Below are 72089 nucleotides of genomic sequence, written 5' to 3'. Positions count from 1 at the left end.
TGGGCTTCAGCCTTTCACACAATACGCTCGCTAGAACCTTATAGGCGATATTTAGAAGACTAATCCCGCGGTAATTGGCACAAATTGCAGGATCGCCCTTCTTATGGATTGGGCAGAGCACACTTAAATTCCAATCGGCAGGCATGCTTTCATCCGACCATATTTTGCATAGGAGCTGATGCATGCACCTTACCAGCTCCTCGCCGCCATGTTTGAATAGCTCAGCCGGGAGTCCGTCGGCGCCCGCGGCTTTGTTGTTCTTTAGGCGCGTTATCGCTATTCTCACCTCGTCATGATCGGGTAACGGAACTACAATTCCGTCGTCATCGATTGGGGTATCGGGATCTTCACATTCTCTATGACATGCGCAGCTGTCACTGTTTAACAGGTTCGAGAAGTGTTCCCTCCATAATTTAAGATTGCTCTGTACGTCAGTCACCAGATCGCCGTCTTTGTTCTTACAGGAAAACGCCCCGGTCTTAAAACCTTCTGTAAGCCGCCGAACTTTCTGGTAGAATTTTCGGGCGTTGTTCCTATTGGCCAGCATCTCAAGCTCCTCGCACTCACGTATTTCGGCCTCTCGTTTCTTCTGTCGGATAATACGTCTCTCTTCCTTTTTCAGCTCTCTGTAGCGATCCCACATGGCTCGCGTTGCGCCCGATCGCAGCGTGGCTCTATAGGCGGCATCTTTTCTTTCTGCGGCAGCATGACACTCCTCGTCGTACCAATTGTTTTTTCGGGCTCGCCGGAATCCGATTTCTTCTTCGGCGGCGGTACGTAGGGAACGAGAAATGTTGCTCCATTGCTCGCGTATGCCGATTTGTTGGGCAGTGCTTTCGGAGAGCAGGAGTGAGAGTCGAGTGGCGAATCTCCTGGCTGTCTGTTGTGATTGCAGCTTTTCGATGTCGAACATTCTTTGCGTAGGTAGATGCACGTTTTTTGCTGCACAGAGGCGGGTGCGCAGTTTGGCTGCAACAAGGTAATGATCCGAGTCGATGTTGGGTCCTCGGATCGTACGTACATCTAATACACTAGAAGCGTGTCTTCCATCTATCACAACATGATCGATCTGGTTTCGCGTTTTTCGATCAGGAGACAGCCAGGTAGCTTGGTGTATTTTCTTATGCTGGAATCTGGTGCTGCAGACTACCATGTTTCGGGCCCCGGCGAAGTCGATCAGCCTCTGTCCGTTACCGGATGTTTCGTTGTGCAGGCTGAATTTTCCGACTGTGGGACCAAAAATTCCCTCCTTACCCACCCTGGCGTTGAAGTCGCCAAGCACGACTTTTATGTCGTGGCGGGGGCAGCGCTCATAGGAACGTTCCAGGCGCTCATAGAAGGAATCTTTGGTCGCATCGTCCTTCTCTTCCGTCGGGGCGTGGGCGCAAATTAGCGATATGTTGAAAAAACGGGCTTTGATGCGGATTGTTGCGAGACGCTCGTCCACCGGAGTGAACGACAGTACTTGGCGACGAAGTCTCTCTCCCACAACAAATCCGACACCGAATTTGCGCTCCTTTACATGGCAGCTGTAGTAGACGTCGCAAGGTCCTATGGTTTTCTTTCCTTGCCCCGTCCATCGCATCTCTTGGATGGCAGTGATGTCAGCCTTTATTCTCACGAGGACATCAACCAGCCGGGCAGAGGCACCTTCCCCATTAAGGGACCGGACATTCCAGGTGCATGCCCTCAAATCATATTCCTTATTTCGTTTGCAGGGGTCGTCATCAGTAAAGGCAGTTCTCATCCGAGGCTTTTTTAATCTTTTCATTGGGGAGGATTTTTAAGTGGCGGGTCCCAAACCCAGCGCACAACCAGCTATCCTGGAATGTTTCGCCTTCTCACGTTAGCTCACTCCCGAACGGGTGTTCGGAAGCTAACCAGAGGATACGTGGGCTAATCCCGGACGTTGTGAGCTGCTTGAACCATATGTAGAAGAATCGTCCTGGCCACTCCCAAGTGAATGGCGATCAGTAACTTTCCCCACTTGCGTGGACTTCTACACATGGAACCATCCTCCTCTGGATATACTGCATTTTGTTAATTTCGACAACCCCATTTGAGAAACCTCTTAAATGCGCTCTCAAGCCGATAGCTCACACAGAAAAGTTTTTGAGCACTCAAAAGATCGAATTATCCAGTCATCCATCATACAGTCCGGATTTGATACGAAGTGATTTCTTTTTGTTCCCCAAAAATCAAAAATCAAATGCCAGATCAACGTCTGAAGCAGCTGTTAAAGCCTTAAAACAAAACATTTTTGAGGTATTCTCCTCTAAATGGCAAAACTGCTTCGAAAATTTGTTCAGGCAAATGCAGAAGTATATTGACTTGCAAGGAGCATATTTTGAAAAACAGTAAAGCCATTTCCTTATTATTTTACTGTGTTTTCATTATTGGGCGGAAAACATAAAAAGCAACGGTATGAAATAGCAAAGTGGTGAAAAAAGTGAATTTCAAATTTGCTTGATAATGAAAGATAGTGGAACTCTAGATTCAACTTTTTTTGTTTAATTTGACGTCGAATTACGTTGTTTTCGTTACCTTACTTATTAAAAACGACATATATTTATACATTATGCTTAAAAACTGATAGAAAATTTCCTACATATGGAGGCAAAATTATCTGAAAATAGATTAGCTACGAAGATCTGGCCAAGAACTTTTAAGGTTCTTTGGGTCTTGGAATTTGTGTTTCATTTTATATTACGAAAAGAATTTAAATTACCAATGAACATAACTGTAAGCAGTTTATGTCTATCATTTTTTTTTTTTTTCTTAAGCCTGCTGGACATTAATCATTGGTGTCCTGGTTAATTAAATCGTCAGCAAAGGGCCAATTCGCCTATACTTCTACTTTCTAATAAATTCATAATATTGTGAATAAGAGAAATTTAAAGAATATTTTTTAAGTGGTATAAAGGCATTATCTTCACGATGGGAAAAGTGTAATTAATTTGAGGGGCTTTTGAAAATAAATACTAGTCTCCTCTCGTATTTATAGTCAATGTTTGGCATGTCAAACGTTCAAAGCATCAGATTTTAATAGCAGTTAGCCATTACCCAAGTAATTCCAATAATAATATCAACCTTTGCCTTTTACAAAAACTGTTAAAGGAATGCCTGAGATTAAAAAAAAATCCAACTTCCTCTGAAGAACCTCGAACTTTCTTCAAAATACTTAGGTGTAGTATTAAAATTTCACTTGCCTTGAGAATTTTAGAAACGATTTTTTAGAAGCACTAATATGTATATGTAGTATGAAAATTTCTTTAAGTAATTTTTCTAATTTTCTCGTAGAGTTATAACTGTCTTATAGCATAGACAGACGGTGGCGTTAATCGGGATTAACGACTTAATTTGGAGCATTCCCACGACAGTCAGTTCTACGTAACCAGAACGACCCGGATTTATATCGGGCTCAGGACTATCACTTCAGCAGCATACCCGGTATATCTATGGGGAATATTTATGCTGCTATAACAACAACAACAACTTAATTCGGAGTTATCTCAGAAATTAAGTGCAACTAATGCGGATTGACAACTAGACTTACATAATTCCCATAATTCTAGCGGATTAGAGGTATTTTCATTGGCATCATCGCCGAAAAATGATTTAAGATTTTTTTAAATAAATAATTATTTCTTAGTATCGTGGCAGTTAATACCCCCATTTTTTCACGCGGTCCTTCTTTAACTGACAAAACTATCCAATAAGCAAATCAGCTGCTCACTAATCCGCGTAACATCTGTCTGTCACACTACAATTTCAATCAGAATTAACTGCGCCTGTAATCTCGATTAACGCCGGCGTTTCTCGGTGATGACAGTCTTTGGGCCACTATAAATCAAAGACATTCCGATAGCGTTTAACCGATTTTCTTATGTGTTTAAGTGCATGTGTGTATGTGTGTTTATGTATTGAATATAGGATGGCAAGGATTGCAACAAAATGTTAGTTCTACATCTTGAAAAGAATTTTTTTCCATCTAAAACCATTTACCCATAATTTTAGTAACCCGATATTGGCAAAACACACAACTTTTGATGCATTTGCATATTTTCTACTAACTAAATATTTAGTTTACACTCTTGTATGGATTTAGAGTTCACAAATTAACACGAGCATTTTTAATTGCTTTTGAAAGCTTTATAATTCTAAATTGTTGATGAAATCAGCAAGTAAATACAGAATAATTCATTTAGCTGCCACAATAAAATAACAGCAAAATTAACAGTTTAGTTTCACCCTGCCATATGGGTACAAATTATTAATTGTTGCGTAGGTTTATGCTTTGTAGGAAATCATGCTTGAAATTTAATGCAAAACTAGCGCGCTTTCTTTCGAAGCGAATCCAAGCTTTGAGCTTTCAACTATCTGGTCCATTAGTCGTCTATTGCACCTAAGTTAAATTCGTCAGCTTATGCAAAAATAAATAAAATTCACTACATCATCACCCGCTATGGCCAAAACATATGAATTCCTAATTAAACATTTTCCTACAGGGATTGTGAAAAGTTATCCACACATATTAATAATTGCATGTACATAAAAGCATACGCGGAAGCCCTTCATCTGTATTTCCACTTTCATTGCCAAATTGGGACTATTTAGTAAACGAGTATAGTGGTGGAGCAGCCAAAAACTGGCTGAAGTAACAAGGAAAATGACAACATGTGGACAAAGCAATATTGTCGCAGAATGTTGCACGTTAAATATTGCAAATATGTGTATGTGCGCTATGTATATTTCAATGCATTTATTTCTAGTTTTGGAAATATTGAAACGAACATTAGGGTGTGCATAAACAAAATAATCTTAAAATGTTGAGAAAATTTGGGAAGCTTTTTAGGGCCACATAAAATAATGAACAAAAAATTCTCGTCAATTAATTTTAGCTTTAGAAGCCACAACATCAAGAGAGTCACCTCGGTCAAACAACTAACAACGGGCCTATGTTTGTGCTACTGGGTAGGATCGAACGCAAAACGTCGACCGTTAACTTGCCTCGACAAAAATTAGAGATGAGTTTTGACAAATATCGGAATTGTTCGCAAAAATTATATATCTTCAGATAAGGCGATTAATTTTGTGCCACCTTGTAACGGGTGATTTTTTAGCTTCCATCTTTTTAAACAGTTAGTTTAAACCCTGACGCACGTTTCGTGTTTTGTTTTACTGTCAAACATCTTCAGTTTGGTCTATAATTTAACCATGAATCGTCTTACAAACGAACAACGCTTGCAATTATTGAATTTTATTATAAGAATGCGTGTTCTGTTAAGAAAGTTTAAGATCCACTTTTTTATCGAAAAATTGTGTTCAGCGACGAAGCTCATTTTTGGATCGATGGATACGTAATATAAATAAGCAGAATTGTCGATTTTGGAGTGATGATCAGCCAGAAGAATTGCTAGAGCTACCAATGTATCTAGATAAGGTCACAGTTTGGTGCGGTTTATGGGCTGGAGGTATCATTCGACCGTACTTCTTCTAAGATGCTGCGAATCGTAACGTAACTGTGAATGGTGAGCGCTACCGTAAAATGATATCCAACTTTTTTTTGTCCAAAATGCAAGAGCTTGACTTGCATGACATGTGGTTTCAGCAAGACGGTGCCACATACCACACAACACGTGTAACAATGGACTTGTTGAGAGGCGAGTTCGGTGAACATTTTATTTCACGTTCGGGACCTGTCAATTGGCCACCCAGATCGTGCGATATAACGCCTTTAGATCTTTTTTAGTGGGGCTATGTTAAAGCTCATGTCTAATCAGACAGGCCTGCTTCAATTAACGCATTGGAAGACAACATTAAAGCATTTATATGTGAGATACTGGCCGAAACATTGGAAAGAGTATGCCAAAATTGGACTAAGCGGATGGACCATTTGAAGCGCATTCGCGGTCAACATTTGCATGAAATAATCTTCAAACATTAAATTATATGGACTGTACGATCGATTTAAATAAAAATTTTATGAATTTTTCTGAATTTTACGTATGTTTTTTTGAAAAACTTTCCTATAGCTCATAAAAAATCACCCCAGAAATAACTCCGGAAAGCAAAAAGCAGTCGCTAATAATAAACTTTGTTACAACAAAAAAACTAATAGAAGTTAATAATAATTCGAATAAAATCCTAGGGTGTGTATATGAAGTATGGGATCGGCCCCATAATACTGCCTAGAGGTACACCAGCTGAACTTTCCCAGACTGTTCAGACTGTTCCTCGCCTTGCTAAATATCAGTTTTCGAGGTAGGGCTTAATAAAAGCATTGTTTTTGGTAGAGTGTATTTTATTCTATAGAGTAAACCATCGTGCCATCGTGAGATATATGTATCAAGAAAAGCCACAGTGCAATATTTTTTTTTGTTCAAATGCTTTATTTATGCTGTTTATGAATCTATGAACGTGTTTGAAACCGAATTGCTAATTGTGAATTTTATTTCGATCTTGAATTATAGGCATCAACCGCTCTCAAAAGTTTTGGCCTCCCCTCAAAAAAGGGTCCCTATCATAAAGTAACGGAGGTACACCCTAATGCATGAGCAATGAATTCGTCAGTCGAAAATCCTCACTGGCAGCAGCAATTAAAGCACAACAACAACTTTATCATAAATATATGAATTGATGCAGACATACAAACACATGTGCACACATACATGTGAGCAGCACATCGACAGTTAAATGAACGATTTATACGCGCGCAATTTAGCAAAGTAATTGCATTAAATGTAACACAAGTGCACTACTTTCGCAGCGTTTTAAATATATATACGTGTGAATGTATGTGTGTGTGGCTGAGAGAGTTGTGTGTGTGTGGCTTAATTAGAAAATTCACAGTTATCATATTATAATTCTGTGCTGCTCTCCTGCAAAATATGCGTGAAATGCAAATTAAATCACATGAGTCTCACATACAAGCATACGCATATATAAACGCACGATGGATGTATATATAAATACGGTTATTGTCACATGCAACAAAGGGCAGCAGCTGTCAACACTAGCAAAACAGCAACAACATATTGCAAAATTCATGGTGCTGACGATTTAATTGCTTCTCACTGCGCCTTATGATGCGCAATGATGTAAGCGCTCACACCAATAACATTACAACAACAGCAATAACAATGAGCATCGTCGAATTGTTGCATTATGCTGCGATTTTCAACTTGCGAAGCTTAGTCAGTGACAATGACAACACTTACAATAAATGCAACAAATGTTTACGCATTCCAGCAGCAACAATAACAACAACATTGTTGCGTTGCCTTGCTGTTGTGTTGGTCATTGGTGGTTATACTTAGTAATAATGGTGGCATTAAAAATTAATTGCACTTAAAAGTTTTCACTTTTACGAATGTTGCATGTGTGGTCGATATGGCATGTGGCATGCCACTTTAAAATGTAGTTGCTGCATTTAGCCTGCTAAGGGCAAATGTGTACTTAGAAAAGCCATAAAGTTGGAGGAAAATTTTTTTGGTACATTTTTACGATTGCGCTGCCACAGATTTAATGCAGTTGTATTGAGTTAGAACCTTTTAAAGTAAGCAAAATCAGCTAAAAATATTGGTGGAACTGGTAAGCGCACAATTTTGTATATTTCATACAAATATGAGATCACCGCAATGACTAAGTTCTGTGTGTTAGTAAGGACACCTTGCACACGCGTACGTTTGTATGTATCTGTGTTTGTCTTTCAATAAAAGTGTACGTAAATATAATTTCCATACATAAAACTGTCTTGCGTGCATTGGTTTACTCTTTCAAAAAAAAAAAATAATAATAATAACAGCAATAAAAATAATAATAAGAACAATTATAGGCGCGTACACTTCTGTTTGGGTGTTTGGCCGAGCTCCTCCTCCCGTTTGTGGCGTGCATCTTGATATTGTTCCACACACCTGCAGTTTTAATCCGACTCCGAATGGCAAATTGTTTTTTATGAGGCGCTTTTTGATGGCATAAATGCACTCGGAGATTTGTCATTGCCTGCCGAGAGGTGACCGCTATTTGAAAAAAACTTCTTCTTTAATTTAGCTGTTTCATGCACGGAGACTCGAACTTACGCATTCGCCTATGGTGCCCGATACTTTCTTTCAATACTTCTACCTTAAATTACACTATTTGTTTATTAAAAATATGAAAATGCAATTGGTATGCCATAGATGGACCCCGCTTTTTCAAAAATTAACTTCTTTGTAGACACGCAGGCTGCTGCTCGAGCTCTCCAATAGAAATCTACAAAACTTTTTCTGCAGGAGTTGTTGAGATAAACAAAAGATATAATGCATTCACTCCTATGCGGCTTTCAATGCAGGTACTTCGCACTACGAACAATGCTCATCAGACATCTAGAGAACTACTTCCGCGTGGAAATTTACTTACAGTCTTCCTGAAGCGAATTTTTTTGGTTTGCCAAAGATCGAGAAGTAGTTTGAGAAAAAGTTAGGAACACTTTTTGGCATTAAACTGGTTAATCCATCTTAGTGCTAGGTACTTCAAGCAGCTTACGGAGAACATCAAAAGACGTATTTTTAACTCTAATTTAAAATCGGTTGTGAATCCTGGACAACATCAGTGGATAATATTTTTGAATTGCAAACGTTTGTAAATTGGCGCCTCCGCTCACTTTTACACACTTGGTGGTCAAAAAACAGGAGAGCGAACGCTGAATTGCACAGAAGGAGCAATCAAATTACATACAATTGATGACGAAATCCGTAAGAGGAGTTGGGCATGGATTAGACATACCCTTAAAAACCAGCCCAAGAAAGACCAACGATAGCTTTGGAGTGGAACCTAAAAGGATACAGGCGCAGCGGTAGACCAAGAAGATCCTGGGGACGCAATCTGCATGACGAAATAACCCACAATGATTTAATTGAGGCAAAACGCAAACGATAGAAGTAAGTGGAAATTATTAACTTTTGCACTATGCGCCACATAATCGGCGTTTAAGCGAATGATAATAATCTAACCTGAAGAATGTTAGGCACTTCACAGTTAAATTTTTTGCTTGCTTTACATGTCTAAATTTTCAACAAAGGTTGGTAGCAGACCTCAAGCAAAATAACTGGTGGTTAGCCATATAATTCGCCCAACTATAATTTTCCTCACCTCTTCTTTAAAATTTTCCTCCTAACTTATGGAATAAAAGTAGAGAGCAAATCAACACTCAAATAGACAGAAATCCAGCATCGTTCATTGTTATGTACATCATTTCTGTTATCGGCTGGGTCGCTTGTTTTGAAGTTTTTGACCAGAAAACTCATTTCGTTCTATAAACCAATCCTTGCAACAAACTTTCGGGCTTTTCTTCTCCTTTTTTAGCTCCTCTTCCTTCATTCTACGAAATGAATATAAAAGTAATAAAGTTGGCGAACGCGTTTGGACCGGTACTTACATATACACTAAACAGGCAACCTGCTCATTGTATAAAGTGTTGATGCAACGTTTGGAGCGTGTATACTCTGCATTAGGATGAAAATGATGCATATTTTCCACTACACTAAACAGGCAACCTGCTCATTGTACAAAGTGTTGATGCAACGTTTGGAGCGTATATACTCTGCATTAAGATGAAAATGATGCATATTTGTATTTTTTTACACCGCTAGTGGAAAAGAGGGCAAAATTTTCCAATTGTGATGACCACAGTTTTTGGGATGAGGCGGTCTTTATCGTCCTTAGATTAGATTAGATTAGATTTGTGGGGGATTGGACAAGTCCAAGCACTCAGTCAGGAGGCCATTGTACTACACCCGTATAGATTTCAGTGGAAAGAATAGAGAGATAGGAAAGATAAAAATCTCTTGGATTCATTGATGAATCTTAAAAGATCCAGAAGAAAAAGAGTATGAACTTTATCCATACTCAGTATATCGCAACCCAATATCCTAAGTCTGATTCTGGAAAACGCCGAACAGCTACAGCATCAGAATTCGTTTTAGAGGTATGGTTCCTTCAGCAAAGTTTCTTATTTTGATCCCTAGAATATGATTTTCACAGAGCAATGTGCGATTTTTTTGCCTCCCCACAAATCGACCCGGCCTACTGTTCAGTTGTGACCTACATTCACTGACTAACTTCGAAGAGCAGCGTGGGTTAGCAAGGGCTTTCAGTGCAGCTTGACTGTCGCTACAAATTCGAATACTGCTACAATATTCTTATTATCGTCCTTACTTAGTATAATATATCTTATCATTCACGTGAGAACACAGGTTCATAAATCAAATTTCATTAAAAATTCATTAGCTCTGGGTTCGCTTTTCGAAAAATGAGACAGAACATGTCCTTTTAGACATTTAGAATTTTCCTTTGAAGCAAAATTAAATATTTTCCATTAAAATTTGGTACACATTGTATAAGAATATTGTACGTAGATATGTAAATAAGTTTCTGGCTTGTGAATTTCTTATTTTTATTAATTGAATTTTATCTCATTTTATTTTATTACGTGTATGAATTTATTTGAAATTCCATTTAGAATTTGTAATGGAAATGAAAATGCATAAGTTATGCCAAATCTCTCTGTGAGTCATCACTAAACTGTGGTAAAATTTCAAATAATTGAGAGTATTGAAAAAAAGCACAAAAAAGTGATGACCTACTTTCAAACGTAGAAGAAAACATATACTTATACACATGCATGTATGTGATGTGCATGGTTTGTATGTAATTCCGTTTGCAAATGCATAAAGTTCAAGTTCATTGTATGACTCAAACTTTACAACTGCAATAAAGTCACGCGCCAACAGAACCACCAAAAACCACATTTTGAATAAGTAGAGAAAAGTATATCCGTACATACGAATGTGCACACATATACGTGCGTGATAAAAGTGGAAAATAAAGGTAATGATGATGATGGTCTCACTGCGCCGCAAAACAAAACAAAAAAAACATAGAGAGGGGCAGATGAAGAGTGGAGAAAAAGGTTATTTTAGCGAAGGAAGTGATGAACGAGTTTAAATGTTCTACATAAAATACATTCATTTTTATGTATGTGTGTGTAAGTGTATGTATTAGTGCTTTTGTCTCATTTCTTTTTCTGTTATTTCTTTGTTTATTTATTAAGTCTGCTAAGTAAGATGATCTCATACTTCAACACAGCCACGCATTCGGCACTTAAAAGAGTCCTCCAACTTTGGCTGGCCCGCATTGCTTTACATTCAGGGTCACACTCACACTTGCATAAATGTATTCATTATACGTAAGTATTTATAACTGTATATAAATATAAAATGTGCAAGAGTTTCTGTTTGTGCAAGAGTTGCCCTGTGGAGAGAATATGAAGCAGTGACAATAATTCTGATTCAGCACCAGAATCACTTAATTTAATATAAGCAATTGCGAATCATTTCGATGAAGTTGAGACGAGACGCATTCTTCTTAAAAGGAAACGCATCGAATTGTATTTTCTGTTGGTTCAAATTAGGTTAAAGCGTAATTTAGTTGTTTTTCTATTGCAGTACATAGAAAATGAAGCATTATTTAAAATTTCTATTTAAAATAGAGTTTATTGTTTCTTCTTTTGCCTTTCTGAAAAATGTGCCTACTGCAGAAATTCAGTAAAACTCCATCGACACATTAAAATGTAAGGGCATGGCACATATGGTATATGGCAAGGCGAATTCATTCAAGGTGATGGTACTAGAACAGCTGATTTTGCTTTTTGGTGCATTAATTGTCAAAGAGACCTGCCTCTTTGTTGTTGCTTTGTATTTTTTTGCATTCTCATGGAAATTTTGACACTAAAATCACTCTTACAAAAACAAAATTATATAAACCTTGTTGTTAATCGAGTCCAACCTCAACCAATCACCTCTAAAAGATTCACCTTTAATAAATTCGCTTCGCCGGCCGTGAGAAGATAGGCCCGTTTAATAATTCAAAAACCTTTTAAGGAGATAAATGCACCATGTGGAACAAATTTGAAGGAAAATAGGAACTTCAGGAAGGAAGATATCTATCCAAATAGCAGAAATTAACTGACAGGATGGGCATTGAACACCAAATATTCCAGCAGTTTAGTTTGTATTGTATTAAAATTCTAATTAAACAAATAATTTAGACGCTCTTGTGTGATCTTGTACGGAACAGGAAGGATCATAGATACTCGGACAAATGCTGGAGTTTAAATTCCAATTCCAGTTATAATCTCTAGCTGTACCACTATTGTATTGTACCACATTCTGGACTCATTTACAAGGCAACAGAGTTTTAACAAGGGTTCTAGTTACATATATTGGCTGTGTCATAGAATGATAGATCACAAGATTTGGCCATCCGAAGCAAAATTGTGCAAGTAACTACGACTGTTACGTCATAGTGGACTTAACAGCAGAATTATGTCCTCTCATTTCACACATACGAGTATTCTCACGCTCTTGGAAATAAGTCGTTATTCAGGCAAGAACGAAGTAAGCAGCAAAGGCTGTGTTGATTTTTGTGTATATGACCCACTTATGACCCACAGTTTCTGCAGACCTATATTGCAAACAAACTGTCATATTCGTTCTTACGCAAGAATGATGGAATGCAATATTGCGCCCTCCGAATTCGCAGTGTCATCAGGCTACATGAATAAACAAACAAAACGAAAAAATTACTTACTTGTGAAGAGGAAGAGTAGGCAAAAGTAATAGAAACTACCAAACACAAGAAATTATACACACGGCGTCGTCTGCATAAAAACGCAAAAAAACGAGAAAAGAAAATGAGAAGCCATCCATAACTTTCGCTGACTGATTGCACGAAAAGCATGCCAACAATAATTCAGTCATTATTCTCTGCGTCTGCGTGAAAGAAAGTTCTTGGAAATCCCCGCCATACAAATTCCTAATTCGTAGTTGTCTTTACTAATCGTTGGGCAATCGGCACACACGCAAAAAAGCTGGGTTTACCCTTTGATCCTCATTGCAGAAACTGTGGATACCTTTCAGAGAAGGTGACTGTTGAGCACTTTCTCTGTAAATGTACGTTCTTGGCAGCCAGTCGATTAAGGTCACTCGATGCGTTTTTCTCCGATAGCCTGAGACAGTGCTCCAGCCTAAAACCCAACAACCTTCTCCACTACATCAACAGCTCTGGCTGTAGCTCAGCTGTAGATATGCTGCTCGTTTGGAGGCATCAAAACCAAATTGATTCAGACTGGTACTTCAACCATTTCATCGACTTATAAAATATAATCCGCTCAGAATGCTCCGATTTGCACAGTTGTAATTTTTTTTTTTATTTCTTTTTTTTTTTGTGTTTTGAAGCTAATCGCTCCTGGAAGAGTTTTTCGATATAAATTGCATAAACTTACAAAATACGCATGTAAATATATGAAAATTTGTTTCAAAAATCATAAAATTAATTTTGAATTAGTAACAAATCAAACTGATTCTACCGATTAGACTACTGTCATTTGCTATGAAACTCAGAGATGCTTGCAATTACTTTGCATTAGTCAAATTTATAAATTATTTCTTATTACTATTACAATTAAAAAAAAAACAATCTTTTTCATTTTTTTTGTTTTTTTGATGGGCGCTGAATTCTACTAAGCGAGATAAGCGAAAATAATCAAGCAAAGCTGACTGCTACTCAAATAGGTATTTCACTTAACGGCAGAGCAGCGCATGCCAGATAATTCCTAGTAAAAAATAAAGCCAGATTGGCAACAGAACCTAAGACTAGAATGATATATTTTAATTAAATACAAATAAATATTTTCTCTAATTTTTATTAAGAGTCCTAATTAAGGTTTTCAGCCTCAGTAGTACTTGTATGCTCGAGGCCTATAGTTATGCTTCCACATTAACTAGAACGGTACCAGTTCAAAACTAATGGATTTCTCTCCTCATTCTGCGCACACATCTATGCACATATAAACATCCATGGTGATTTCCGCTTTGTACTATACACAGGAAGTGGGTCGTGTAAAGGGTGAGGGCTTTATTCGAAAGATTAAATAAATAACCAAAATTTAATGTTTCTAAACAGCTGCTTTTCTACTTATAAATGCATTTTCCCAAACACATAAGTCGCGCGTCCTGACCATAAAAACAATTAACGAGTGGCAAACAAAAATAAATATAAATGCCAGGCACAATAGGAGGGAGTGTGCGCTGGAGTATGAATGAATTGCTTTTATGCCCGCAGGTTGTTTATTTTTGTATGCATCTGCATTCCCGCCACTTTGTATCGATAACACGGCGTTGGCTGATCTACCAACTGGCTAACTGCTGGCTGGCTGGCTGCAGCTTCCATATTGATTAGCGATACTCATAGAGCGAAAAGACCACTTAAAATGCTCTGTAAATCCGAACAAAATTTAGCGGATTTTTCTGTGATTTTGTTCCACTATATGAATGGATATGTATTTTTAATAAAATCTAATAAATTATATGTAAAACTAAAATGAAAACCTTGCTAATATAATTAAGAAAGATATTTGAAGAGTTAAGAAGAGAACCTTTTTGATAAAATCTAGTAGATGACCCGTAAAACTAAGATGCAAATCTTGTTAATATACTTAAGAAAGGAATCTTTCTTTTCATTAGAATTTTATCTTAATTTTAATAAGCTGATGATCTTCTCAATTTGAAATGATTGTCAACTAAATTTATTTAAGTAGATTATTTTCTGATAATAATTGTGACGCTGTTATTACTGTTTTCTATTTAATTATATATAACTAAAAATTAAATTTTGCATTATTTTGTTTTTGCAATTTGAGAATGCGGAAAGCTACAATAGAACAAAAAACCAATCACTTTGACATTCAAACCGCCAACTCCCCCAAAAAAATCAGTTCCTGAATTCCCCTTTGTTTTGACTTGATTTCTTGAATAAAAGATACTATCAAGGCGAATTGAGTACTGGAGGTGGCGTTTTTCCAAAATAGTTACTTCATTTTTCGCGATGTTGACAAGTCTGACGTCAGGTCCTTTACTATTCCAAAACACACAAAAGGAAAAGAACTTGCAGGTTTGTGAAAATTTAATGAATGGCTTGGTAATATTGTAGTTTGTGGTTTAAACTAAGCAAACTAATGAGATCGAAGTGTCGCGTGTTAAATTGTGAAAGCACAAATTAATATAATGCCTCAGAATGTATTTTTTTTTTGTTAATTTTTATACGGAAGACACCGGTGCAAGAATGTGTGTGTATAATTTTTGTATTTGGTAGGTTCTGTTGCTTTAACTAACTCTTCCTCTTCACAAATAAATAATTCCCCTTCATTTTGTTTGTTTATTCATGGGCTCTGACGACACAGCGAATTCGGAAGGCACAACCTGGTATCCTATCATCCTCGAGATACTATCGTATTTTTTTTTACTTTACTACATCTACCCCCAAGTAATAGTATCTAGAATTAAATGGCAGGGGCAATAATTGCGAAGAGAGAGTGCCAAAAAGGAAATTGCTTGCCTTCACGTTTCATTGATGCAACATGCAGCGTATACATTCTATGCTATAAGCATATTTATGCACTGCATACATACACACGTCCATACATACAATCATACATATTTATGCACACCAGCACGTTCAGCTTGGCAGTCAAGCGTTCATCCATTGAGCGCAACAATCAACCGCAAACCAAATCCTCGCCAACCATAAAATCTACCACTGTGCTACTGCTGTTGTTGCTACTGCTGTTGCATTGAAGATGCAACATGTGCGCGAGCCTGCTGACTATCGTATTTCAGTGCATACTTAAAAATTTTAAAACAAAACGAATAAATGCATACAAAGGCCAAGCAGCATAAAAAAGCGGCAATGCAGGCTGCTAAATTTGCAAAACCGCACTGATTCGCTAAGTGAATATATCAGCAGACTTTGCGAATTGTTTTGATTTGGATTTTTATTATTTTTGATTTTGTAATTGCAACTCTTTTCGCAGGCTGTCATCCATTTCGCTATAGCATGCCGCGATTACCACTTGCATTTGGCATTTTGCGCGCTTTTACATATTTAATTTGAGTGGAAATAAATTTAATTCCGTTTAGTGCTTAAATTAATTTAAAATTAAATTTTCACACTGAAACACAAAAAAAAGAGTTACTTCATGAAAGTGAAGGCAATTGAACAGGGCTGGCAAATCTGCAGACAATGGACGAAATAAAAGAATAGACAATAAAGGCAGAAAAAAACACGCAACTGTACTTTTGGAATTTGAAGACCTGCCAGTTTGTGAAGAGTAATTGACAAGGTGGGCGTGATTATTAACTGATTTCGCATTTTTTGAACATAAACTTAACTTGCACCAAAGTAAGAGTACCTGCTAAGTTTCACAAAATCAACTAAACTCCTACACGGGTTATAGGTGGTAACATCAAATGCACGGAGATCAATTTAGTCTTAACATTTAGAAGTGGGCGTGGTTTTTATTTCATCCAAATAATATTATATTTATGTCGAATCTAAATTAGGTAGCGTCAAAAAGCGTACGAAGTTAGACCAAGTTTTATTACGTCATTTTCCTGATAGACGCCCTTACCTGAAAGTGGGCGTGGCACCGGCCATATTTATAAATTTTATTTGCATCGAATTTCTTTTCTTGTTTTTGTTTATCATTTGTACCAAATTTACGTAATTTTGCCAGAGATGTAACTTTTCCCCCCACCGTTATGTAGGAGTTGGGCGTGGTTATTGACTGATTTCGCCCATTTTCGATACCAACCCACCCGGAACAAAAATTAAAATGTGCTCCGACTAGTGAAGCAGCTAAATCGATTTCTTTCATCTTTCTGAGAATTAACGTATTAAGGCACTGAGAAAAATGCAAAATTTAAAATTTTTTTTATATTATTAATTCGTAAAAAATCGAAAATATTTGTCAAAATCGCTTTACAAAATGATTGCAATAAGAAGTGTAGTCTTGCAACAACAAATATGAGTTCTATGTATCTTATTTTTACTAAAAGGATCTTAAAATATATGAAAAAAATGGATGAGTTTTAATTGTGCTAAATTATTTTATGAAAGTAAAATTTATGCAGGAATTCGAAAACTAAAAAATTGTGAATAATTTAAAAATTTGTTCATATTTTTCAAAACTTTCAATTTTCAATTTTCATATTTTTTTTTAGAATTTTTTATACTTAAAAAAAAATTTTAGTAACAGTAAGAATAACATTTTTAAAAATTTTTAACAACAATTTTTTTTTTTTTTTTGGTTAAGTGGCTTTACATTTTTTTAAATATTTCAATGTCAAAGTTTGACTTTGATGCAAATTGAAAGAAAAAACAAAATTTAAGTACAATTTTTTTGATAACATATTTTTAATAAGAATATTTTTTTATTTCAATTTGCATCAAAGACAAACTTTGAAATTGGAATATTAAAAAAAAAGTAAAGCCACTTAAAATAAGAAAAAAATTCGTGTTTTTTTTGTTGTTTCTTTTTAATTCCACGCTTTTACGTTTCTAAAACTGTCTGTTTAAAAATTTATAAAAAGAGAAACAAAAACCTTATAAATGTAATTATTCACATGCGTTTTAAAAAAATGTATATTTGTCAACAAAAATTACCAGCAGGTTAGAAGTTTTAAATTCAAAAATTTTCTGAACAATGTGATTGTTTTTTTTTTACTCTTCAATATCTGATTATTTTTTTTAATTTTTAAGCATTTTAATTGATAAAATTAAAAAAAAATTATTAGAGAGCACTAAGATTTTTTCGGTTCTATCTCCAGATGCTGTTAAATCTCTTAAAATCATATTTTTCTTGTATGCAAAACTTGCAAAATTATTTACAAAAATTACTATTGCACACAATTAAAAACAATTTATTTTAAGAATTTCTTTGTTACTTTTATCCAATTTGCATATTTAAGCCCAAAGAAAAAAATTAAAGGTTTAAAAAGATTCGGAAATTCGTTAATATGTAATAATTGAATCGAGCGAGACTTGCTTTTGGTTTTCATAAAAAAAATCTCCTAAATGAAATTTATTTGTGTTCATTTTATTAAATTTTACTTTTTTTAATATATATTACAATATATATATATTACAATAAAAAAAAATTAGTAAAAGTTTTAAATTTTTTTTTTTTAATTTTTATTTATTTTTTTGTATTTGCTTCGTATTTTGTAGTTTTCGCGATGTTTAATAAATCACTAATTTTATTGTAAAAAACTACTAGTAAAAAACTACAACGTTCCCCCGTTTTGGCATTATCGTCACCACCACAAAAAATTTTCTACAAAAATTAAAAAACACAATTTTCGTCGTGGTCATTTTGCATTGGATTGTTTCATAGACAAAAATATGTCAGATGAATTCCTCTAAATAGTTCACATATGACTACACTTATATTTTTATTGTTATATTATTATATTATTTTTTTATTATTTGTCTTTTTTTCAATTCCTCTGCCTATATTTTTATTTTTGTTATTCTTGTTATTTATTATTTACTTATTAATTTTTTTTTTGTTTGGTTATAAATTTTCCTTACAAACAAAAATTATGAGATCGCGCACAACTAAAAAATTTGAATAGTATAGAGTTTTTACTCACAGACTATACCGTGACCATATGTAAATATGTTTGTATTTGTATATTGCATATGAATAAATAAATTATTCACAATATTTTACATAAAATCTTTTTTGTTTTACAATTGTTTTTATAAACATGAGCAGCAAATATTCCTTCCACTACAAAGAAGGCATTGATATAAAAGGGTTTTGTTGTTGTTTTGCAATTTAAAAACAAATTGTATTAACTTAACTATGCGAATAATTTATCTCGCATTCTTAAGCTTAAATCCTAAATTGAGTTTTATTCACGTGCATACAAATGTAAAGAAAATTGAAAGAAACACAGACCAGTTAGAGTGGATTTGCGCGCACTTCTTCCTGCTTCTTCTGCCACTTCTTTGGTCACAGTCTTCTTGCCAAAATTCAATTTGCCACTAGTTTTTTTTTTTTTTTTGGAAATTAAACAGTTTATTTTAGCGTAGCCTCTTTCACCAAGTATTTCTTCTTCTTCTTCTTTTGAACGTTAATCGTTTGATTTTAATTCAAACAACGCAAAACAATCAGTTTTGTTTGGCAAAAGCCATACCATAAACTTTGTATACACTCACACACACATTCACTGTCTAAGAGACAGAATCAGTCAAAGAGCAAGCAGCTTCGTTAGCTTTGACGTTCCGCGTTCTGCGCACGAAATCAACTGAACTATTAGCCGTCAGAATTAAAACTGAACCAGTCAGCCAACCAGCCAGCCAGCGGCGTTGAGCACCAAACTATGTATGTACTCGTACATGACGCTGGCTGGCTGGCTGGCTGCCCTCTGCTAGCTACTCGAGTGCTGTCATCATCAACGGCGCGCGCTGACGTTATTTTCGCCTTCGCTGCTACCACCGACACCGTAAATACTACTACCACCAGCACCACCTCAGCCGATGTCTAAGCAGTTACGGTAGAGCCACCGGCAGAACGGCAGAAACACCAACAAAACAAAAAGGCAACAGACAAACAAGCCAAGCAAGAATACGTGCGCGTCAAGAAAAATAACAACAAAGGTAAAAGCGTACAATCATGACAACAATAAACGGCGAAAAGTTACAAAAAAGCTGCAAACAAAAGGCAAAATGAAGAATGGCAAAAAACATAAAACACAAACGCACACAAAACGCAGAGTGTAAAATGGAAAATGTAAAAGCAACAGCCGAAACAAAGGGCGCTCAGTTCGGAAGCAAATTAAAGAGAGCAGACAAACATCCAAACAACGTAAAGAGTGGCGTTTTTCTTTTGCCATCACTGTTAGACACAGCGCTGGCAGTAACGTACGTGTCGATGCTGACGGCGGAGTTGTTGACGCTGGCGCCGACAGCGCTTGGAGCAGACGCCACACGTGAACACAAAAGACAGCTTGAATGGCTATGGATGTTTAGCTGAAGTGGAATAAGATGCTTTTAAATACGCTGCTTGAAAAAAGTGCTGCAAGTATTTCGACGGTATGCGTAGGAACAGCAAGTGTGCGGCTCTTCTTTTGCTGCAAACAGGAGCTCTTCAGATGAAAAGTTAATTCGGGCCGGAATTTAGTTTCTCTAAAGCAGAAGCAAAAGTGGCTCATCTTGAGTTGCAAAATTAATTTAAATGAGTGCCTTTGTTGGTTGGTGAAACAATTAAGAAAAAAGGTAACTACCAACAAATGTTTCTTATATGTTTCGCATTTTCATAAAGGGATGACTAGTTTGTGTGACGAGCAGCAAAACCTCCAATTAGCTCTAAAAATGGAGCATTTAATTGCCATAACTAGCAACATAACAAAAAGCCGTAAGCAGTAACAAAAGAAGTAGCAGCGGAAGCGGCTTTAGCGGAAAAGCATTTCCCTTAATTCGTCGATTTAAAAATCCTGTGGATTGACATTACTGAGCGCTGTTCTTATTGATCGGCGCTCAACAAAGCTTATGAGATGTTTCGTCCCCGTGCTCACAGGCATCAATTATGTACATACCGAGTAAAGTCAAGATCTTCCCCATTTGATCTGTACAAAGCAAATGAGTTCTTCCTATTTTACTGTTTACGGTAATGCATCGAGTCGTTACAGGTCTGGAACGAGTGTTAGGAAATCCTGAGTCCGTAATTTGTAATACCGCCGAGGCGGATAGAAAATTGGGCATGCTAAATTGTCTGTCAAAGAAGAAGACCGAAAATTTTATAAAGGATCAATAAAGCGCGAAGTAGTAATATATTCAGGCTCTAAACAATCTCGAAGACTCCAAAATCGAAGGAAACACGACTAATCAACTTAATGCGCTTAAGCGTTCCATAATTCACTAATCAATTGAAAAATAATGCAGAAGCAATCCAAAAAGTTGCTGATTAGAAATGCATTTCCTTCCAAATAAAATTTAAAATCCACCCCAAAAAATTCGAAAGAAATCTCGTCTAGCTAAATGATTGCTTAAAAAAGCCCACACATTGAAAGAAACGCAACAAAAACAGAAACGCACACGCGCGCTACAACCAGCAGCAATGCAATGAAAATACTCGCAATCAACACTCTCAACAATAACCACCACGAAATCGGCGCATCGAAACGCCGCACAGTGGTATGGCTTCATATACTTTATGATAAAAAAAGGAGGGAGTGTTCCTAGGACAATGAAATTTTGCAAAAATGCTTAGTTAATAACAGTTAACAAAAATTCCAAAAATGATTCTAATAGATCACTACCTTGGGATATCTACCTTAAACCTACAGTAAAAATTTCTAGATACATATTATAGTTTAAGCATGAAAAAGAAGATATCTGAACGAAATTCGGTACATAAGTTACCATGATGAATTGTACTAAAATGTGCGAAAATGGAAGACTTATTATATGCTGTATTTTTTACATATTCAAAAAATTAGATATATCTGTAATTAATAAAGAAAAATCGCACAAATTCTGCATTTGGATTAACTTTCGAAGTTTCTATAGGACTGTATCGAAGTTTTGGAAAAGGAGATTGGGACTACAGTGCAGCATAGCTTCATCAATTTTGAAATTTTTAGTGCCTGGTTAGTTTAAGGTTATAAATAAAAATTTAAATTGTAATTCAAATAGATTAATCCCATTAAGTACCTCTTTTATTCCGGTTGTGAATATGTACGAATAAACAAACAGAGTACAATTCATTGAAACATTTTTTCCATCAACCATCATTTCTTTAGTAACATCAGTTCCAAAGTCCGTTAATGAGATTTATGTCTTATATTCCTTATGAAATAATCAGACGATGCAAGCAGATAATTCCAAATATTTCAATTATTTGTTGAATTTCTTGAAAACTTTGCTGCAAATAAATGCTTATAGTATTAAAACACGATAATCCTCAAAGTATTAAAGACATTTTAATATAAATTTGTATGTGCAGAAATGTATAAGTTTATTTTATTTTAATATTTTATTTACCTGAGTTAAGTGGTTGTATATGTAGGACTTTTAGTATTTATAATACATCTACAGAATAGATGTTATAACAATTTTAAAACCCTAATTTTAATGCCATAGAATGTAAACTTAAAACTAACAACCAGATATGTGCATATACATAAGTACAGCCCGAAAGTCTAAGTACATATATGCAGCTTTTATGATTACATTTAAGGGGTTAGGAGGGTTTCAGAGGTTGAAAAAAAAAGATTTTGACTATTTTAGTATATAAAATCATATATTTTATTTAAACAATTCACTATATCTAAGATATATATACTATATAAACAGTATTTTGTGAAATTTTTATTTAAAAATTTCGAAAACTCAGCCGTTGGTACCTCAACTTCCTTGACGTCTCAAAAAAAATCCTCTTGCCGTGGACAACATAACTCATTATTGGTTCATCTAAAATCAAAAAACAAACGGATTTCGTTAGTATATGGATAAATCTCGTTGTTGTACGAAGAAAAAAAATCAAAATTTAAATTTTTGACAGGCTTTGAACCAAAAATCACATTTTTTAGTGAAATTTTCGACATACATTGACTCAAAAAAAAAATAGTTGTAATTAAAAAAAAATCCTTAGTTCAATAACTAGATAATGTTATTTCAAAGATTTGTACAAAATTTTAACTAAATTGCTTCATAACTTTTCGAGATATCGATGAATGCAGGTTCTTAAAGAGATGAAGAAAATTAGACAGTTAAACAGCAATTATATCCAATTTACAGAATTAAAAAAATTGTGATTTACCTTGTTGTAGTACAGTAGATTCTGTTTTTATGCGGTTTTGAAACAGTGCGGTTTTTTAAAAAATTAAAAAATGCATGTCAACCTATCGTACAATTGTACATATAAACAAGATTCTAAACCAGCTAACCAAAAATCATCACACATTATATCAAAAATGCTAACCCTGCAAGTATGGAACCGCCTGCATCACCATCCAGATCAGACGTGTACATTTCCTCAAGTGACGGAAGTGATTTTACGCCAAATCCTAAACGAATTCGCAACATGCGGATATTGTCTGATTCTATTTCTGACGATGTAAATTTATTTTTCGATTCTGACGCTTCTTAAATAAAGATATAACTTTCAAAAATAAAATTTTTTGTTTATGCGATTTTATTTAATTATTTCAGATTCATGCGGTCTATGGAACGTATCTATAGTTATAATATGGGACTAATACCCTTTTTTTATGCGATTTTATTACATTATTTCAGATTTATGCGGTTCTTAGCACTTTTGAAACGTACCTATAGTTTTACTATAGAACTGGTAGCTTTTTTTATGTTGGTTTTTTTTATGCTGTTTCTTGCGGAACGTATGTACCGCATAAAAACAGAATCTACTGTACTCATAATAGACCTGATAGATCCTCGCATGGAATTGCAGACCGTAACAGCATTTATGAAGAAAATTCTTCATAAGGACCAGTAGTAATATTTGGGGGCAATCAGAGTTGGATCCTTTGTTTGCAGAATAGCCCAACACAGAACTGACAACAAAGCCTATCAGGCAATTGAACATCAGGGCGCTATTACCAACAAGCAATTCGTGTGTTCAGCGAACTATGATAGACGGTGAAAAACGGAGTGGTAATAAAGTACTGAGCAAGCTAATTTTTTTTCGAAGGAAAATTGCAAACGTTACATGTACATATGTATTTTATAATGCCACTTGAATATACTTTTTATCGTAAAATAAAAAAGAGTTAATTAATTAAAAACTTTAATAAAAAAAACTCATCTTAAAAAACCTAAAAATTACATCTGCTTTCGCTGTAAAATCTTATAGTATGTAACTTTACTCAATTTTTTCTAAGGCATCTTGCCTTCTATTGCTGTTGAGGGAAACAAAGCGTAGATTTTTTTTTACCCGACATATTTCTTTAAAACTGCGTCGTAGAGTTTTAAAATTCGATTGTCGAGAAATCTATTTTTTGTCACCCATATACCACTGTGCGCCGCTGCACTTTAGCATTTTGAAATAAAGTGAATGAGGGAAGTGTCGCTGCCTACCGAGACGTCGACGACATCAGCTGAGTGTCGGCAGTTTTTCATGAGCGCCTGAATGTATTCTATATAAAAACGTGTCTGCTTTATAGGCTAAATAAACGAGCAGCTGCGGCCAAATGTGTGACTTGTTCAATTCGTATCCGTAACATTGGCAATGATGGGCGCTGCACTTATGAATATTCGGCGACCGGAACCGAAATGAATGGCACTTACATACAAATATTTATTTGCTTACCTTCCCTGCGCTAGATATATTTGAAGAACAACAGAAAATATAAAATATTATTTAAATGAAAGGGCAACTCACTCATTCTAGTGCAGGCGACTCTTGGCTCAGACAGGCAACATGACGCACGCCGGCTGTGAAGTGTAAATGCAGGCGTTGCAATGAAGTGCACAAATTGATTGCGCCGTACACATTGCGTGCGTGTGTTTATGTGTGGCTGTGTATGCACTGCGCACGCAATTCGTTGCAGCACACCCACAATTGAGTTGGTAGTGTTTTTGATATACATTTTTGATAAAATTTATTCCTAATAAAGACTTATTTTCAAATTTTAAGGCCATATTTTGGTAATTTTTGGTTTGTTTGTTATTTATGCATCTCTTAATTTAACACAATTTCCTGTTAGGGGCAATGCGCATTACTCATGTTTCAAACATTAAGTTCAATTTTTGAATTATTTTTTTTTTTTGTGTGCCAGCTTGTGACGCGTGCACCTCCTTGTTGTCGCTGTCTTTTCACTTTAACACCAAGATGAAGTTGTCAGCTGCTAGTGTATGTATGTATGTAATAAATGCAGCAGCTAAGACGCATTTTCCTCGAATCCACCCCCAATGTGTGAGTATATGTATATGTGTGGAGCGCGCGCCTGCCACTATGATATAAAAACATTCGAAATTGTAAATGGCCCGTAGCAGCATTCGCATAAACAGCTGTTTGATAGGCATCAAATACGCAAAAGTGTTTGTTATTTTTTGTACGCACTTACACCTGCATATTTACCACTATTTATAAGTGTTTTACTAAACTGTTTCCAAAACTACAACAAACAACTACAACGAACGACCTGGCTAAAATGGTCAAAGGTGAAAATAAAGTAATTACCTCAGTCAGCGTTTTCATTATTTCATTCTACAAACAAGTAATTGTCCTTTGTTGGTGTAATGTGTTCATTATAATGATAATAATACTTTTTAATGTAGTCAGAACATATTCGCACACGTACATACATATATATATTGTAATACCTACGGATAAAACCATTACATCAATTGACCCAAAGCAACCTTGACCCATTTACCGTTGATGGCCTCACCTCTTAAATATCTACTCGCACATACATACGAACGATTTCACTCGTAGATACACAATGCACACACAAAGACTGACCGTAGCTGTCAGTCCCGGTGGATATCGACAATTCAACTACTTTTATATATACACCTTTATATCTATCTATGTAATCACATCAACTCATACGTAAGCACATACATACAACATACATTCACACATAATACGGGTATATCCCTGCTGGAAATCAGTGAAAAAAATTGTGAAGCATGCCTAGTAGGATTTCACCAATTGCCAATCAAAGGGCAATAATCGCTCGGTATGTATAGCATCGTGTAGCGAAAACGGCTACTAATGCAGTAAATTCCTAAAAACAAATAATCAAATTACATTGGTAACGCTATTCGACCCTCTGCTCCCTAATATTTATGTAATATGAAAAAAATTATTCGTCTGTACTAATTTCGGAGCTATGATCGGTGCAGGAAGAATATTATTTAACCAGATATCGGAATATGAAACACAACTTTTAACAACTCATGGACATTTAAAGGTTTCCAGCTCCCATTTACTGATGTACTTGGGTGTCTTTCGGCCTTGATGGCTTACCTTCTATATTATCAAAAAACTGTGCTACATCATTAGCCTAACCGTTAACTTTTCTTTTGGGGAATAAGTTCATAGCGCTTTTATACAATATTTTCTTTCACTTGACAATGATTTGTTTGCCGTTTGGCAAAGTTTAAGTATCCATTCGATTGAACTCTTTCTGCTCTACAAAACTATTATATATTAATTGTATTTTTGAGTAATTTAATTTTTTATTAGTTTTGAAGCTTAGAAATGGAAGGCAAAAATCAACATTTTCGACACCTCCTCTTTTTTGCTTTTCCTCGAGGTCAAAAAGCTGTCGAAGTAGCCCAGAACATTCACGACATGTTTGGCGAAGGTGTCATTGATGAGTCTACATCACGAAAATGGTTTGCAAAGTTTAAAAAGTTCCCGCAGCGGAAGACCTTCTGAATTCCATGAGGAATGTCTCAAATCGCTTTTGAAAGAGAACGGTGGCCAAACCAATCGTGAATTGGTGCAACAAATGATTCTCCAACCACCTTTATTCAATGGCATTTACCGAGAAATTGTGAGCCTGTGAGCATGGGTGCCTCACAAGCTCAACGAAAAAAACAAACAAAGTCGCCTTCAAATTGCTTCATCTTCTCGCCCTCTATCAAGCAACTCGCGGTCACAAACAACGCTTTTGGGGGCCTATACTCGAACATAAATATGAAGCGAAGAAAAGAAAGACGCGGCTCAGGAGGTACGCCATACGAGATACCTTGGAAGTCAAGCCGGATCTTCATCCAAAGAAGATCGTGATATCTATTTGGTGGAACTGGGGGGGCATAGTGCACGGAGAAATGCTCGAAAAGAATGCCACAGTCAACAAGGAGGTCTATATTGCCCACGCCATTCGACTAAAACGACCTGATCGACATGGTCAAACCATACTCATTCACGCCAACGGCAGGCTTCATGTTGCACAAGTCGTCACAGCCGCAGTCCAAGAGCTTCAATGGGAGATCCTTCATCATCCGCCGTATTCTCCAGACCTTGCACCGACTGATTACCAGCATTTGCAGTCCGTGTCAAACAACTTCTTTGACACCAGACCAGGCGATTTTTGGCGGAACGGCATCAAATTGGTCGAGAGGTGGGAAGAGGCTATAGAAAGCAACGGCGAACATATAATCGATTAACTTATTGATATAATTATTGCGTTTTGCTTAAATAAAAGCCTTCGGTAAAAACGCTATGAACTTATTCGAAAGCGTTCGATGGAGTCAGCCATAGCACTACTGTGGGCAAAAAGTAAGGTGAATTTATTTGGGCCTACGAAAAGCAAATCTCGTTTGGTACCGAAAACTCTCAATTTCTGGGAAAAAAGTCGTCGCGTTGATGTGTGTGAAACAATGCTTTCAGACTATCAGGACAAGCTCAAATGCAACATTACGGGATCTGAGACTTGGATTTATGCTTACGACCCAGAAACAATCGACCAATCAAGCGAATATCGTACTAAAGGCGAGACCAGACCGAAAAGAGCACGTCAAAGTCGTTCAAAAATAAAAGTCATGATGACAGTTTTTTTCGATTTTCGTGGTGTGGTGCACTATGAATTCCTTCTACCTGGCCAAACTGTTAATAAGGAATATTACAATATTTGAGCGTTATGCGTCGTTTACGTGAAGCAATTCGTCTAAAAAGACCAGAATTATGGGCCAACAACTCTTGGTTTTTGCATCACGATAATGCACCGTCTCACACTACACTCGTTCTTCGTGACCGTTTCGCCAAAAATTCCACGCATATCGTTCCGCAACCATCGTATTCGCCTAATTTGGCTTCGTGTGACTTCTGGCTATTCCCAAAACTCAAGAGACCACTCCGGGGAACGCGTTTCGAGTCGATTGAGGAGATAAAAGCTGAATCGAAGAAGGTGCTGATGGCTATACCGGAAATGGACTATTTGGCATGTTTCGGGGATTGGAAAAATCGTTGGCATAAGTGTATTTCATGGATTATTCATGATTATTTTGAAGGGGAAGAAATTAATTTACAAGAATAAATAAAGATTTTTCATTTTACAGCCAAATTCACCTTACTTTTTGCCCACATTTATATTTAAAAAGCTGAGTTCAATTGATCTTCACCCTAGCTTACTTAAGTGGTTTGCATCTTATCTCATGTCACCAAAGTTACTTCAGGTCTGCCTCAAGATATCCATCTCGAGTCACTATTCTTCTTTATCTTTCTTAATGATATTCCAGAGAACGCGCTGTCTGATGTATGCAGATGACTGGAAGGTTTACAGTCGCATAGAGACTTGCATAAGACTTCAAGAAGACTTAACAAGATTGGAAGCATGGCGTGCTGTTAACTCCTAACCTCTTAATGCTGGGAAATGCCAGCACCTACCGAAGTAGGTAGACGCAAAGTTTCGGTTGATTTCGATTACTAGTTGGGCGCTATGACCCTCACAAATATTTATGAATAGAAAGGCTAGGGGATCACATGTACAGTGGAAATGTCGTTTTCTAAACATATAAACTTTATGACTACCAAGTCTAGATCTTTACTCGACTTTGTAGTGAGGAATTCAAAAGAGTTCCATGATCTGCCGACTCCGAACGGCAGATATTTTATGAGGAGCTTTTTCATTGCAGAAATACGCTTGGAGGTTTGCCATTGCCTGCCGCTATTAGAAAAAACTGTTTCTTCATTTTGGTATTTCACGGAGATTCGAACCTACGATCCTCTCTGAATTCCGAATGGTAGTCACACACCAACCCATTCGACTACGGCGGCCGCCGTGATAACAAATTTCTATAAATCAAGACTAAGAAAATTATAAATTAAAATGGCACATAATATAAGGTTTTTCAATTGGTGCGGGTCGATTTTGGCGCCCTGTGGCAGCCATTTTGTTTTGGTGGCATCTGTCAAATTTTTTGTTTATTATTCATTTGTTTATGCCAAATCATCATGACAAGTTACACGATTGAACAGCACTTTCAAATGATAAAACTTTATTATCAAAATAAAGCAAACGTTCCGCGCATTGCGCCCATTTTTCGGTAGACGTGGTGGCCCTTCCAATTTCTTATGGCCCATTTGAACCATATGGACCTAGGTTCCAGCAGGACGGCGCTACGTGCCACACAGCAAACGCCATTTTATTCCATTTCAACATCTACCCGCCTTATTGAACATCCTTTATAAAAATATGTTTTAACTCGTTCAACCGCAATTCATTAAATATCTCGAAACAAGAAATATATGACTTAGACCACTTTCATTATTATGGGCACATATATTCTCTACAAGTGCTCCAATACGAAGCAAGTGAATTTCCCTGCAGGGTTGCCACGTATTGGTTTGTGTAAAGCGTCTGTGTAATATTTGCTGGCGTCTGTTCAATATCACTTCGCACAATTTCCGAATAGGCTTTCACAAATTGTTTACTTCGCTAATAACAGAAATAAGATAATGGCGCACACAGTGTGGCAAAAATTGGCGAATTAAGTGAAATATGTAAACTCATTGCCTGATTATTTGCTAAATTTAGCACGAATAATAGAGCATTCCCTGGATATACGAAATGGAATACTTTTCAGGAGCTTAATGACTCAAATCTTTGCCGCTCAATACACTACGTTCATTTCAAAAATTTCCGAACCATCTGAATACATATATCCAAAGAATGGTCCAAAGAAAAAAATATTTGTTAGCAATATTACAATTAGAGCACATACGCCGTCAGACTAACTAAGGTTAAAGAAGCTAAAAGTTTAATTTAATATATATGTTTAGGAAAAGCGGTCTCTAATTTCTGTTAGTGCATTTAATGTCCGCGCAAGGAAATGCTGTGACTGAAATAAAAAATGAAATTTGAAAGGTCGGGCCAGGAAGCACCGAGAGATTTGGTAACTCCTAAAACACTCTGCCTAAAAAGCCCATTGTATTTAAATCTCTGGAAAGTGAAAGGGTAGATAGTTATGGACCAAAGGAGAGAAGAAACAGAAAGAAAAAGATAGGATAGAATAGAAGTAGTTAGACCTGTGAGAATTTTCCAGCAGCGTTCAAGACCTGACCATCGCACTTTATGTAAATTGCATTATAATCATTACAGAATCGCTAATTCATTTCTTGATTTCTGGAGAACTGTAGAGAGTGCGCCATCTTTTATGTCGGTATGAAAACATTGAATAGCTTTGAAAAAAAGAACTGATTTGTATTAGTGAGGTATTTTTATTTGGTTGGGTTATTTACAATTTATTAAAACTATTTTTTGAATACAATATGAATCAAGTGGCCACCTTTATGAACAATCACAAACTGCAATCTTTTTTCTGCGTTTGTCATCACCTTCTCAGGCATTTCGGGTTTTATAGTGTCGGTTTCGGCACGAATGTTTGCCTTAGGCTAGTCAATAGTCATTGGCGTAAGCCTTACTTTTCAGATAATCCCACAAAAAGAAGTCCGGGGAGTTAAGTCAGGTGATGTGGCCTCTTTTTGACACTAGAAGTCCTAGGAATTTTCATTGCAGAAATTCAATTGTTGCATTCGCAGTGTGGCATGGCGTACCGTCTTGTTGAAACCAATAACCGTCTTAACCTTTCTCACGCATTTGCGGCAATATTCTTTGCGTCAATTGCATTTTATACAGAAACAAATTTACATCATCCTTTAAAATGCGACGACGATACGTCACTGTTGGCTCCTGGGCAACGCTGTCCCTCACTGCTTCAACAAGTTCATTGGAACGTCTTGGTCGTTGATGAACGGCATGTTGACACTCTTCTACTGTACCGTGCTCAAAAAAACTGGACTCCAGTATTGTCAGACGATGCCTGTATGCCGCGATACTTTTTGCGATATGCGCGTCGAGTTAAAACAATAGAACGACTATTTTCGATATATAGCGTCACTATTTCAGCGCGCTGTTTCGGTATAAAGCGATCCATGGTTCAAATTGTACTGAATTGACGTATCGAAAACATGTACGTCGAAGTTGATTGGTAAATCGATAAAATGTCAAGGTTATTCAGCGTTTACATACCGACATACAAGATGGCGCACTCTCAGCTTTGACTTCTTTATGCTTCTATGTGATCCGACGACTGATTTGTTTATTATCTAGAAATACGATGATTCGTGGAGTCTATTTTCTAATTTTCTTGTTTCTTTTTAAACTTTTTTAATTTACTTATTTAAGTCTAAGATGAGCAGAACCTTAGGTTAGGTTAGGTTTGGCAGCCGCATCGCACATAGAGACAACGATGCCACTTAGACCACGAAATGGGTCCGTTGTGAAGCCGCGGGGGCTGAGCTACATTTCCCTCTCCATATTAAACCATCCTGAGCTTTTGACAAAGCGTAAAAGGTTGTTGATACCTAAAATGTATAGATTATCTATATTCGTTAAGAAGTAGGATTTTAAAAATCGGTTCCTGCTTCTGGCTAGAGCTGGGCATGTGCAAAAAAGGTGTTGAATTGTTTCCAACTCCTCCTCATTTCTGCAGCTACGACAGAAATCATGCGTGTAAACGCCTAATCTCTTTGCATGATTTCCTATGAGACAATGTCCTGTGAGGGCCCCGACTAAGGTCCTGATTTGAAGTCTATTCAGTTTTATAATGCTCTTGGACAGACGTAAATTTAGCCTTGGCCATGTTTGCCTAGCAATTTCACAGGTGTTAACGCTAATCCATCTCTGATTTGTAGACCTGATTAATGCGTCCTTAATGAGAAGCTTACAAGTTGCGAGAGGTATCTCCATAAGATTACTTATGTCTGGCAAGCAGGTACCTTCTCTTGCAAGTTGGTCTGCCCTACAGTTCCCTGGTATATCTCTGTGGCCTGGAACCCAGCACAAGATTATACGATATTGTTTGGCCATCTCATTTAGAGATTGGCGACAACGTAAGACACTCCTTGATGTTGTTTGGAATGCATCCAGGGCTCGTAGGGCAGCTTGGCTGTCTGATAGAATGCAGATATCCGTTGATGATATTCTGTTTATCTTTAGCCATTTTAAGGCTTCAGGAATAGCGTTTATTTCCGCTTGAAAAACACTACAGTGATCCGGTAGTTTAAAGGATTCACTAATAGAAAGCTCTTCGCAAAATAACCCTGATCCTACACCGGTATCCATTTTAGACCCGTCCGTGTAGATCTTAACGGGTGTGTTAGGTGTTGGATCTTCTTCAAACCATTCCAGTCTAGAAGGGATTTTCATTTGGAAATTCCTTTCGAAGCAGAGAATGGGAGGATGATAATCGCAGTCACTGGGTATATCCGTGTAGGAGTCTAAGATGGTCGAATGTCCCTGTGTGACAGTCTTCCATTGTGAGCTCGCTTTGAGCCTTACAGCGGAGCAGGCCGCTAAGTATTTGCAGAAGAGATCTAGGGGTGGCAGATGTAGTATGATATCCAAAGCCATGGATGGCGTGGTTTTCATGACGCCACATATTGCTAATTCCGCTGATCTCTGCACCTTATTCAGTAAATTAGAATAGGTTTTTTTCTGCATAGCACACCACCAAACCACATTTCCATATAGAAGGATGGGTCTGACGACAGCAGTGTAAAGCCAATGAGCAACCTTAGGTTTAATTCCCCAGGTCTTACCTAAAGCTCTCTTACAGGCATAAAAAGCTAGGTTCGCTTTCCTGACTCTTTCTAAGATGTTTGACTTCCAAGTTAGTTTCCTATCTATGATTAGTCCCAAGCACTTGGTTTCTTCCGAAATCACAAGAGCTTCCCCCTTGAGCATAATTGGACTTAGTTGAGGGATTTTGTGTTTCCTAGTGAACAATATAAGTTGTGTTTTGTCTGGGTTAACTCCTAGACCACACTTTCCTGCCCACCTAGAAAGTATTTCTAGAGCATTTTGTATTAGGTCTCTTAATGTAGACACAAATTTACCAGAGACAGCAATGACAACATCATCGGCGTAAGCTATCACCTTACAGCCCACCGATTCCAGTATTAACAGAAGTTTATTTACAACTGCGTTCCATAGAAACGGTGAGAGGACTCCGCCTTGCGGTGTACCTCTACTTACCGATCTCCTGAGCACCGATTCTCCTAGTTCCGCTTCAATGATTCTGCTATTTAGCATTTTGCCAATGAAGCCTACCAAGCCCGGTTCTACCCCAAGATCAGTGAGTGCTGCAGTAATTGCCCCCCCTTCGACATTGTTAAAGGCCCCTTCAATATCAAGGAAAGCGGCTAAAGTAAACTCCTGTTTGTGCAGTGAACTCTCTGCCGTGTAAATAAGGTTATGTAGAGCCGTCTCTACCGATTTCCCTTTCGTGTAGGCATGTTGTGACGTAGAGATAAGATTTCTATCTATAGTTAGGCTTAAATGAAATTCTATCAACCTCTCCAAAGTTTTCAATAGGAAGGAAGAAAGAGATATCGGTCTTAAGTCTTTTGGATGGGTATGTGAGTTTTTACCCGCTTTTGGGATGAAAACAATTTTGACTTGTCTCCACTTAAGAGGTATATAACCGTAGAGAAAGCAACCTTTGAAGATTGCTAGCAGCCAGTGTGCTAGATATCCGGCGGTCTTTTGCAGTTCCACTGGGTAAATTCCATCTGGACCCGGTGATTTAAAGGGTTTGAAACTTTCAATCGCCCATAAGAGCCGATCCTCAGATATAGCATCTATTCTGACTTCACGACAGTGTACTGTATCTTCCATATCATGCCCAGTAATGTCTGAGCAGCCTGGAAAATGAGTGTCGAGTAAAAGTTCTAAGGACTCTTTACTGGTTGTAGTGAACGTACCATCACTTTTCTGTAGCAGTTCCCAATTTTGAGGACTTCCCGCTAAGATCTTACGAAGTCTGGAGGTCTCAGTTGCCCCCTCGACCTCTTCACAAAAGGATTTCCAAGATTGTCTTTGGGCCTTCCTGATTTCCTTCTTGTAGATTTTCAGAGCATCTTTATAATCTTTCCAATCTTCTGCGAGACGTGTTTTCTTTGCCTTATTAAAAGCACTTCTGCTTGTTTTTTGAAGCATGCCTAGTTCAACCGTCCACCACTTAGGCTTGGGTTTACCCCTCAGTCTTCTTATGGGACAGGCTTCCGCTAAGGCAGCATTCATGTTGTAGGTAATTTTGTGCACCAAGTTTTCTAGTCCTTCTATGCTTTGCGGTACCACTGATGGACATGTTCCTAGGGTAACCCCGATACAATCTATATACCTTTCCCAGTCTGTTTTCCTGATATTTCTACCAGGCTTAGGATTCGGGATATTTTTGCTAACCTCAAACGAGATATATCTATGATCAGAGAAGGAATGTTCTTCCAAAACTTTCCAGTTCCTAATTCTGTTAATAACGGAGTCAAAAGCAAAAGTAGCGTCTAACACTTCCTGTCTATTACTAATGACAAAAGTAGGTTTATTACCTTTGTTGCAAATCTGTAGTTTAGTACCTATCAGATAATCAAAGAGACACTCACCTCTAGCGTTAGTATCAGTGCTGCCCCATATCTCGTGATGCGCATTTACATCCGCACCAATAATTAGCTTTGCGCCAAGCTTCTGCGCCTGCGCTACCAGATCTTTGAATATTAATCTCGGTAGCTCCTCGTGGTCATGTGCGAGGTAACAGGAAGATAGCCACATCCGTTCATTTCCCGACTCCAGGCTAATGGTCAGTTGATCGGTGTCGCTGTAATTAGAGAGCATGAAAGCATTTATCCCTTTTCATATTAGTACGCACGCTCTAGGATTACCTTTGTTGCGAGCATACATCAGTTTATATTTTTGAGTCCTTAGTCCGCACACAAGTCCATGTGATACCCATGGTTCTTGAATCAGGACAATATGATGTCCACCTTTGGCCAGGACCTTACAGACTAGATAGATATATTTACTAAAATATTTCTTACATGCTAGAACAAAAGGGAGCTATCATATTATGAATAGTGAGACGCGATTCTCGAATGGAGCATAATCGAAGCATAAACAATATATTTCGCCGCTAAATTAAACAAATCAAAAGAAATATGCGTTGCAATTAAAAATATTTATCACAAAGCATTAACACCCTAAGTGAATCGTTAAGTGAGCCGCTCAATAATCGCGAACGTACAGCGCAAGGCATTTCTTATATCGGGTATTTTTTTAAGAGCTTGAGAACTCAAAATTATAATACAAAGCAGAAATATTGTTCGCATAATTTTGTATTTTATTATTATCTGGTAGATAATTTCAGGGCCTTTTTTAATGGGATATAGGCATATGCCCACCGAGGCTACGAGTTACTAAGTTGCTCAATAGTTCGCTAAGGAGGGCATCACTGCAAGCCTAAATGCTACGTACATGAAGTTTTATTTTAATCTGTCAATTCATTCTTTATTTATAAGCCATTTAATGCCGACGTGTAACAGTATTTCCTACAATGGGAAAAATCAAGTATCGTGCAGTGATTGATTTTTTTTTTCGAAGGTCTAAAAACAAAGGAAATTAGGAACGAATGTTGAAAGTGTATAAAAGCTTTTCGTCATCAGTTAGTACAATAGAAAGATGGGTTGTTGAATTTACACGTGGGTCGTACAAGCCTTGAAGAATATTCACGTCAAGGACGCACAAAAACAGTAAAAACACCAGAAATCGTAGAAAAAATATGGGATATCGTATTGAAAAATCGTCGGGTGAATGAAAGAAAAGATTTAGTAGGCATCTCATTGGGCAGTGTAAGTAATATTTTGACTGAAATATTGGGTTCAAAAAAGCTGGTGCCGCATTCGCTAACAAAGGAACAAAAACATATTCAAATGCGACTTTCTCAGCAACATTTAAAGCGTTTTCGATAGGATAAAATAATTTTTTGGCATCGATTAATCCCTATGAATAACCTTTGGGTCTTCGACAATAATCCTCAATCAATAGAAGAGAGTAAAGACTGGTATGAAACAGGCTTGTGTCCAGAATTCGCCCAAGAAGATTTGTTTGAAGATCAATAAGGTCAGTTTTTTGGGATCCGAAAAGAATTTTGTCCACCCACCATATTGACCAGATTTGGCCCCTAGCAACTTCCATCTATTTCCAGACCTAAAAATGCATGCGTGAAAAGCGCATGTGGAATCATATTTCGCAGCCCTTCCAGATTCTCACTGCAGGGATGGAATTCACATATTGGAGTCTCTTTGGAAAAAGTGTATCGAAATTCAGGGAGACTATATTGAATAATAAAGTGTATTCCAAACCATAAAATTGTGTTTTTCTTAATGAGCCGCAAAACTTATTGAACAATCTAGTGAATAGTCCATTGGATCAGTTCAATGAATCGATAGTTAAGCGCACTGTGTGGCAATTTGCCGCCATTCGCAGCTGTCAAACCAAAGTTATTGTTTTCGAGTAGTTCTCACGCAGCTAAAAAACAACACCCGATTTTAACAAAAACGTATTTAGAATATATATTTCCCACACAAACTATTTCTATTTTCTCTTAAGATAACTTTAGAGAGGAGGAATTTGTTGAATACTAACAAAACTCTGGTGCGCGTTTTAATAGAAGCATACAAAATATCGCTATAGACGTATAATGCAAACATGAATTAGAAGAATGATTGTTGGCACGCGTTGACCAGAAATTTTCATTAAATAGTTAATACAATTACTGAGAGTTTGCATCCCATCATCAATTAAATGAGCACTCAACAGTTTTTACAATCAGTACACAAACTCACACGCACATAAAAGATAAAGCACCCATCCACCTCGTAGCATTACGAACTATGTAAATCACAGAACTGTTAAACCGCATCGCATTAATCACTTGCAGTGCTTTCAAAGGTCGTAATTAACCACACAGATGTTTTCAATAAAATTTTGTAACAGAACTCGAGCCAAATGCACTGCTGAGCTGAGCAAATGAATAATCGACTAGCGCATATTCCGCATTCCACATACCTACATACATACATACTTACTAGGCCGGGTCGATTTGTGGGGAGGCAAAAAATCGCCCATTGCTCTGTGAAAATCATATTCTAGGGATCAAAATAAGAAACTTTGCTGAAGGAACCATACCTCTAAAACGAATTCTGATGTCCCCCAATTTGGGTCGAACTTTTTGGTTTCTTTTCTATAACTCGCTTAAAATAATTTTTTCATTTACATATGTTCTGACTAAATAAATTTCTTAAGAGAAAAAATAGATATTATTATAAATAAATAATAAATATTATTATAAATAAATAAAAATAAAGAAAAAACATAGCCATTTAGCTGATTTTTTCATGCAAAGGCCAAAAATGGTGATATTTTTAAATTGGGGGACATCAGAATTCGTTTTAGAGATATGGTTCCTTCGGCAAAGTTTCTTATTTTGATCCCTAGAATACGATTTTCACAGAGCAATGAGCGATTTTTAAATCGACCAGCCCTAATACTTACGTATACGAATATATCTGCTGTCAATATTATTTTTGATGCGCTAATCTCTTCCAGTTTTCTACGCCCATGCTTTGCAAGAAAATGTGATGCTTATTATATCTGTTCGCAGGAGCGGATTAGTGATGTTGGGTCTCTTTTCCCCTTTTAACTGCCTAAAAATATTTCTTCTACAGCAATGCATGAATATTCATAATTACGCTATTCATTAACGAGTGTTTCGAGACTTTTTTCTACAGTTAACACCACTACGCCACAAGTAAGGTATCTTGCGAATTAATACTGACACCTCTGTTGAAAGTGGCTTGGTTATGGAGGAGATTAAAACGTACTACCAGTACTTGGAGTTCACAATGCATACTTTTTTAAACGCTTCGCATTAAAAAAGCTGTTCTTTCTTTTGCTTGCCGTACCGTTTTCTGATTAATTGGCGCTAAAGTCGCTGCGAAAAAATCGAATCTTATTCTATAGTAATTTACGAGTAAAATATGAAATAGTATTATAGTATAAAAAAATAATGCATACTGTCATTTGAGAATAAAAGGCTTCAAATTAAACACAGAAAAATACAATATTAAAAAATTGATTATTTCTCAGTGCGCGTGGCCTCTAAGCGGTTGCCTACACTGCCTTATGAACAATCCGGTCCTGTCTGTTCGTATGAGTGCGTGTGTATGTGTATTCACACAAGCGAAATAAAATCGCTGCTCATTGATCAGTGTAATATTTTCTTGTTTCAATTTGCATTCATTGAAAATTGGTTTGATCTATTTATCTGTCTATCTCTTTGTTCGATCTCGTGTGGTTGCCCCATAATGTTCTCTCTAATTAATGGCAACAAGGCAACTTCTGCAGTTTAGGTAAACATAACTTCAAAGTGCTTGTGTCTGTGTATGAGTTATATGTTAACGCCACTAAATTGTTTGCTATATTTAAAGTAAACATTGTTGTAGCAAAATTCCACTAGCCCATCAATGAGAGGACGAACCATACTTTCTCAAAAATTGTGAGCTCAATATTGAGTGAGAGCATTAACCGTTTAGTGTTGTAGAAGAAAGCCAAGTATACCACTATCGCATTCAAAATCAATTGCTACAACAAATTTCTATGTACTGTAAATGATTGCTAAGAGTTGGATTGGAAGAGTAGTACCACTTCACAGCTTTATTCTGAAATAAAGAGCCTCTCACGCCTAGATGCCAGTAGTGAGCCTAGACGGTACCTTTTTTCAAGCCACCTTTGACATTTTTCAAGTACAGAATACAATTTTTCACGATAGAATCAAAATTATTTTATTATTATTATTATTACTGTAGCTCAACAAAGCGGCAGGCGAAGATGGCACACAGCCTGAACTAATGACAGCTGACCTGTAAATATCAGCGAAAATTCTTCATCTCCACATCACTGCCGTGTGGAGCAATGAAAAGCTGCCTCCGTCCTGGACAAAAGGCATCTTAATGAAGCTGCCTAAGAAAGGCGACCTGCGTGACTGCGGCAACTGGAATAACCCTACTTAACACCATCTACAATTGTAGCTGTAGTCATACAAAGCAGGCTCAAAGATATCGAACGTTTCTTACGCGACGAGTAAGTTGGTTTTCGCCCTCACCGAAGCTGTGTTGACCAGAATACACTTCGAATTATAGTAGAACAATCAGTTGAGTGGCGCTCCCCGCTCTACATGCTATTCGTAGACTTTAAGAAGAAGGCAAGGTTGTCCCCTGTCGCTCCTTCTCTTCGCCATGGTCTTTGATGACGTCATGAGCCAACTGACCCTGCACAAATAAAAAGGCATTTTATGGAGTTTCACCAGACATCTTGAGGACCTGGACTTCGCCGATGACATATGTCTCCTCTCTCACAAACTCTCTGACATGCAAGCGAAAACGGACAAACTAGTCGCGCTGGCACGCACTGTCGGACTTGAGGTCAACATCGCCAAGACCAAGGCCTTGAGAGTTAACCACAATAATGCAAGGTAGATATTGGTTGACGGTTCGTCGAAATCTTCTGCTACCTCGGCTGCATCATCACGGCATATGGTGGAGCAGATATCGCAAAATTCTTGATTTTTTTGATGAAAATAATCGTCCGAGTGAGTCAACAATTCAAATTTTGATGGAAAAAGTTCAAGCAAGTTATTCCCTCGAGGATAGAAAAATACTGGCAGACCGAAAACTGGACGTTCTACTGATAATATTGCTGCTGTAGCACAAACTATCAATATCTCGACGATGTCAACAATTAGCATTCATGAATTGACTGTTTGGCGGATTTTACCTATACAGGAGTTCATGGTGAACACTTAAATTATGTAATTTTCCACATAGAATTGTAAAGAGCCATATTTTGAACAAAAATAGTGAAGCATGGAAGAATCTAAATTTGGAAATGTTTTATTTTAAAACATCTAGATACGTGTTTTGAAGGGATCTTTAGATGATTCAACAATAAGGACGATTCGAAATAAAATATGCCATCTTTCAAGTCTTTGTCATGGACTCGCTAATTTTCAATGCCTTTGCTGCGGAATTTAAGCATGCGCGGGGTTATGTTGATTTTAATTGTGCCAACTGATTGCGACTTATTGACCTGAAATTCTAGGAAGCCCCCAGAAGAAAAAGTTTAGTATCGGAGTCAAATCGCATAATTCTGAAGGCCAATCCTTGTCACATCTACGGGAGAATGTATAGCATTCTCCAATCTTCTTAATAAGTTTCCAATCGTTCTTAATAAGATTGTACCATTAGCTGCTCAATCGTATAGCTTAACATTGAGACTTCCTATCAAGGACTAAATGATAAACTACAGATGTGACAGATGCAACAACATGACCGACACAACCTGAAAAATGTTACCCGTGACTATTGAAATTCTGCCCTTATCCAAAATCTCGTAAGGCTTCAAGAGGTTTTGAGTTGTTCTTCGTTGTTTTGGTACATATAGTATAACAGAGATGCTTAAAAACTTACATTCATAATTTAGTAACGAGTTCGAATTTTTTTCAGGTAATTTATTTATTTTGACAACCGACACAATTTGATAACATCTCTTTGCCAAATGTTAAGTAGAATATCTATAATTTGCTAAAATGAGCTCGATTTTACTCGAAAACCGTTTCAAAACAATTAATATTGTTTTAAGTTTAATAATTATTAAAAAAATGTAATGCATTTAATCAATTATTAATTCAGCGTGAATCTGCAAAAATTCGCTTTTTTGAAAGCTTGTCGATATTGTCGGTCGTTAAAATTGGGTCGAAAGAGCTCGAAGCATAAAAAGTTTATTCGAGAACTTTAATCGCCGGGTTCGGTACAAGATACAAAAACGGCAGTGTACATTCGCACCGACTGTTTTATAAATTTTTTCTTTTAACTTTGTAGCATAAATTATAATTATGTAAAGCAAACGTATAATGGGAAAATTTGTTTCTGTTTTATTTGGTTGGTACCTACCGTTCAATTTAAAAATTTGCTGCTGAGTGGTTTTTCGTTTCTTTATAATTTTTTTTTTTTTAACAATTGTTTATCTCTTTTATTTAAAAATGTTTGGGAAAACAATTTTTTTTTTCTTATCACCATCAACTTTTTTCTTATTTGTGCAAAATGCTCTTCTAGCGAAGCGCTAACATGCGTGCTCGTGTATTACGTAAATATAATACATAACACTTGAGCTGAAAAGTCCCGAGCCTAACATATAGATGGCACTACTTTTACTACATTCATCTCTTTTTCAGTTGGTACCTTAAGGGGGTGGTAGGGTTTAGCGCTAAAAAAAAAAACACTTTTTTTTTTAATTTTTTACAGAAATATGGCTTAAGATACTTTAATAAAATCAGTTGCATGTTATTGTACATCTTTGCAATAAGTTTTTAAAAAATATTAACAATAAAATATTGACAAATAAGCCCATGACAGAGTTTTTTTGGAGATATGTTTTTCGAGAGGTGCTCTGCGGTGCCAATCGGCATTCGTCGTAGAATCATCTGAAACCAAAAAAGTCGAATTTTTCAGTATGACGTAATGCTCCCCCCCCCCCCCCCCCCCCACATGCATAAAATTTTTTTTTTTTTCATTTTTGTAGTTTTGGTGGCAAAAAAACGTAAAACGAGCATTTTTGGCGAAAAATTTCGCCATATTTGTAAGTGAAAAACAACCTTAAAAAAATAAAATAAAAAAAACAGTGTGGGGGGGAGGTATTTTTGATTTAGAAGACGTGTGCCAAATTTGAAAAGAATCGGTTGAATAGTTTCGGAGTTGTGATTGGCACCGACTTTTAAGAAGTCGTTTCGGGAAAAACGCGTTTGAAAAAATGACTCTGAAAAATTATCTATGCTCCGCATTCGAGGTAGAGTGCCTACAAAGGCTATAACTTTGAGAGTTCTGCTCCGATCCACTTAAAATTTTGACACAACATTCTTGAAATGATTTACTATAAGATGAGTGCAGACAAAAAATTTCGACAGAAGACAGCTGTTAAAATTTCAAGATATCCTATTCATTAGTTCGTGAGTTATTGTGCCATGGGTGACGTGTTTTGATCTTACACAGCTTATTGATGGAAAAAATTCCATTGAAACGAAGCAATGGCTTGAAAAGTGTTATGAGAAAATTTCCGAAGAAACTTTGAAAACGATTATAAACTTTTTTCACAAGAATCTTTTTTTAACATATTTTATAATAGAAAAATTACAGCAATTTTTTTGTTTTGAAATTTTGAAAAGAACTGAAGATATTTCACTTTAAATAAGAGAAATCTAAATTTTTTCAAGATTGACATGAAAAATTCTACAATACAAGTTTTTTTTTTTACTATTGTTTTTTTGGACAAGTTTTAACTGTTTCAAGGAAAATAATAATATATAATTATATACTTATTTTTATATTCAGTAAAAAACACTCAGCACATTCAATTTGCCCAAATATAACCCAGTAGAATCGTTTGAGTATTAATAATAATTTCATTTGGCTCCTTCTCTCTTGTTTTCCACTCTCTCTACATAGAGCTATTTTTAAAACTACATTTAAAAATGTGTTGTTTCGAAAAGATACAAAAATATGTACGTATTACAAGTGAAAAGCAGCGGAAGTGCGATCAGTACGCTTGATCAGCAACATGTTGAAGAGTTGGCCAGCAAGCCACGGACGAATTAACGCTTGCAGTAGTGAGGAGTGGACCGAAATTTCAACGCGGTGAATAGTGCCGGTTAGACTAATTGATTAAAATGGCAAAAACCAAATAAAGCAAAACCAAAAAAAAAAACAGCGAAAAAACATAGAAAATAACCAAAAATTTAAACATAGAAGTCTTACTCCAAAAAGACATTAGTGAACGAAAAAAATGAGCTGGAAGTGTTTACATGATTCAAACAGAATTTCTTTTTTTTTCTTTGTGAAATTAGTTAGAAGTTCGATAGATATCTTTTACATCGAATGCACTTATATTGATTCTTTAAAGCCTATGTAGAAATACAGGTATATTTGCATTATCGTGAATTTCTACTTCGGAGACTCGATTTTCGTTTTCATCGGGACGTATGTACAGACATAAAACTTGGCACATTATACAAATAAATAAAAAGTACGCCAAATACCGATCAGACGAAAGCTACGACAGCCAAACACGCTGCCAACATTCATTTGTCTACATGCATATGTATGTATAGACATGCATGCAAAAGAAGTGTGAAACGAAACAAAAAAAACATAAGGCAACCACGCGATCAGCAACAGAGAAAATAAGTGGAATAGCAGACAAATTTAGAACGCTGATATAGAACAGCATGGTGGTTTTCGAAATTGTTTGTATTAGAAAGAATTAATAATTAAACAACAGTCATACAGACGGCGCGGCAATACAATGCGAACGCAGCACAACACCGCGTATGAGTGACTTTTTTCGGCTTCAATGCTTTCAGTTTCATACATAACAAAGTGTTTGGCTAAGATTTTATTATATATTTCGTTTTTTTTTTCATATTTTCTGTATGTCAGATTAAAAATTTGAAAGTGCTGTTATTGTTGCCATTAAAAAACATATTTGTTAACAGCTAAAATTGCAAGTAACAAAAGGGAAAAAGGTGTAGTTATGTAAAATAATTGATTGTCCGTCAGAGAAAGCTGGTGAAACTCTCGAGCAGAAGCGCCAATTTAAAAACAATCAGTCTTGCATATAACAAATTATAAGTTAATAAATATTACGAATTATTTTTCCATTTACTTGCTTGTATTCTAATTTATACGAACGATTTGCACCTACACAATACGTGTAAACATATGTACATACATAGAATGTATGATAAGACTGGAAATCAATTTATATGAACAAGGATTTTTACCTTAAAATTGCGCTTATACAAAATGATAAAATAAAACTTACAATCACTTTTTTAGCACAGCGCTATTAGCAGAAAATACCAAAAAGAAAAATTATAAGCAAAAATACTAAAAAGAAAGTAAAAAACCAAAGTTATAATGCTTTGACATTGAATCTTGTGAAAGGCATCGAAAGTCTTTTAAAAATATGTAAACACATGCTATGCGATTTCATTGAAAGGGTGATCCAAATATAGAAATCTTATTTTTTTTTGTGTCATGAGTTATTTTGACACTGACCGTGAGCTCTTTTCCATTTGAAATATGGGCTGTCAATCATTATGATGGTTCAGGTAAAAAATAGAAGGGTCGAAAACGCAAATAGCGAAGACAAAACATAAAATGAAGAATATTGAAATCAAACAGAAAAAATGTCGAAAATGAAACATAGAGATATTCAAAAAATTGGGGGAAAACACTTTAATATAAGAAAATTGAAATACGAAATCATGACAAAAGTATAAATAGTATAGCGGTTGCCCCTCGACAGGCAATGACAAATCACCAGGAGTATTTCCGGTATGAAAAATCTCCTCATAAAAAATATATGCCATTAGGAGTCGTTTTAAAACTGTTGAACCCCTCATTTGTGGCACAAAATCAAGACGAACACCACAAATAGGAGAAAGGAATTGGTCAAACACTCAAAAGGGCACGCGCGAGAATAGTTGTATAAACTTCGGTCTGGAATGAATTCAGCACTTGCTTGCTTTTCGAATTTGTTGGGCCTTATATCCTCTTTACTTTTTTCGGCTTTTGAAACTTCGAAACTTTGTGAGATATGTTCTGACTTTTTTCAAAATTAGAGGTTATATTGCAGAAGCGGGTCATATAATGAACTTACTGCATTGTGCCATTGGAGACTAATCACGATTCGATACAGTATCACTTTTCAGCTGGATCCATGCAACAGATCGTTGTTTCAATTTCATTTCGATGGCTATATATTCACAAGCAAAAATATTGTACATGAATATCACAATATGTTTATCGGGAAGACAGTGAATATATGATACAAATAATGGTAATTTTAAGTCCAAAATTTTGTTAAGATGTTTTTTCGGAAATGCTACGAGAAACTTTCTTTAAATCAACGGTGAGCGCTGATGTGTAAAGATTATCGACTTTTTGGCTCAAAATATATGGTTAGTGCGAGTTCGTCCGCGAGGCCACCAAAGCCTGATATAATATTTTTAGCCAACACAAACAGTATCTCATTGTTTTTCCAAATTTAGTTACAATTACATTTTCAAGAAACAAAATAAAAATAAGTTTTAAAAATTTGTTGAAGCTATTACCGTTTTAATAGTAAACTAAAGCCGTACATACCTATTCCTTACCTATAGCCATAACTGATATTGGACATTGTATGTTATATTGTAAATCCATCGCTCCGAAGCTACGTTATAAGACATCAAATCTGAAAATATCGTATACCTACTATGGCATACATACGTAAATTTGAAATTTTTAAATTAATTACTAGTGAAGGTCTAACTAAAAAAATTAAAACACTATAGATAGTTTTTTTTAGCAGAGATATGGCTTGATCTTTGGGAAATTACGAATGCCACCGTGATCACATAGTTCCCAGAATATATTCAGAAAATTTAAAATGCAACTGCAATGGGCCTACGTCAGAGTTTGGTTTTTCTCTCGAAACATTTCAGGAACTCTATTTTCGCTATAGTCTTCAGAGTCATTACTTCCTTTCAGGTGCTAAAACATATTGCCCAAAGTGCTTTTTTTTTACTTTATAAAACAGAAAAAAAACCCAGGAAACTCTATTAGGTGAATTCGATGACTCTTGGGTAGTATTCTTTTCATTCTTGGTCAAAAATTCACGGATAGTGATTACACTGTACGATGGTGTATTATCATTGTGACACATCCACAAATTGTTTTCCAACAAATCATTTTGTTTTGGCAAGCTGCTTAACGTGAACGTCTCATAACGCCTAAATAATAGTCTTAATTTTCTGATTATGTATATAAAATTCTGTATATAAAAACCATGAGCATCGCTTTCTTCACTGAAACCTTTTTTGTTTTTTTGTATTGGTTCATTTGGAATTCTCCACTCACCCGCCTGATGTGTGGATCACGTGCCGTACTCAACAACCCACATCTCGTCATCTCCAATGTTGTTGAGTGTTCGTCTGACTGTTACAAATCATGTACTTGTCAATGTGCTGATCGGATCCACAAGCTATGTTCAAGTCCTCTGCCAGCTTTTTAATCGCTAATTTGGGCTATTGATAAAACTTTTTGATGTTTGCATCAGTTTTTGATTTGTAATTTTTCATTTTAAATTATTATTATTATTATTGTGAGGGGATATATTTACTTTTTAACACAACGCCAATTTATTTGTACCCAAAGACCGCGGCATGCTCTAAGATGGCCCGTTGGTCTAGAACTCGAAAATTTAGCGTATTTTATGGAATTTTTTTACAACAAAAAAAAATTTAAATTTGTAAGGCCTTTTATTAAACTTCTTCTACATACAAAAATGGCAAAAAATTGTTTTTTTTTATTTTAATTTTAATAATTTAAAAAATGGCGCTGAAGTAGGCCCTCACGAAAAATTGGACCTGGGCAGTGTTGTCCATTTGGCTTTTCAATTTATCTGAAGCACAAAAACCAAAAAAATTATTAATCAACATGACTGTGGCTGTGACCCGTACTAGAAAAAAAAAAGTTTTCAAAGTGGTGTGACTTAGAATTTGACACTCTAAAAATCGGGTTTTTTTCAGTTCTTTAATAAAAAAATACAAAATAATTGAAATAATAATATTATTCTAGTACGAGCGATAGTCATTGATGTTGTGAATAACATATTAAACTTTCGGACGATTCGGTTGAATAATTGTATTTTTGTTTTTTTTGACAACACCAGGCCGAAAAAAATCGTTTCGAAATAAATCAGTTTAAAGTTTGAGGTACAGGCGCGCGCGGACCACTCTCACCTAATTAATGGGCTGTAGAAGCTATAATATTGGGAATTTCCCCATGAAAATTTCTGAGTATATTCTTAAAACACTATACGTTTAAAATATCGAAAAAAACAAAAAACCAATTTCTTGAAAATTTCTAGACCACCGTGCCTGCTCAAGCGTTAGTCTAATTTGTTTTGGAAGATGCTTAAAGATTGATGTTAGCGCTCAATCTAGGGGTTCTTCTTGTTTATTGATGCAATAACCGCGTATACGAATTTGGCCAAGTCGCTACTGTCTCGTGTTAGCCGGCGCCACTTGGACACACCAAGTGAAGCCAAGTGCTTCTCCACCTGATCTTTCCAACGCAGAAGAGGCCTTCCTCTTTCTCTACTACCACCAGCTGGTACCGCAGCAGAATACTTTCAAATCCAGAGCATTTGTATCCATGAGGCCGTTACGTGAATGAAATCGTATGGCATAAATGTTTGGAAAGATTATTATTACGTATGAGTATACGCGAATTACAAACAAACATTTTTTGTATTTTTTTCTTTTTTTAATAGAAGCGTGTGTTTGGTTCGCCCTCTATACATTAAATGGATAAAATCCGCACTGTCACAATGCTTTTAAAAAATATATAATTTTATGATATTTTTATATTTATAATATATACAAATTTATTTGCTTACCTTACTCTGTCTGTACGCCATCGCAGCTCAGTGCTGTTTTGTGGTTGTGTGCAAATGTTCGCTGCTCGTTGTTGATCGTTGATCCTGTGTACCGCAATAAAAGATCGCTTGTGCGTTAAAACGTATGTTGTTGGTAAAATAGAAACAAAGTGCCGGTTGAAAACAAAACAATAACAAATGTGTAACAATCTATAGCGAGCTGGTGTAAACATATGAAATGAAAGCTCCAGGCTGAAAAAAAAATTCCGAGAAAGCCAAAATAAAATTTTTTTTTAAATATAACAAAAGCAGCAAAACAATGCCAAATAAGTGATAGCAAGTAGAAAAAGCACAATGCAATAGAAAACGGAAAGTAATCAAAAAAAAAAAACATAACACGTGATAAAACTTAAATATTCATAGAAAACTATTGTTTTTATTTTGGTTGCAAAGTTTTGCTACCTTTCTAAAATAAATCAATTAGAGCAGCCAAAGAAACTTACAAGAAGAACAACATCAAAGTGTATGAAAAGTGCAAGCAGTGAATTGAGTAAATCCAGCCACATACATATAAACACATAAACAAATAAATTCTTTGTAGAAAAATGTGTACGTGCTCCCGCCACTAAATATTTTCATTCATATTATTTGTGCGTCTATGCAGCGTTCGGAGTCAAATTGCGTTCAATGCAAGCACTCACATACACATGTGTACATGTACATACATAAGTAGTTACGTCACTGTGTGAAATCAGCACATTTATTTATTATTGCCACGGCCAAAAATTAAAAAAAAAAAATCACTACAAACTACACAATAGCTGCGTCGGTGAATAAATACATTTGCATGTGTATGCATTACCTACGTAAAAAATATAAACTTATATATATTTGTGCATTTAAAACCACAAGTACATTTTCCACTCCCGATCGCCTCAACTGTCGACTGTGGGTCTTCGCATAAAAAAAAGTTCAACTTATTCACTCATCTGGGCTTGTGGATTTCAGTTGCGGTTTTTGGTGTGGTTTGTTGTTGTGGTATTTTTTTTTTCTATTTTATTTCATTTGGCACTGCACTGCTCACATCAATTTAACGGTAATGACAACACGCGGTATTCGACGCAAGAAATCGACTTTGACAGAATTAAAAATTGCTGTCGTTGGAGCGCCGAGCGTTGGGAAGAGTGGTATATTATAATTCACATAAAATCAATATTACTTATTATATTATTGCATATAATTATTAAGCATAATTGTCATAAGTTTAATTCAAAAATAGGTCAAAACGGGAAATGTGTGCATTAACTTCGTTAGTGTTCAGTGAAAAAAATGCTTTGAAAATATGATATGTGAGTCACACTACACATTTTCCGTTTTAGCTTATTTCTGGCGTTTAAGTTGAACTTTTAGCTTTAGTGTATTAAGGGGTTAGGGGTACTCAGTGGCCCGAAAAAATTATGATTTTCAATAATTTTTTTTTTGCTAGTCAATTGCTTTAGCTTACAAAAATAAAAACATACCATTAAAAAAAGTGAATAATTGTAAAAGTTAGTGTGCAGCCCGTTCCCTTGCGGTGATCATCACAAGTCCTTGGAGAGTCATCTAAAATCAATCGGACAAGAAAAATTAGTTTTATTAATAGACAATCTTCTGCCTGATCGAAGCTTTTTTCCCAAAATTAACAATATGGCGGCCTCGGGAAATATTATTCACATTTTCGGTATTAATTGTTTAAAAAAAATCGAAATATTTGAAAAAAAATCCTTCGATCAGGCACGAGTTTTTTATGTTTTAAAAGCAGATTAAATTTTATTGAAATATACCAAGCAGTTTTAAAGTTACGATGATCACCAGTTCAAGAAACATAGTTTTGAGAAAAACGCATTTAAAGTTTTGCTTTCGATTTATGTAGAGTTATACGAATTATTTAATTGCTTACACTGTGTCATCAATTCCTGGGTCATATAATAGTTCTTCAGCCGTCATAGCAGCTTCCAAAATATCGATTTGCTGTTGCCTACGTAGCATTCTAGCTTCTCGAGTGTTATCGTTAGCGCTCTTATCTGCCACTTTCACACGTGCAGCTGCTAGCTACATGCTCTCGAAAGCTCCGGAGTGCCCGAGCGTCCTTTGTTAATTGTTGAATATATCGAAAAGTATTTGCTACATTCACTTTAAATTTTCACACTACATTTTTAAGATATTATAGTTTAAGAAAATATAAAAACAAAAAACAAATTTTTGAAAATTCTGACTAGATTTAACCCCTTAAGGAACGTAGCGTAGAGTTTATGGAAAACAATTTTGCGGTACATTTTAACCCTCTAGAACTTTTGAACACTTCTTTTTGTTCTTAACATCACAGTCTTTGGAGAACCATTGCTTCATTCACAACCTTTCGCCACCCATCTCTATCTAAGACTACTTCCTTCCACCGCTGCATGTTCAGCTTTGCAAGGCCATCTTCGAGCCATCCGTTTCTAGGACGTCTTCTTCTTCGACCTCCAACAGGGCGCAATTCAACTGCCTTTCGAGCTGAACACATGTCCAAGCCATCTTATCCTCTGAGAGTTTAAAAATCTTATCGCAGCTTCATTTTTTGCCAAAACTTCCAGCCCATGATTATATCTTATTCGATAAGTATCGTCCTGCAGTCTTATTGTTCCATACATTTTTTTTTAATTCTTCTTTCGAAGACTATTAACTGATTTATGTCAATCATTTTTAGCGTGCATAGTTCGCAATCTTAGCTAAGCACAGCGCGGGCCAAGGTCATATACATACATATATCCTTAACTTTTGGTCACGAGATAATAATTTTGATTTAAACAACTTCGTATTAGAGTAATAAGACTTATTTGCAGCTAAAGCTCTGTCACTAAACGTCAATGACATATCCTTATTGGCTAATATTTTGATACCCAAAAAGGTAATTTTTGCATACTCTCGAATGTATAGTCGCCGATCAGCCCGATCATCATGCCTTAAACCAGAGCTGGACCGGGCCATAAACTTCGCTTTTTTCTGAATTAATTCTTAGCCCAGTAGCTCGTACTATTTTTTCTAGTTTTTTAAATGCATCCTGTAATTCACTTCTGTTTTTCGCCATGATAAGTTATCATATGCATATTCACAAAGCTGGAGCTGCTTTTAGTATGTAGTCCCATTTGGATTTAGTTCGGTAATTGATGCGTGCAGGCCCAGGTTGAAAATCAATGTTGATAAAGCGTCTTCCTGTTTAACTTCTGATATAATGGCAAAGATTCAGAACACTTTCTTTTAAATACTTCCTACATTTAAAATGTAAAATCACATAGCTTCCTATGACGGTTTACTATAAAAATACGTGGAAATATCAGATAAAAATATGCTAACATAGATGCAGAGCAAGAATGAAAAACAAAACTCAAAATTTACGATTTTGCTAGTAACGGTGCATTCAATTGTTGTGAAATGGAATGACTATTCTGTTTTAAACGGCCTCAGTAGTGCTAGCGTAATGCACTAGCCTGTCCTCCCAGAGGTTGTGGGTTCGAATCCCACGTAAAAAGCACGATCCTCACACTTTTCTAAATTTACCTACTTTCCTTGTTTCTAAAAAAAAGATCCTCGAACTCCATTTCTCAACCCTCAAAAAACACGTATCTATAACTTATGCATTGTGGCTGCTTAAACAATCAAAGAAAAATACACAGTTACACATTGCATCAGTGGCACCAGCAAGAGGAAGCGGGCGATCGCGGTAATAGCGCAGACACACGAAATTTAGCGAAGTCCTCACCCATCTGTGCGATGCTTCTGCCAGAAAAATGTGAAACACAGATGAAGCTCCAAGCAGTAAGAAGGTGTTGTTCCTAAGCAACGACAGGTGGGCATCCCCACTACTTAGGACTGGTAGCGGCAGGCTAATCACCTACCCAGTCAGAAATCAAAATAGATTAATGAAACCAACGCAAGACTGAGTCTTTTCGAAGCCTATGCTCTCGAGAGGAATGAACAAGGAAACAAATTCTGTTTCAAACATCAATAGTTATCGATCAGTCTTTGAGACATCATCTGATTAATATGGCGCCCTTATCTACCCATACTTCAATTGAAATTCGAAAGCTAATTATTCAGTTGCGAGAAGACCAAGGCGAATCTATTAAAGGTGGTGTTGGTAAATCAGCTGATTTGTTTTCTTTTTTCTTTCGCTGTGTTCGCACAATTTAACAAGGCGATTTAATTTTTTCTTTTCTATTTCGTCAATACCTTGCCGTGACAATCCAACGTACAAAAGATTGTTCTAGTGCTACCATCTTCAATAAAAGCGCCTTGGAGAAGACAAAGAATCAACAATAAAAAAAATCTGTGAAATTCTTAAAAAGTGTACTTCAACGGTCTACGGTATTACCAAAGGTTTGAGAAGGAAAATAGGCATTAGTAGGCATGGTCAAGGAAAGAAACTTACACAAGCCGAGGAGAAGTGTATACAAAGAATTGTTGAAAAAGATCAATTACCTTCGTAGGAAAGCATAAAAAGTATATTAGAAAAGCAAAAGGGAAGAAGGTTTCAACAGAAACGATTCGTCGAACCGCCAGAAGAAGCTCATTTGCCAAAACATACCAGAGCAACACTCAAGCATGGTAGTGGATCAGTAATGGTTTGGGGATGTGTATCGGCTAAAGGAACGGACAGTCATGATTTTGTGCAAGGCGTTATAGATCGCTTTGAATATATTGACATATTATATTAAAGCAAAATTTAGAGCAGTCAAGTACTAGGGTTGAAAACAATTATATATATATATATATATATATATACGAGGCGTGTTCAAAAATCATTAGTGTGTTGTTTTTGGCCAAAAAATCCCGCACAAGCAACGATGTGTGAGCAGGGGTGTTATTGTGATACAAGAGCCAATTTTTGTGCTTCCACAAATCCGGGCGTTTCTGGCGGATTGCTTTGCGCAAATTGCACAGCGCATAATTTGCAGGTAATATTCCCTATTGACCGTTTTACCCTGTGGCAAGAACTCATGATGCACAACACGTCATAACCATAAACCCACGATTCGTCACCAGTTATGACCCTCTGGAGCAAATTTGGGTCGTCACGGACAGAGTCCAACATCTCATTGGCAATGTTGCTTTTGGTCGAAATGGAGCTGTTATGGTACGAATTTTGCGACGACCCGTCTCATGCCCAAATCATTGAAAAAACAACGAATGGCACGAGCCCATCGATATGTCTAGGTCCTCAGCAACCGTTCTAACGGTGATTCGACGATTGGCCAATACCATTTTCTTCACTTCATCAATTTTTTCGACTTTTGTTGAAGTGCTCGAGCGTCCGGCACGCTTTTAGTCGTTCACATCTTCTTCTCCGTATGACACAGTCAACATTCGGAACGCATCCGCGCACTTAATTTCGTTTTTCACACAAAATTTGATACAGATTCTTTGATCCATCTTTTTGAATAGGTGAAAATCGAAGACGAGCCGAAACACGTGCAATCAAAGCAGCTGTCAACAATTAACTGAACATTCAAAATGGCCGAACTCGTCGGCATGAGGGAGAGACCTGAGAACCAACATAACGAGACAAAAAATCGAAATCCGAATATATGTAACCTGCGAAAATTCAAAATGCGCGATACTTTTTGAACACACCTCGCATATTGTCGGGTACGCACTTTCTGGGTGTTTGGCAGAACTCCTCCTCCTATTTGCGGCGTGCGTCTTGATGTTGTTCACCTAATGGAGGGACCTACAGACTTAAGCCGACTCCTCCGAACGGCAGATATTTTTTATAAGGAGCTTTTTCATGGCAGAAATACACCCGGAGGCTTGTCATTGCCTGCCGGTATTAGAAAAAACTGTTTCTTCATTTTGGTCTTTCACGAAGATTCGAACCTACGTTCCTCTCTGAATTCTGAATGGTAGTCACACACCAACCCATTCGGCTACGGCGACAATATTCAGGAATACAGACAACAACTTAATTCCTCAAATAAGTTTTTTAATTGTGGATTTTGCTTCTTTGTCTGCCACAAGATCTTCGCCAATGACAAAAATTTCGGCATTACTTTCCCTGTTTCCGAAAAGTTCTTCTACGGTGACATCATCTTTGAATATGTCAGCAGAATTTTACTTTGCATTGCGCGTTAAAAAAGGCTGCGATTTATAAGAGATTGAAAGTAAATCAAGTATTTGCGAATCCGAAAATACGAATTAAGGGGGTGACCAAAATATATGGAAATTTTGGAATTAACTAGAAATTTTTAAAAAGTAACAGTTGATTACAAATTAAAGAGATTTTCGAATTAACGGAGTAGAAATTATCGTAATTCCGATTTGTTACTTCAAAATAACACTTAATCGCATAAAAAATTATACTTGTGCACCAAAAAGTTTGAACTGGGAAGTCAACTGTCAATTTAATTACCATGGAAATGGCAAATTATTGAAAAAATAGTAAAGCTATTTTCCATAGCTAGCATTTCCATCCTATTACAGGGAAAGTTTCGAATTTTTCATATCTCAGCAACCTGGAAAAAATTTTAAATGCTTTTCTCGTTCACTTTGCATTCTTCTTCTTGGTCATAAAACCACAATTAGCCCAAATACAGGCAATGAAGGAAAATTTTTACAATATTTCTATTTTCCGTACACAACAGTTGCAAAACAAATTTTCTCAATTTCTCACTAAATAGTTCACCTACTCTACCTCTACTCTTCCTATAGTCCGCTTTCTTCATTCATACACGTTTGCCGCCAGGCTTTCAATGCGGGTTTTACTGTGTGTGCTAATGTGGGGTTTTACTCAAATCGAGTGGACAAAATGTCATTTGCATAAAAGTACCAATACATGCTACTGCATGAACTACCGAGGTGTAAATACCCACGGCATGTCATACTCCAAGCAAAGCTTGTTTACCAATCAGTTCATACATATTCACTTGTATACAAACAAAAACCTGCATACTTTCCGTGTTGATTGTTGTTCTATTGACCGGTTTTTTCCACTACTGTTTCTATCTCCTGTCGGAATGTTGATTTTTTTGCCTTTATGCTGTTTTCCTATGCAACTCTCTCGATGCTCTGTGTTTTGTATGTGTTTAATTTTCACTTACAAATGCACGTTGAAGGGAAGTTGCGTACAAATGCACGTTCAAAAATGCTAAAATATGCCACAACTGCACTTGTATTGCCTGTTCTTCTCTTAGAACGGTATTATGTGTGCCTTTTGTGCGAGCCAAACATGCAACAATAAGGTGCAATTCACTGACACTAACACCACGGAACGGACTGCAAGCCCATTAGGGTGGCATGTAACTATGTATGCGTATGCATATATGAAAAAGTAGGTATGTCGCGATTTACTAACAGCACCTTTCCCCCAGAGCGTACTGCATAAATTGGAAACGGAAGTCCTTTTTTAGGTTGCGAGTTTAACAACCTGGTTGTAGGTGGCGTCGCTGCTGGCTGAACAAAAGCAGCTGTTTACAAGAGTGAAAGCCTTCCGCTTTTACGTAAACACACCCAAGCATATAGATACCCTGCAGGGAAAATACATTGTTTCCGTTTGATGCTTTTCTTTAAAATCGCGTCAACGATGACATTTAACTTCGCAAGTTGCTTGCCATTATAATGTGTAAGAAAAATTGTCTGATTTAGGGGGGCTGACTCATGAACTATTCTTCTTCTTCTTAATTGGCGCGATAACCGCTTACGCGATTTTGGCCGAGCTTAACAAAGCGCGCCAGTCGTTTCTTTCTCGTGCTAACCGGCGCCAATTGGACACACCAAGTGAAGCCAAGTCCTTCTCCACCTGATCTTTCCAACGCAGAGGAGGCCTTCTTCTTCCTCTGCTACCAACAGCTGGTACCGCACCGAATACTTTTAAAGCCGGAGCATTTGTATCCATTCGGACAGCATGACCCATCCAAAGTAGCCGGTGGATCTTTATTCGCTGCGCTATGTCTATGTCGTCGTAAAGCTCATACAGCTCATCGTTCCATCGTCTGCGATATTCGCCGTTGCCAACGTGCAAAGGTCCACAATTCTTACTCAGAATCTTTCTCTCGAACACTCCAAGCGTCGCTTCATCGGACGTTGTCATCGTCCACGCTTCTGCGCCATACGTTAGGACGGGCTTGATAAGAGTCTTGTAGTGTGTTAGTTTTGTTCGTCGAGAGAGGACTGTACTGCTCAGTTGCCTACTTAGTCGAAAGTATCACTTGTTGGCAAGAGAGATTCTACGTTGGATTTCAAGGCTGACATTGTTATCGGTGTTAATGCTGGTTCCTAAATAAACGAAGTCTTTTACAACCTCGAAATTATAACTGCCTACAGTGACTTAGTGCCGATACGCGAGTGTGCCGACTCACAGTGCGGCCGATTCCCGAAAAGCTGGCCAAAACTCAAAAAATTAAGTAATTAATTCAAAATTTCTTACTCGGGGGTTATCGGGGTCGCTGATTACGAATTTGATCTTAAAATTTTGAAAATCCACCCCCTTCCATCCCTATTGGCCACCCCCTCACGTGAAATAGCGTATATTCCAGAACATAATCAAAATGCATGTAAATTTATATGTTTTCGGGGTCGCAAGGTAGCAAGTGGTAGCAGCTGAATCTTGATTTATTCAGTAAACATTACTTTTTTGAGTAACCTTTAATAGGTTTCAAAGCAGCATATGACGGCGTTGTATTACTATACAGTTTGAAAACTCAAATTTTATAAAAAAAATTGCAAAAAATGTATCTACGTATTGCTGCAGCTAAAAATTTTGTGTCGAGGTATTGATATGTACTAAAGATTTCTCGTATTTTACTAACCTTCCGAAGATGATTCCATCTGATTTTGTTCAATTTACTCCATTACAAAATCTTTGAAATGTGTACAACTTTCACTATTCATCGACAGTAATACGATGCTCAAAAGAAGGCCACGTTGCGACTGAAAATACAGAGGATACTTAGGGTACAGGACGTTGCTATGAACGGTTTTCACTACTCAAGGCATTACTGTAGCCAACCCAAAGACAAAAAAACTGTATCTAGAAATTTTTTTTCGAGTTTTGGCCAGCTTTTTGGGAATCGGCCGCACTGTGCGACTGTTTGTTTGAAGACAGGAGGTACTTCGTTTTGTCCTCTTTCCCCACCAAACCCATTCGCTTTGCCTCTTTATCTAGTTTGGAGAAGGCAGAACTAACAGCGCGGTTGTTAAGGGTGATGATATCGATGTCATCGGCATACGCCACCAATTGTACGCTCTTATAAAATATTGTGCCTGAGCGATTAAGTTCTGCGGCTCGTACGATGCTCTCCAACATCAGGTTAAAGAAATCACACGACAGCGAGTCACCCTGTCTGAAACCTCGTTTGGTATGAAACGGCTCGGAGAGGTTCTTCCCAATTCTGACGGCGCTGCTGGTGTTGAGCAACGTCATCTTGCATAGCCGTATTAGTTTTGTGGGGATACCAAATGCAGACATCGCGGCATACAAGTAACTCCTTTCCGTACTGTCGAATGCAGCTTTGAAATCGACGAAAAGATGGTGTGTGTCGAATCTCCTTTCGCGGGTCTTTTCCAAGATTTGGCGTATTGTAAATATTTGGTCGATGGTAGACTTTCCAGGTCTAAAGCCACACTGATAAGGTCCAATCAGTTGGTTGACGGTAGGCTTCAGCCTTTCACACAAAACGCTCGCTAGAAACTTATAGGCGATATTTAGAAGACTAATACCGCGGTAATTGCCACAAATTGCAGAATCACCCTTCTTATGGGTCATGGACTCATGAAATATAGTCACTTGAAAAACATCGTTTAGAGTATTAGACATTGGTACTCGATTTTTAATCTTTGTGAAATGGAACTTTTACCCTCTAATCCATGTTTTCTCTGCAGGGTATACGCATTGCAAGTGCCCGTATAGACTTTCAGTGTTTATGTGGGTGGTTCATTTAATTTCTCCACCAGTAGTTTATTTATTTTATTTTTTTACTGTTTGTGTGTCCTTTTACAATTTATGTGTTTTATGTTTGTATGTATGTACAATATTTATAATAAAATCAAGCGCTACATTTCACATTTCGAAGGTGTTTTCTGGACTCCGTTTTTTCTTTTTTTTTTTTTTTGCTTCTACCTTTTTCCTGATTCCCCCTTGTTGACCTGAATTCACAGCTGGCGCATTCGGTACATTTAGCACCCTTAGCCAGGTGAGCTTTTAACTAACGCTGTTTCAAGCTGATACGTCTGTAGGCGTTTGCGAGTTTTATTGCTCATTTAATTTACATTAAACGAACATAACTTCCTTCTTGTGTCAAGCGAGCACATATATATATACACACATACATACATATATATTACGTCATTGTGTTAATTTAATATAGGATAATTAGCACTAATTAATTAAGCAAATAAAAAAATGCTGTTTTCCTTCCTCTATTTCAGCTTTGATTGTGCGTTTCCTCACCAAGCGTTATATTGGTGAATATGATCATCAAACAGGTAAGTGATAAGTCATAAATATATCATAAATTCCTATCTTTTGATTATCTCATATCTTAAGATTCATAATTTTTTTGAGCGAAGCACGTCACTGGATTTTAACTGGAATGGGAGATATTGCTCGAAATGTTGTAGGTAGGTAGGTTGGTGGAATGGCTAAAGTACCACACTGGCGAAAGTGTAGAACCTCCTCCCAACCGCTTGATGTTTCCGATGCTGGAAGTACAAACGTGGGGGTGTTGCCCTTGTTCTAAATAATGAGATTACGGCTAATAATAAAATCAAAAAGGTACTCACCCCGATCTTTTATTTCGCTGCTTCCCCAAATGGTGTGTCTCGCATTCGCGTTGCACCCGAAGAGGATGGCCCTTTTATGAAATAAGGGTGAGTCCAGCAATCATCTCACTTCCTCTGGAGATGCTGCATTTTCGTGAGCCATGTAAGCAGAAACCAAATATGTAGTAGTAACGGCCACTAGATGATTCCTCTCGGACTACTGTGACGTCTGGAGAGCTAAGATAAGAAATCAGAAAGGCATTTATAGTATCCTAACGAGAATACAAGCCCTAGGCTTACCTTTCGACTGCACAAAAATAAGATCGTGGTATCTACTTTGAAGGCCTATGATCTTAGACTGCCGAATCCAGGGTTCCTGAGCAAGCATATATCAATGTCTTCCTCCTTGAGGATGACACAGAGGTTATCGGTGCCTTAGCTAGCTTGGCGAACGTAAATCTGAGTTACCCTTAACATTGCTATGTAAAAGTATGCTCACCTAAGCATGCTCTATGGCCTCCCCAGGCTCCGAGGATTGCATGGAGCTCTTATCTTCGGGCACCGCGTCCATCGCTGATGGTCGTAGTTCCTCGGTCTAATTTGCTACTACTCCTCTTCCGTTTATGTCGTCATCCGGAGACCAGACGCAGGAAAGATCTTAAGTTTGGCCATCCTGAGGCCAAAACGGAGTTTGTACTTCTTTCTTCGCTCGAACTTGATCACAGACCAGTTATCCATAGGAATCTCAGAGTGTTGAATCTTGAGGCAATACATTTCTCCAGAAAAACCTTGGCGAACCCATCGACACACTTAATCACTCTACACCCGCGGTAGATATCTCCCGAGTCGAAAAGAAGTACCTGTCCTTGGTTTGTCATGAGGTATTCGACTATCTTTTCTGACTGCCACCCTTCAATGGCACCCCAATGGGCCTGCACCTCCATACCACTATGAGGTTTTGTGTCTACGAGGGCTACTTGGAGGTGATCCCTGGTGACTTCGCTATAAGCAACCCTCGCAGCCGCAACCACGGCACTTGTTGTTCAGCCCTCAAAGCGTTAAGTCGACATTTTTTTATTTTTCGCACTCCAGCCGAGGATTTTTGAGTGACTGTAGGTCGGAACTACGGCCTCGTATCTGGCATTGTCCCTTGCAATGCGTTCATCCGCTCTACCGGCAGACTCTTTCTTATCTATCTTAGCCAGAATGAATTTTGGTTCTCAGGTAGCGCGCTTTGAGCAACGACCCAGTGGTCGCCGAAGAAGAACGTACTAATGATTCCGAACGATGGCAAAACTACATGAATTAAACTTCGAATTACTCCCACATCCACTGTATTACCAGATTAACCTCTCAGTGACTACTAAAAAATGCTCGCCGGTAAGAAATTTTACTCAAATGAAGAGGTTATCCCTGAAACTGAGGAATATTTTGAGACAAAAGATAAATCATTCCACAAAAGTGGTGTTGAAATGTTAAAGCGCCGCAAGAATGATTACGTTGTTCTTGATAGAAGTTACGTTGATGAATAAAGATAGTTTTGCATTGTTAGACCGGGGACTTTTTGCCCATGTGTTATATCATAGAGGCTGAGTGGCAAGATTGAACAAGTTTTCGGTTTTTTTATGAAAACACACATCATTTTTCTACAAAAACCAAACCAAGTTTGAAAATTTGTGAAAGTAAAAAAAATATTAAACAAATCAAAACTTTTTCTGAAAAATTTCGAGCTTGCAGTTTTATAGCTTATTGAATTTCAGTAAAAAAATGTTGTAGTTAAACTTAACTAATTCACTTCGAATATACGAACATATTTACCAATTTTCCCCCCAGACAAAGAGTGGCCAAAAATTCAGATATATAAATATGAAGGATACGTAGATTCTTCTTCTTAATTGGCGCGATAACCGCTTACGCGATTTTGGCCGAGATTAACAAAGCGCGCCAGTCGTTTCTTTCTCGTGCTAACCGGCGCCAATTGGACACACCAAGTGAAGCCAAGTCCTTCTCCACCTGATCTTTCCAACGCAGAGGAGGCCTTCCTCTTCCTCTGCTACCACCAGCTGGTACCGCATCGAATACTTTCAAAGCCGGAGCGTTTGTATCCATTCGGACGACATGACCCAGCCAACGAAGCCGCTGGATCTTTATTCGCTGCGCTATGCCTATGTCGTCGTAAAGCTCATACAGCTCATCGTTCCATCGTCTGCGATATTCGCCGTTGCCAACGTGCAAAGGTCCAAAAATCTTACGCAGAATCTTTCTCTCGAACACTCCAAGCGTCGCTTCATCGGATGTTGTCATCGTCCAAGCTTCTGCGCCATACGTTAGGACGGGCATGATGAGAGTCTTGTAGAGTGTTAATTTTGTTCGTCGAGAGAGGACTTTACTGCTCAATTGCCTACTTAGTCCAAAGTAGCACTTGTTGGCAAGAGAGATTCTACGTTGGATTTCAAGGCTGACATTGTTATCGGTGTTAATGCTGGTTCCTAAATACACGAAGTCTTTTACAACCTCAAAATTATAACTGTCAACAGTGACGTGGGTGCCGATACGCGAGTGCGCCGACTGTTTGTTTGAAGACAGGAGGTACTTCGTTTTGTCCTCGTTCACCACCAAACCCATTCGCTTTGCCTCTTTATCTAGTTTGGAGAAGGCAGAACTAACAGCGCGGTTGTTAAGGCCAATGATGTCAATATCATCGGCATACGCCAGCAATTGTACGCTCTTATAAAAAATTGTGCCTGAGCGATTAAGTTCTGCGGCTCGTACGATGCTCTCCAACATCAGGTTAAAGAAGTCACACGACAGCGAGTCACCCTGTCTGAAACCTCGTTTGGTATCAAACGGCTCGGAGAGGTCCTTCCCAATTCTGACGGCGCTGCTGGTGTTGAGCAACGTCATCTTACATAGCCGTATTAGTTTTGCGGGGATACCAAATTCAGACATAGCGGCATACAGGTAACTCCTTTCCGTACTGTCGAATGCAGCTTTGAAGTCGACGAAAAGATGGTGTGTGTCGATTCTCCTTTCATGGAGATTGCCTTACATAAATAGGGAATTTTTTATTGAATATGTTCCTTTTACAATGTTTTTCATTAATAATTTTTTACCATGCAAGTGCTAGTCGAATCTGATTAAAACTATCTCTAGCAAATATCAACAGAGCAATTGAATTTAAATGCTGCAAAGTCCAGAGCAGTCATTAAAGCTCAAATGCTGTAAAAAATCAATTACTATAAAATTATTGAACCAATAAATGTATTCCAAAGAGACTTTTTTCTGTACATTCTGTCAAAAAAAAACAAAAAAACAAATGTAAATGTAAAATGTTATGGACCGCATCTGCATTTGTGTGCTTTACTACCCTGACCTCAATTCTAACAAAAAAGCGGTTATGTTTTCATATGCATATGTACCGCTATGTCATTCTGATGCATCCATAAAAATAAAATAAAAACAGTTTTCGTTAACAATGGAATTAACAAACTATATTACGCTGTACGTGCATTCCTAACTATAAAAGGCCAAAAATAATAATATTTCAATACATAAACAATATGATTGTATGTACTTAAAACTTCTACTACATACATATTCATGCATGCCATGTACAGATATACTTTCTGTCAAAAATGTAGCGGGAATCGTTCAATAAAACGCAAAATAACTGTTTAGTCAATTTTAAAATTTATTTCGTCGCATTCAAAATAGGCTCCAATCGAAGTGTGTGTATTACATGCCAAGGGTTAGTCCAGTCATCAAAGCACCGTTTAAATGCGTTTTGTTCTTAATGGCCTTAATTTTTAGGAAAAGGATAAAGTCACAGGAATCTAAATCCGTTGAATACGGTGGGTTCCGATGATATTTTTCGAGCTTTTGGTCAAAAAAGTGTTCACAACATGAGCCTTGTGACACAGTGCGTCATGATAGCGCAAGATCCATGAGTTTTCTTTCCACAAATTGGGCCGTTTCTTACACACATTCTCTCTCACACATCGCATAACTTCCAAATAATATTTGTTATTTACCGTAGAACCATTTGGAATGAATTCCGAATGCAAAACACCATGACAATCAAAGAAAACGGGTAGCATGACTTTCACTTTTGACCGACTTTGACGTGGTTTCGGCTTATGTGGATAGCGCCATTCAGCCGCCTGTTGACTTCTTTGGATGCCAAACTCATATACCCACGTCTCAACACCTGTTACGATGTGCTTGATAAACGTTTGGTCCGAATTCACTTGCTCAAGCATGGTTTGATTGAAAAGTAATGAGCCTTCCCGCGCGGAGCGTCTGCCAAGCGATCAACCGAATCGGCTCGTGGGGGAAAATGATCGTTAGACTTTCCCCTTCCACTAGAAACCGGTCCCAGTTCGCTGGCAACAGCGGTGCAGTCAACATCGCTCCGCGTGTGAAAGCTGTTTTAAAAGTGTGTTAGGATTTTGCAGTGGCGGAAATGCAGCGATCGCTGGAGCAACGTTACTCGATCAAATTTTGCGTAAAACTAAACAAAACGAGTACCAAAACCATTGGGCTACTCAAGGAGGCTTACGGGGATCAATCTCTGTCCAGTGCCAAGGTAAAACGGTGGCACAAGTCGTTCAAGGAAGCCCGGGAGGACGTCGAAGACGAACAGCGATCTGGAAGGCCTTCGACGACGCAAACAAACGAAGATGTGCACCGGGTTCGTGAATTTTTGAACATTGACCGTCGTGCTAGTCTACGTGAGATCAGTGAAGTGTTAAATTTATCCAAAGGTTTTGACTGATGAACAAAAGCAATTGCGTGTGGAAAAGAGTCGTGAAGTATTGGAAAGTGACAAACAGGATAATACTTTAGACAATTGTATCACAGGAGATGACACCTGGTGCTTTGAGTACGATCCTGAGGGCAAGAGAGAGAGTGCGGAGTGGCATTTTCGCCACTGCAAAATCCTAACACACTTTTAAAACAGCTTTCACGCGCGGAGCGGTGTTGGCTGCACCGCTGTTTCCAGCGAACTGGGACCGGTTTCCAGTGGAATGGGAAGGTCCAACGATAATTTTCCCCCACGAGCCGATTCGGTGGATCGCTTGGCAGACGCTCCGCGCGGGAAGGCTCATTACTTTTCAATTAAACCCTATACATATCTGCATATGGGCCACCCAGTTACCAACCGTACAGATTTGGACAAAAACTGCCCAGTGCATTTTTGGTTTGGCTGAAATCTTATTAGGGTTTATTCATACGAGTATATGGAAAATAAGGGAACCAACGAAACTTTTGTACATTTTGTGATATTTGGTTTCGAGACAAAAATTTATAACTCCACCTCTGCTAGAAACTAAATTTAAAAGAAAAAGTAATTTAAGTTTTTGTTGTTAATGCTGAACCCAAGATAGACCAAGTCCTTTACAACTTCGAATGGTTGCTTGTCAACACTGGCATATTGCCGGAGACGTGACAGCAGGTACTTTATTTTTCTCTCATTCACCACAAGACACACACTCTCTCTTTAAACTGGAGTATACTGAGCATACAGTGCGGTTGTTTTCGCTCACGATATTGAGAGTAATGGCGTAGACCTGTTACTTTGTTTTCAGTGAATTTGACAATTTGAGAGACGTCATGATTGTCCATCTCGTGCTAAAAATCAAGAGTGGTTTACACGTTTCAGAGATGGTTGTAAGGACATAAGTGACAATGAATATACGGGACGCCCAAAATCGTTAATCACTAAAAACTCCATCGAAATTGTTCGTAAATTTATCGAAAATTAACCGAAATCATCGTTGAAATTCATGGAATCGGAGTTGAATATCTCCGAAACATCGATTTATCGCCTTTTAACTGATCACTTGGGCTTACGAAAGGTCTGTGCACGTTTCATTCCGCACTAACTAACTGAGGACCAAAAATTCCTCAGAATTCAACATTCAAAAGACCTCAATAAAGGAGCGTGAAAAGACGAGTACTTCCTTTACAACATTGTAACTGGTGATGAAATGGGGTGTTTCCAGCATGATCCTGACTCTAAAGTCAAATTGCCGACCCCAGATGAGGCACCATTCAGAAAATCGCGTTTGGAGAAGTCGAAAATCAAGTCGATGCTCATTTGTTTTTACGATTCCAAGCGAATTGTCCACAAGGAGTTCGTGCCAATGGGCCAAACCGTCAATGCAATTTTCTATCTTGGCGTTTTGAAGTGTTTGTTGCATCGCATTCGTCGAATTCGCCCTGAATACCGCGAAGGAGGGGCGTTAATTGCATGATATTTCACCGTCTCATCGATCCACTCTTGTGACTGATTTTTTGACTAGAAGTCGCATTTTATGGCTGATATGGCTCCCTGTTACTTCAACCTATTCGGGAAATAGCTTTTGGCCATGAGAGGAAAACGTTTTGCGTCCGTAGAGGCCATCCAAAAGACTTGTCCCGACATCCTGAGAGACATTCCGGACTCCGCTCAATGACCTGAAACACTCTTTCAAAAAGCTCTTTCAATCGCGCAAAACAGTTTATCGAGGCAGATGAGACTATTTTGAATAAATAAACTCTAAGTTATCAGAACAAAGCTCCTGTCGTTTCTTATTTAGCTCAGTCTTGTTTATTTTGGACTTCACCTTGTATGTAGGTACTTAGAGTATAGAACATAAATAGTTCTCCCAATTGCTTAAGACTTGCAGGTGGGCATCAATTATGGGCAGGGAATTATTAATTAAATGTTATTAATTTTTTTTTTTTTGTTTTTTTTTTTAATTTATTTAAATTCCTTTTAACTTAATTTTAATTTGATTTACTTTAATTTTATTTTTTATATAATCCGTATGTCAATTGTGTTAATTAGAATACAAATTCAAATGTATTTAATTAAAAATAATGTTTCCCTTAAAATTTAGCGATAGTGAAAAGAATTAACTACACTGGATCACAAATTTCAACTTTTTTTCTGCACCAGAGACGCCGTTATGAAATTCCTATGTAAAATCACCGTTTGATTCCGAAAATCAAGGTTATTTTTTATTCTATGGTAACGTTTTTGAGATATTTACGAATTACCGTTATTTCAAAAAAAAAAAAAATTGGGCCCACTTAATCATATATATCTCGAAAACGAATTGAGCGATTCCAAAACCGTTTAAAGCTTTTAAAAGGTAATAAAATTTCCTATAAACTGTGTGTAAAACACTTTTTGCTAGGCCCTGCAGATTCAAAGATAACGAACTATCATAACGGATTTTTTAAATTTTTTTAGTAAAAATATAAAAAAATTTGTACTTTGAGAGAAAGGATCTCGAAAACTTTTTACTTTTTCGTGTATTTTTTGTTTTCACTCTAAGCTCTGTTTTATTACAAACAAAATAAACTTTGATTAAACAAATTCGATGAACTAATACAAAAGTTACAAGCATTCAAGTAAATATATCCATATAGTAAAACTTAAGTACCCTACAAATAGTAGCATATGTACATATGATTCTGTCATATGTACATATGATTCTTAAACTATCTATTTAGGCGACATATGAAATTTATTACACCAATGAAGAGGAGGGAACCAACTTGCCATTCAACGGACTGCTATATTTGTACTACAAAAGTATTTGGGGTTGGAAAGTCAAGAAAAGTAACCTATGCGAGCGTATCTACAGTGTCATTACCAGAACTAAATTCAACGGAAGCTACATTGCCAGAATCAAATTTAACTTTAGTTTCGGCTCCAGTTTCATTGTCAACAGCAGTATCTGATTACGCGGCATCATGTTGTACTGAATTGCAAACGGAAAACGAAAGAAACCCTTTGTCACAAGCACAACTCAATGATTGGATAAGGGATTTGGAATTGTCAAAAGAAAAGGCCAAACTACACGCCTCTCGTATGCAACAATTTAAATTTGTTTCATCCGGTGTTAAGGTAACATATTATATGACTCGTCACGAACAATTCTCCCAGTACTATACGAAGAAGGACAGTGTTTGTTATTGCAAAAACATTGCTGGTCTATTTAAACAGTTTGGTGAACCATATGATTCAAAAGAGTGGCGATTGTTCATAGACGGCAATTAATTAAGTTTAAAGGCCGTATTATTGCATATTGGCAATCAAAAGCCATCTATCCCGATCGCGCATGCAGTAAATGCGAAGGAAACATATGAGACAATGCAAAAATTGCTTGAATTAATTAAATACGAAGAACATGATTGGAAAATATGTACCGATCTAAAAGTCGTTGGAAAGCTATGTGGTCTACAACCTGGATACACAAAATACTGTTGCTTTCTATGCAAATGAGATAGCCGAGCACGTCAAGACCACTACATCATAAAGGATTGGCCAGAACGAATCGCGTTTCAAGTTGGGGTGCATAATATAAAATACTCATACTCCGCTCCACATCAAGCTCGGCCTTATCAAAAACTTTGTCAAGGCTTTGGACAAAGAAGGCGAAGCTTTTCATTATTTGAAAACAATCTTTCCACAGATTTCAGAAGCAAAAATAAAGGAAGGGATTTTTGTGGGGCCGCAAATAAGGAAAATAATGGTCAATACCCATTTCAAAGAACTATTGTCACCAGTGGAGGCAGCGGCGTGGGACTCTTTTGAAAAGGTCGTTACTTCTTTTTTAGGCAAACACAAAAGTCCTTCGAGCTGATAGAGAACGATTTAATCAAACACAATGCGGAAATGGGTAAATAAAAAACACATATAAGACCGTTATATATACAATATATATATATATGTATATAAGACCGTTTTCTCAGTTAACTTTAAAACTAAACAAAAAATTTTAAAGCAAATTTTTAAATTTACATGAGAATATATAGCTCTTAATCTAAATTTATTGCCCTGCTCCGAACAAACAAGAACGACCAAAATTTGTTCTGAATTGGAAGATTAACCCAGCCTAAGAAAATTATATGCTAATGTGTCACTTACGTATTTATCTAATTCCTTTTTTAATTTTCTTTCAGGAGTAAATATGTCTTTAAAAATTCATTTTATGCACTCCCATTTAAATTTTTTCCCGCAAAATCTTGGCGACGAAAGTGACGAGCATGGCGAAAGGTTTCACCAGCAAATGAAAATGATTGAAAGTCGGTATCAAGGATTCTGGGATGTCGCTATGATGGGTAACTACTGTTGGTTTCTCATAAGAGAAACCGATCCTTATATAAATAAGCGTCAAAACAAGACACATAACTTTTTCAATTATAAAATAAGATCATAGAGTTAAGACAGAATACATACAGTACATATGCTATTATTTGTAGGATACTTAAGTTTTACTATATGGATATATTTACTTGAATGCTTGTAACTTTTGTATTAGTTCATCGATTTTGTTTAATCAAAGTTTATTTTTTTTTGTAATAAAACAGAGCTTAGAGTGAAAACAAAAAATACACGAAAAAGTAAAAAGTTTTCGAGATCCTTTCTCTCAAAGTACAATTTTTTTTATATTTTTACTAAAAAAATTTAAAAAATCCGTTATGATAGTTCGTTATCTTTGAATCTGCAGGGCCTAGCAAAAAGTGTTTTACACATAGTTTATAGGAAATTTTATTACCTTTTAAAAGCTTTAAACGGTTTTGGAATCGCTCAATTCGTTTTCGAGATATATATGATTAAGTGGGCCCAATTTTTTGTTTTTTTGAAATAACGGTAATTCGTAAATATCTCAAAAACGTTACCATAGAATAAAAAATAACCTTGATTTTCGGAATCAGACGGTGATTTTACATAGGAATTTCATAACGGCGTCTCTGGTGCATTTTGGCTGTAAACCAGTGCTATCACTAATGGTTTGACTTAACTTGGCTGCCGAACTTTGTTGAGCTCGGTCAAAATCGGTTAGGCAATTACTGCGCTAATAAAGAAGAGGGAGAAAAAGTGGGATTCGAGCTGTCAGCAGTTTGGATACAAAACACTCACAGACGCCGGCCGCAGAGCTTTCCAAATTGTTCATGTAAAAGTTTTCCCAAGACTCTTCGGGACTGGTTTGAAATAACGTCGATATTGTATTATTATTATAAGTCTAGTCGGGGGCTTATTATTAATCAGATAAACGTATAGTGCATAGAAATCAATGGGAAAAAGTCCACAATTTCCTTGCCTTATGCAACCAACCTACGATTCTCGTATTTTATATTAATCCGATCATGCTCGGCAAAGCTTTTCGTAGTTTGCGTGTTTTCATTCCCTTTTGTGCTCCAATTTAAAGTGGAGAAAATTTAATATAAATTCACATTGGAATTGACACACTCATGTATTTATCTACCTACATAAATCCATACATGCATATAAATAAATCTTCATTCTTGCAGCCACGTATAAATTTGTAAAAACATTTGTGTGTTTGTTTGTATTGCAGAAAATCGATATAAACACGAAGCGATGGTGGAGGGAGAGCCGGTGCTGTTCGAATTACTAGACACATGCCCCAAGGTAAGTGAATTATCCTAATAGTGCGTACACTCACACGCTGGCTGACTGTCGCCGGAGCAAGGACGAAAAGGATGGCAAGGACATTGTGTGCATATGTATATATGCACGCATGATTGCATGTAAAAGCCATAGGTACCCTGCAGAAACATTTTATACGAAATCAGATAATGGTAATTAATAGAAGAAATCGTTATTGACTAGAAAAATACGAGTGGTAAAATTATCAAATTAGTTAATTTTTCTTTTAGATAAGAAAGTTTAGGTTTTGATAGAGAAGTGGTTGAAATTGAAATTTTGAAAAGGTCGAACCAAGGAGTACCAAGAGATTTGGTGGCTCCTTAAACACTCAGGCTAAAAGGCCCATTGTATTTAGAGCTCTGTAGAGAGGGTAGATAGTCAAGGAGAAAAGGAGAAAAGTATCAGAGAAAGAGCTAAAAAATCATAGAGGAAGTGACACAGGTAGTTAGTCCCCTGAGAACTTTCCAGATTCTTTGGCAAATATCTGCCAGTTTTAGAGAACGAATATTAATCATTCTCACGACATCAGAACCCAAAATGCGTAGCCTTACTCTAGCAAGGTCAGGGCACTCACAGAGAGAAGTGCTCAGCGCTATCCGCCTCCTCCAAGCAAGACAAGCACATCGGGTCCTCAATGATTCCAACGGTGTTCATATGCTGACTTCATGGGTTGTGTCCTGTAATAATACCAACCATTAACCGAACGTCTTTCCGTCCAAGTTTTAGTAGAAAGTTTCACAGTTTTCTGTACGGACTTGTCACAAAACACATTGCAGTTCTCCAGCGTTCGTAATCACTGATCCAATTCATGGATTACTGACGAATACAAGTATATTTATTTGAATACCATACGTCCAGGATGCTTTCCATTTCAATTCAACCGGGCTATTCGGGACATATTCTTCGATCTCGATCTAACTCAAATATGTTGCTCTCTGGTCAAAGTAATGAGACACGTATTTTTTTGTTCTCCCGAAAATTTTTTTTTTCAAGATTTATCGGCAATTTTGTTTTTTCGGCTCAAAATCGATTTTTTTAATTATATAAGAAACGGTTTTAATGATTCTGGGTTCAAAATGATCGTCTTGCACAAGCGACTTCATGTACAAACAATAGCAAAAACGTAGTTGAAAATTTTTTATTTTGCAAAAAACAAAAAATCCGAAACAAGTTTTTCACTCAAAAATTCATTACTCAAAAACAACTGATTTTAGCAACTGGGCATTCAGCTCAATTGAAGTTTAAGGTGTTAAAAAAGTTAAAAAAATACGCTTTTTTAAATATAGAATTTCGAAAAAACTTCGCATAATATGTAAAAATTTCGGGTAATATGTAAGTCCCAAGAGTCTAGGTTAGGTTAGGTTGGGTTGTAGTCGGTCTGTGATACCTGTGCGATGCGGAAAGCTCATTTTTTTCCTTCGTAAAACCATTTTGGGGCTCTTACGAAGTTCAAGATTGGTTCAATTACCACGCCAGATAGTTTCGTAAGAGAATTCAAAAAATATTTACCTAGGCAAGCCGCTCTGACTTTAGCTAAGGCTAGACAACTGCAAAGGCAGTCCTCAACTGTTTCTTCCTCATCCCTACAACTTCTACAATATTCGTGGTAGGAATACCTAATCTTAAGGAATACCTGCCAAATAGCCAATGACCACGGCCTTTTTCTTATTTATTTGCGGCCAGAGGAGCCTATCTATTACGCACGTGCGTTCAGCTCTCCGTTACCTACTGGACTCTTGAATAATGTTCTTTTTAATTATTAGTTTGTTGTTTCGGCTTTACCATTTTCCTCAATATCTCTGTACCCGGAACCTAAATAAGGCTGACCCTGAAGACCACAATAATATCATTTAGAGCTGTCTGGCATTACTGTGCAACCTTTGATTTTAGTATAGCCGCATTCATTGATTTAATGGTTGCCTGCCTATCTGAGTATATATTTATTGTAGTTTTTGTTTCAGTAAGCGTATTTAGATACGTAGCCACTTCGATTATAGCTAGAATTTCTGCCTGATAGGCACTGCATTAGTCTGGTAGTCGAACGGATAGTTCAAGTCCTAATTCCCACACAATAATGTGATAAATGAAATCACTCCTGTTGCATGTTAATTCAACTGTAAAGCATTCATATAATTTGTATGTAAGTACACGCAAATACATACCTTTTTATATAATAAAAGTTTTTTTGTGTATAATGCGAATTGCTGCCACGAGTATGGACGAGTATGTCAGTAGTTCGCTGGGGATATAATAACTCAATTTTCCACTTGCTGGCAAGAAAGAGGAGCGCCAATCAGTCAGTTTAGCTGTGTTAATGCGACTATCTCCATATCCATCCTTTCCGTATCTTACTTGCATGAGTATATAATACCGTTTTCTGTTTTATTTTATTCTATTTTCATATGCGCATTCGCTGATGTCACCTTTCGCTGCTACACTAACGATAATGATGGCAAAACCAAAAATAAAAACTACGCTGATGTAATGTGTCATTGGCGGTGCGTTAATGCGTTTCTCATCTGCAACATTACAATTTACGCCACCAACGCCATCACCACAGGCCGATGACGAACTTCCCAATGCCGCCGAATTATTGCAATGGGCTGATGGCCTTCTACTAGTCTACTCCATAACCGATCGTAGCTCATTTAATTACATTCGACGCGCAAAATCAGACCTGCAATCAGATACACCCGTTCAGTTGGTGGCTAACAAAGTGGATATGGTGCATTTGCGTCAGGTTAGCCGTGACGAAGGTGAAATACTAGCCAAAGACTTTGAATGTAAGTTCAGTGAAGTGTCGGCGGCGGATCATGTCGATCAGGTGGCGGAAGTTTTCCACGACCTGTGCAAGGAAGTGTTGGCGTCGAAGCGAAAATCGAAACAGAGCCTCTTGGAACGTATGCTAGGCGGTGCACGACCCTACAGTCGAGGGAAAAGTGATAGCAATTTGCCGAAGGACTGATACTTGTTGCTAACACTATTTAGTGGAAACTAGAAAGTAGGCAGAAAGCTGTTCGTATATATAAAACTGTTGTAGCAATGAATTTATAATGTCGCGGTTTTGAGTAAAGTGACACAATTATTTAGTTGATACTTATAATTTTAGGAAAATTGATAAATATTCTACGAAGGGTTTTCTCAAATGTACTATTTATAGTTTGGCATATTTTTATTTTTTTGTATTTTCTACTGTATGAATTTCCGATTTGAAAAGCTAAGCTAATGTAATAAAAAGCAAATGTATTATTTGAATTCAAGTATTATTGGTTATTTTGGCTAACCAGAGAACGTAAGTGGGACTATTACCTTAATGATAAGTTGATGTTGCCTTTGACCAGTGGTAACTTACCCTAACAATAAATATTACTATCATACTAAATACTACTACAGGGAGACTTTGACTACTTCAGCTTTGCGAATTCTCTTTTGCTGTTGACCGTCGTGTTCACTAGTTTTTTGGTCTGGTGTCAATAACACCATTGAGAAGAACGAGAACACGAAGGGCAATGAGCATCACAACTAACGAGTTGAAGCAATAAATGTTTACCTGTATGAACGAGGCCTTATAAATTCTCTTTGAGTGCTTCCAGACAAATGTAATCTTAGCAGTTCTTTTCCAGTGCTACCAACATATG

The 72089-nt window shown here is 37.0% G+C and overlaps 1 protein-coding gene across 5 annotated transcripts; it reads left to right on the top strand.

Moving 5' to 3' along the window:
- The first annotated feature begins 42361 nt into the window (after window positions 1-42361).
- LOC129242782 (ras-related and estrogen-regulated growth inhibitor) lies at window positions 42362-71662 on the top strand. Of its 5 annotated transcripts, none has more exons than XM_054879628.1 (5): window positions 42362-42452; window positions 47893-48415; window positions 57669-57725; window positions 68360-68433; window positions 71012-71662. In XM_054879628.1, exons 2-5 carry the CDS (start codon window positions 48328-48330, stop codon window positions 71414-71416), a joined length of 624 nt encoding a protein of 207 aa, XP_054735603.1. In that variant the 5' UTR covers window positions 42362-42452; window positions 47893-48327; the 3' UTR covers window positions 71417-71662. The 5 variants fall into 5 exon arrangements, with proteins under 5 accessions (XP_054735603.1, XP_054735601.1, XP_054735600.1 ...); XM_054879626.1 differs by having other exon boundaries at window positions 47538-48415; XM_054879625.1 differs by having other exon boundaries at window positions 47445-48415.
- Window positions 71663-72089: the final 427 nt, after the last annotated feature.

The sequence above is a fragment of the Anastrepha obliqua genome, chromosome 3, assembly GCF_027943255.1.
Source record: "Anastrepha obliqua isolate idAnaObli1 chromosome 3, idAnaObli1_1.0, whole genome shotgun sequence".
NCBI lineage: Eukaryota > Metazoa > Arthropoda > Insecta > Diptera > Tephritidae > Anastrepha > Anastrepha obliqua.
This window is presented reverse-complemented; position numbering and strand designations above follow the sequence as displayed.

What these genes read in the sequence shown, in the direction of transcription:
- LOC129242782 (XM_054879628.1), top strand. Translation starts at nt 48,328, where the DNA reads ATGACAACACGCGGTATTCGACGCAAGAAATCGACTTTGACAGAATTA. An exon ending in GCCGAGCGTTGGGAAGAGTG is followed by an intron (nt 48,416 to 57,668) that starts GTATATTATAAT and finishes CCTCTATTTCAG; the next exon opens with CTTTGATTGTGCGTTTCCTC. An exon ending in TGAATATGATCATCAAACAG is followed by an intron (nt 57,726 to 68,359) that starts GTAAGTGATAAG and finishes TTTGTATTGCAG; the next exon opens with AAAATCGATATAAACACGAA.